This window comes from Chiloscyllium plagiosum, chromosome 12, assembly GCF_004010195.1.
Source record: "Chiloscyllium plagiosum isolate BGI_BamShark_2017 chromosome 12, ASM401019v2, whole genome shotgun sequence".
In the NCBI taxonomy this organism is placed as follows: domain Eukaryota; kingdom Metazoa; phylum Chordata; class Chondrichthyes; order Orectolobiformes; family Hemiscylliidae; genus Chiloscyllium; species Chiloscyllium plagiosum.
In genome coordinates this window covers 78,977,550-79,041,571 of record NC_057721.1, presented here as the reverse complement: position 1 = coordinate 79,041,571, position 64,022 = coordinate 78,977,550, and the positions used below count along the sequence as shown (strand labels likewise).

Genomic DNA, 64,022 nt, shown 5'->3' with positions numbered 1-64,022 from the left:
CAGCACATGTACTGAGTAGACGGGTCTGGCAGAGGGTAACTGTTCATGGCTGGGCCCATGCTCTGTACAATTACGGAAGTTGTCAAGAAGAACGTGGAGCAACAATATTGCATCATCAAGTAAAGTGGGTCCGTAAGCTATACACAGTCAGGGTGGAGAGATCACCTCCAGAGCAAGACGCAGCCCGAGTGCATTTATAGTTCCAGAAAGTTGGAGGCAATGTGGAAATTTGGTGCAGAGGGGAAAAGGTGCTTTTTGTCTTGTGGGTTGTCAGGATTTTGTTAACAGGCTAAATTGAAGCCCAGGATCAGGGGCCCAGTATCACAGAGTGAGATCACAGGTAAACGAAGTTCATTGGTTATTGGTAGCTAATGACGACTATCTATTATAGGTTACCTTCGGATTGAATGTAATTAGAGAAAATATTTATGGTCTACAAACTAAAAAACAGTACAAAACTTTAAAAAAATCAAACTAAGAACTAAGTAATGAAAATACAAATGCTGGGCTAGGCGATGTGTTGTACCTGCATGATGCGGGAGTTGGTGGACCCCATTGTGGTTCATACTGAGCACATTTGTGTCGGTTGCTTGAGGAACTCTGGCTCAAAGCTGATGAGCTGGAGTCTGAGCTGCGAGCACAGCAAGACGTCAGGGAGGGGAACAGTTACCTTGATGCTGTGTTTCAGGAGGCAGTCACACCCCTTGGATTAACTTCCTCGAATTCAGTCAGTGGTCAGCGACAGGAACGTATGACTATGAGGAAGGCAGGTAGAGGGATCCAGGAGGTAGTGCTGAAGGAGCCTCAGCTCTTGAGCTTGTCGAACGGGTTTGAGATTCTTGCTCCCTCTGTGGGTAAGAGTGGGGGATGCAGGGAGGATTAGCAAACTGACCATAGCATTGTGGTACAGGGAGCCATTCAAGACAGGGGAGAAAAGAGAAATGTAGTTATAATCAGGGATAGAATGGCCAGGGAATAGACTCTATTCTGTGGCCAGGATTGTGAGTCCCAAACGCTCCATTCCTGCCTGCTGCCTGGGTTCAGGATATCTCATCTGAGCTGTAGAGGAACCGGGAGTGGGAGGGGAAAGATTCAGTTGTTATGCTCATGTAGGTACCAATGAAACAAGTAGAGATGAGAAAGATTCTGCTGAGGGAATATAAACAGCTAGGGGTTAAATTAAAAGCAGAACCAAAAAGGTAATAATCACTGGATTACTCTCCGAACCACTATCTAATTGGCACAGGGTCGACAAGATTAAAGGGGTAAACGTGTGACTCAAAGATTGGTGAAGGAGAAATCAATTTGAATTCATGGGACATGAGGATTAATACTGGGGAAGGAGGGAGCTGTTCCGATAGGGTGGTCTCCAATTGAATCATGCTGGGATCAGAGTCCTGGCAAATAACTAGAGAGCTGTGGGCAGGGCTTTGAACTAAATAGTGGGCTGGGAGGGGGGAGTTCAGAATCATGGATAATTATGGAAAATGTTTAAAGGAAGGGAGGGGTTAGCAGAGATCATGAAAGTTTCCACAAGATGTCATCGGACAGAGAGAATGGAAAGAGTCAAGAATCTGACTTCATGCATGGCAGTTAAGGGTAAAATTAAAAGAATGTGTGGGGGGGGGGGTGTTGCATGTGGGGTAGCAGTCAATGATTGAATGGTTCCAAGAAGTATAAAAAGGGCATTATTAAGCTGGAGAGAGTTCAGAAGAGGTTCACCAGGCTGTTGCCAGGAGGGGAGGGTTTGAGTTATAAGGAGAGGCTGGAACTTTTTTCATTGGATTGTAGGAGGTTGGGAGGTGAACTTATAAAGGTTTATACAATCATGAGGGACATCGATAAGGTGAATGGCAGGTGTGTTTTCCCAGGATGTGGGATTTCAAGACAAAGGGGTAAATGTTTAAGGTGAGAAGAGAAAGATTTTAAAAAGACATGAGGGGCAATTTGTTTACACAGAGAATGATCCTACTGTGGAATGAACTTCCAGAGGAAGTGATGGATGCCGATACAATTACATCGTTTAAAAGGTATGTAGATAAGTACATGAATAGGAAAGATTTGGAGGGATATGGGTCAAGCACAGGTGGGTGAGACCAATTTAGTTTGGGATTATGTTTGGTATGGATTGATTGGACCAAAGGGTCTGTTTCTGGGCCGTACGACTCTATGAGTGAGAAAATTCAGTTCAGAGTTAGGTTCAGGTAAGGAGTTGAAACTGTTCTCCTTAGAGAGATGAAGGCTGAGAGGAGATCTGATCTAATTTTTCAAAATCATTGACTGGGCTGGGCCGATAATACAAGGAGAAGCTATTCCCATTTGTAAAAGAAATAAAACTAAAGGAGCATAGATTTAAAGTGAAGTGCAAATGATCAAACGGTGATTTGACTAAAAGTTTTTTCACTCAGCAAGTAGTAAGAGTCATAGAGATGTACAGCATGAGAAAAGGCCTTTGGCCCATTGGGTCTGTGCTGTTCAAAAGAAGCCGCCTCACTATTCTAAACCCATTTTCCAGCACTTGGCCCATAGCCTTGTGTGCATTGCCATTGCAAGTACACATCTAAATACTTCTATGTTCTGAGTGTTTATGCCTCTTCCACTCTTACAGGCAGTGAGTTCCAAATTCCCATCACCCTCTGGGTGAAAACATTTGTTCCTCACAATCTCCTCTAAACATCCAGCCCTTCCCTTAAATCTATATCCCCAGTCAGAGATGTCTCAACGAAGAGGAAATGTTCCTTCCTTTAACAAGGTTATGTTGTCTTTGTTTTTTTTCACCAGGAGGTCGTAAAGACACAGGTTCAGAAATGTCTGGGGTTGATCTACTTGAGGGAGGCTTTAAGTTAAAAAAAAGGGAATGACCAGTTTTCCCAGCTCAGTTTTTCTCTGGTTTGGTTGGTTTGAGCAGTCTGGCTGTTCACTGAAAGCAGTCAGTTCATATTGAAGCTCATGGTCCAAGAAACAACTCTATGGAAGAAGGTGCTCCACGCTGGATCTCTCTACCATCTCTCTCTCTCTCTCTCTCTCTCCCCCCTGTAAGACCATGTGTTTGATTTTACCTTTTGTGCCAAGGCGTGTTTATGGGGATTGTAGCAAGTATTTGGAACAGCATCATTAAGTTGGGATAATCTTAATTGGGTTTTCGGATAGCTTAAGTTATTCTATATTCTGTTCTCTTGTGCTTGCGTTTCTGGAACATTACAGTAGAATTTAAATTAGCATACAAAACCCCAAAATTAAAGTCAGAAGTCACACGACATCAGGTTGGAGTCCAACAGGTTTATGTGAGGTCACAAGCTTTTGGAGAATAGAGCTTTCATCAGGTGAACTTTGTTGCTTCAACTGATGAAGGGACAATGCTCCGAAAGCTTGTGATTTCAAATAAGCTTTTTGGACTATAACCTAGTGTCGTGTGTCTTCTGACTTTGTCCACCCCGGCACCTCCATATCACCCCAACATTAAAGAAATGAGAAAGATGGAGAATGGAAGAATATAGATTTATTTGAACTCAATAATCCAGAAAAAAAAAAGAATCGACATCAAGGATTTGATAACTGAACATTGAGAGAAAGAGCTGTAAAATTGGAGTCAGCATGGTCTATAAACAAAAACTCATGTTTGATAAAACTTATTGGAGATTTTTGAGGCATATTATTAGCAACATTAAGAAAGGAGATTCAGTTAATGTGGTGATTTCTTCATTGTACCACGTCTCCATCCCTTCAATCTACATGATGACAGCAATACAAGCTGTGTTGGATATCACTTATCCTGCACTAAGCTGCAACAATAAACAAAATGTGATGGTAGAATCTATAATATGTCCATTAGTGGGTCAGGCTATGTTAGTATCTTAACTCTTTCAAAGTCAATACTATAATTGTGATGATACTATTGCTTTAAGAGAAATATTTTGTCCAGGTTTTGCTTTGAAGACAGGTTTTAAGAGGTTCTGAGCTGTCTATTTGATTCAAATGAAGTGAACAACTTGTGAGGCCTTGTTGTTTTTTTAAAAGCAGGAACAATAGAAGAACCTAGAATGGGTGTTGTCAAACTCTCACAGAACCAGTTTTTATTTTTTCAGTCGTAGTTGTTGCTGAGGTCTTTAAACTGAATTTGGATCTTTGTATCCCTCTCTCTGTTACAGCTAAAAGCTGGGGGTTCTGTTCCTGCTGCTGGAATTATATGTGAGACAATCTATTTTACTGAATTTGCCTTTGCCATGAGTATGTTTATGGGATGTTATTATTTTGGAACAGTTGCTGTTTAATAGTTAAATAATTTATTATTCTGGTAAGTCCTCCAAAAGAGTTAAATTATTCCAATTTTTTCCTCCCTTTGTTATATTTTAACTATAATGAATGGATAAAGTGTGCTTTGCTTTAAGGCTGATAGTTTGACCAATTGAATGCATCCAGAACACACAGCCTCGCATTTGCCTTTAAAATAAGGAAAAGTTAGGGTCGAGTCTATCTTCTTAATATATTTTAAATGAGTTTTGTCTGGTCTATAACATTACCAATCTGAGTCCCTAATATTTTTGCATCACTAAACCCATAGTACAGTTGCTTAAAAAGTGTATCATGTTAACAGCTATCCTTTCTTTCTCCAAGTCTTTCACATTGTAAATTGTTGATGAATGTTTGGGTCAGAGGTCAGTTCTATGAGGATGCTCTGTTCATGTACTTCTCATTGCATTCCAAGTCACTTGCAGGACTTATATTCCATCAATGTCTTTCACTGAAGATGTTTGGTGGTGTTAACTTAATTGGTTGACCATTGTCCTATCTGGATAATATTTCATTTACTCAAAGTGTGAGATGATAATTAACTCGAACTAGTGAAAGAAGTAATCTGCTTCTTCTGACTTTGAGGCAACATATATTTCAGTGCAGATCTGTCTGAAAGAAACTTTTTAATATTCCAATAACCTGATTGGGTTTTTCAATCTGCCCTGTCACACCCCACACCTGCTTGTTCACACTAACCGCATGCCAAATCAGCCCCCCACCCCAACTCCAATAATCCTGGCATTATCTGAGGGCAAAGGCTCTAAGACAGAAATTCCTTCATTCGAATGTTTAGAATGTTTTTGCTATTCTCTATCTCAGAAAGCTGTGGTTTTTCAAAGAACAAAGAAAAAAAATTACAGCACAGGAACAGGCTCTTCGGCCCTCCAAGCCTGCATTAATCCAGATCCTCTATCTAAACTTGTTGCCTATTTTCCAAGGGTCTGTATCCCTCTGCTCCCTGTCCATTCACGTATCTGTCTAGATAGACCTGAAATGATGCTATTGTGCCCTCCTCTTCCACCTCTGCTGGCAATGCATTCCAGGTACCCACCACCCTCTGCATAAAGAACTTTCCACACATATCTCCCCTAAAACTTGACCCTCTCACCTTGAACTCATAACCCCTTGTAATTGAGTCCCCCCACTCTGGGAAAAAGCTTCTTGCGACCCGCCCTGTCTATACCTCTGATGATTTTGTAGACCTCAGCCAGGTCCCCCACCCCCCACCCCAACCTCCATCTTTTCATTCGCTGAGTATATCTGAAATCAATCGATTATGTGTATTTAGAGAATGAAGGCTGGTGAATTGAGTTGAGGTAAATGATCTGCCATGATCTTAGAGCATGTTGGAGCAGGATTGAGGGTCATCACAGCACCTTCATGCTCCAATATCCCATGTCCTTACGTAGCTGGACTTTGTGTTTTGGAGATCATGAAGAGACGCAGTCTAAGAAAACCACTTTGAGAATTTCATCTTAAACGAGTGCACTGATAATGTGATGGCTGAGGAAGAGTTTTCTTTTGTTTGCAAGATCTGCTTTTTCTGTGGGTATATACAACAAACAGGAACAGGAGTAGACCTTTCAGCCATTCAGTTAGATAATGCCACTTGCCCAAATTACCGCCATGTTCCTTGATGCTATAAATTCTAGAAATCTAGAGATGTCTATCTTGAATGCATCAATGATTGAGCATCTGCTGGCTTCTGGAATAGAGAATTCCAAAACTCAGCACTCTCCAGATAAAGAATTTCCTCCTCATTTCAGTCTTATGTGGCATTATGTCCCTGATCTCTGGTTCATAAGCCTGAGGAAATATCTTATCCATATTCATCTTGTCATGCGGTTTAAGAATTGTGCCTCTGTTGCACACCATGTAGGGAAAACATAACTCTCCTTCAATAAGGAGATGGAAATTGCACACCATCCTCCAGGTGAGGTCAGGTCTCACCATGGCATTATGCAAATGCAGTAAGACATCTTTACTCAAAATGCCTCAGTGATAGGGTCAACGTATCACTCACAAATTTCATTCCAACTCCTCATACTCAGAATGATCTCAATTATTGAACAGAATGAAACACCAGTGTTTTGATATTTAGATTAGATTAGATTAGATTACTTACAGTATGGAAACAGGCCCTTCGGCCCAACAAGTCCACACCGACCCGCCGAAGCGCAACCCACCCATACCCCTACATCTACCCCTTACCTAACACTACTGGCAATTTAGCATGGCCAGTTCACCTAACCTGCACATCTTTGGACTTTGGGAGGAAACCGGAGCACCCGGAGGAAACCCACGCAGACACGGGGAGAATGTGCAAACTCCACACAGTCAGTCGCCTGAGGCAGGAATTGAACCCGGGTCTCTGGCGCTGTGAGGCAGCAGTGCTAACCACTGTGCCACCGTGCCGCCCACAATCGATTATGTGTATTTAGAGAATGAAGGGTGATGGCTGATGAATTGAGTTGAGGTAAATGATCTGCCTTGATCTTGGGGCTGTTTCTTGTTGTGTTCCCAGTCATTTCAACAACTCAGAATTAGATACTGAAAGTGTCACATATTAGGATGTGAGTGGGTTCGACCATTAGGATCTTCTCCATCTTTATCAGAAACAATAATCGGTGAAAAGACGGAGTGATCTCCCCTTGCAGTACCTGACCCAGATATCACTGCAATAACAAAGCATCAGAAACATGAGGTCAATTAGTAAAAGAAGTGCACTTTATTGATCTTTTAATGACTGAAGGTATTGGGAACCTGCTCGCCAAAGTTCACTTCACCCCTCTCTTGAAGATTTTGACTCTTCTGAGAGTGAAGCAACTCATACAGAGCCCACTCAGCAATCAGTACCAACCAATGTCCCTCTTACTAATTCTAAAAATAGATTCGAATTTCTGCCGTATTTAGCTATACCAGGCTGTTCTATGAGTTATTTACATGAGTGGGGGGGAGTGGGGGAGGGGGGGAGGGATGGGGTTAGGCCCCATGTGTGCTCCTAAAAATCTAGCTGTATCTTGCTATCAAATGAGATAGACAACTGGAGTTATAGAAACAGGGAATGATTATAACACAAAAGGAGGCCATTCAGTCCCTCATGACATTGACATTGAAGCATCCATTTGGCGTCAAGGAGCTCTCGTTTGAATCTGGAAACAAGGGAATGCAGGAGGAGGCCTCTCCTCCAGCAGGTGACATGCCTAACACAAAGGAAGATGTTGTGGTTCTTGGAAGTTAGTTATCTCAGCTCCAGGGCATCTCTGCAGGAGTTCCTCATAATAGTGACTTCAGGCCAACTATCTCCAACTGCTTCATCAATGACCTTTCCTCTATCATGTGTTCCAATGCAGAGGATACTCACTAATATTTGCACAATGTTCAGCCCCATTCCCAATTCTTCAGATACTAAAACCCTATCCATTTGTAGAGAGAGCTGGACAATACCCTGACCTGGATCACTGGTAGTGCGTGACAATCCTACAACACAAGTGCCAGGCAAGGACCATGTCCATTCAGGGAGTAAACATTTAATTGCTCCTTTTCAAGGCACTGTCATCACTGAATCCTCTACTGTCAGCAATGTAGAGGTGATCATTGAGCAGAAACTAGTCAGGATTGACACATGAATAAAGTGGCAACAAGAGGTCAGCGATTAGTATCTCACCTCCTGCCTCTCAAAAGCCTGTCCCCCCTTTTACAAAGTTTAAGACAGAAATGTGATGGAATGCTCTTCATTTATCTGGATTGGTGTGTAGTGCCACCAATCCTAAAGAAACTAAACACCATCCAAGTGGGCGGCACTGTGGCACAGTGGTTAGCACTGCTGCCTCACAGTGCCAGAGACCCGGGTTCAATTCCCGCCTCAGGCGACTGACTGTATGGAGTTTGCACGTTCTCCCCGTGTCTGCGTGGGTTTCCTCCGGGTGTTCCGGTTTCCTCCCATAGTCCAAAGATGTGCAGGTTAGGTGAATTGGCCATGCTAAATTGCCCGTAGTGTTAGGTAAGGGGTAAATGTAGGGGGTATGGGTAGGTTGCGCTTCGGTGGGTCGGTTGGACTTGTTGGGCCGAAGGGCCTGTTTCCACACTGTAATGTAATCTAATCTAATCTAATAAAGTGCCCCACTTGATCAGTTACCACCTCCATCGCTCCCTCCCTCCACCATGGATGTACTGATGCAACACGATGAACTATCCACAGGACACAATGCATCAACTACCAAATCTCTTTTCAACAACTCCTTCCAAACTGATGACCACTACCACCTGGAAGGTCAAAGGCAGCAAATGGATGGGAACATGACCAAGGTCAACGTGCCCTCTACATGACAGGGCTGGAAGAAGGTGTGTAGTGATGCTCCTGAGGGACTAGTATTGGAACCATTGTTTTTCCTGATTCATGTTAATGATCTAGATCTGGGTGTGCAGGAGAAACCTTTCAAGTCTACAGATGATACAAATCTCAAAACCATTGTAAATGGTGAGGTGGGCAGTGGGGAATTTCAAAAGGACATTGATAAATTTGTGAGATGGGCAGATCGGTGGCTGATGTAAGTCTGCACAGAGAAGTGAGAGGTGGTGCACTTTGGTTGGAAGAGCATTGAAAAACAATATAAAATAGGGATTACAAATCAAAAGGGGCTACATGAACCTGGGTGTGTATATGTACCCACATCATTGAAGGTGACAATGAAGTTCAGGCACAGAGACAGTTTAATGGAGCAGTCTGCTCCTTGGAGTTTATCAATGAGGTCATAGGGTACAAGAGCAAGGGAGTGATGTTGAACTTGTACAAGACACTTGTTAGACCTCAACTGGAGGATTATATCCAGCTTTAGGTGACACATTACAGGAACGATGGCAAGACACTGGACAGTGTGCCAAGGAGAATGACCAGAATTATTCCCCAGGGTTGAGCACTTTCAGTTCAGAGGATCGATGGGAGTGGGTGGGATTATTCTGCTTGGAGAGGTGAAGACCTGATAAAAGTTTTAAAAATCATGAGAGGGTTGAATAGAGTACAGAGGGAGAAAGTGTTCTTGTTCATAACAGAATGAAGAATGACAGGTTTGAGGTGATTTTTGAAAGAGCCAAATGTGATGTGAGAAAAATGTTTTTTTACAAAGCGAGTGGCTCGAGTCTGGAATGCTCCTTCTGGGAAAGTGGCTCGAGTCTGGAATGCTCCTTCTGGGAAAGTGGCTCGAGTCTGGAATGCTCCTTCTGGGGAGTGGCTCGAGTCTGGAATGCTCCTTCTGGGAAAGTGGCGGAGGCAGCTTCAACTGAGATACTCAAGGGTCATAATACTCATTTGAAGAACTGGTATAGCACGATGGGCAGAAAGACCTCCTTCTGCACCCTAACATTTCTGTGGGACTGTGGGATGTGCTGTTTCATACCATTTGTCAACTTTTAGCATGGTCAGCAATATTGGAGTGATAAAACCTCTCAAGCATTTTTACAGCAGCATTATCAAATACAGCATTGGGGAAGATAATCAAAAGCTCCTACAAAGAGGTAGGTTTTTAAGGAAAAAAATGAGGGGGAGAGTGTGAGACGTTCAGAGGGTAGTGGAGGGTGGGAGGAGGGTGGTGGAGGAAGTGAATTCCAAGCCCAGGTCAATTTAGGGTCCAGGCATAGTGTGATGGGCAATGGGAATATATCGGAGGGTCATGGGTTAAGAGGAATTTACAGAGATAGGCACCAAGCCACAGAAGGATATGGAAACAGGGATGAAAATGAAGGCATTATGTAACAGGGAGCTGAAATAGGTCAGTGAGCATAGGGGTGATAGACAAATGGAATATGGTGTGATAACGATTCCAGCTCAACAAGCTAACTTACATAAACATGGTGTGAGCTCAAACATGGACTGGATACATTTGAATTGGCTGAAGACTGGTATTTGTGATGCTGGGGATAACTTGGCACTTGTGGCTGAAGATTACTGCAAATGCTTCAGCCTTATCTTTAGCACTGATGTGCTGGGCTCTTCCTTCATTGAGGATAGGGATAGTTGTGGAACCTTCTCCTCTTCCAGTGAGTTGTTTAATTCTCCACCACCATTTGTGATTGTATGTGGCAGGACTGCAGAGCTTGGATCTAATCTGTTGATTGTGGAATCTCTTGGCGGTGTCAGTCATTTGTTGCTTATGCTGTTTGGCGCAGAAGTCATGCTGTTTGGTCGCGTCATCTCATCTACAGTTGCTACCTAGTGCATGCCCTCCTGCACTCTCCATTGAATCAGGGTTGATCCCCTGGTTTGTGGTAAAGGTTGAGCAGGGGACATGCTGAGCCGTGGGGTTACTAACTTTGTTGGAGTCCAATTGTGCTGCTGTTGATTATAGACAGTCCCTCATGGATGCCCAGTCTTGAGTTGTTGAACTAATTCAATTCTGACCTATTTAGCATAGTGACAGAGTTAAACAACATGACACAAGGTACCATCAGTGCGAAGGTGGGACTTCAGAACAACAAAGAGATCCATTAAATTAATCAAACATAATTTTCCTTTCAAAAAATGGCATTGACTCTAAGTACTGTTATAAATTGCTTAGACATAGATTAATTTTCATCTTCCCCACCTGATTCCACCTTCAAGCTGCCTGTGAGTGAACGGAAAGGGCGCTGTGTTTTGTCCCATTCCCCATTTGGAAGAGGCAGCATGTATTCTGACATAATTGGGGGATAAGAGGAGATTCACGAGATTGATTCCAGAGAGGGAGGGTTTGTCTTTTGAAGAGAGATTGAGCAGTTTAAACCCAGACTCTGGGGTTTAGAGGAATGAGAGGTGATTTACCTGAAGTATAAGATGCTCGAGGGCTTTGAGAAAGGAGATGTAGACAGGATGTTTCCCCTTGTGGAACAATCTAGAATGAGAGGTCAGATTTAAAACAGAGATGAGGAGGAATTACTTCTCCCAAAGAGTGTATCTGTGCAATTAATTCCCCCAGAGTGTGGTGGATGCTGGGACATTGAGTAAGTTAAAGGAGGACACACACAGATTTTAAATTAGTCATAGATCACAGGGTTATGGAAAGTGAGCAGGAAAGTGGAGTGGAGACCCAGCTGAGATCAGCCATGATTGCATTGAACAGCAGGGCAGACTCAAGGGGCTGAATGGCCAGTTACTGCTCCCGGTTCTTATGTTCAATCTGCTATCAAATGGTCTAGCAAGAATAAAGAAATTAAATGATTCAGTACAAGTCACAAAATGTAATGTTCAATTATGTTGTGCTAATGGGTAGGATATTTCACCATTAATTGCTGCTGCATCAACATACATTTAGAATTAGGATAGAGCCAGCACTGTGGGAGGAATGCTGTTCCTCCCCACTTATGTACACCATGGAAAAAAATTGATAAAAGGTTGTTTATCACCTGACTGTAGGCAGATGTGCCTCTCTGGAGTATGATTTCACAACAAACACAGTCCAGACCAGTGGGAGGGTAAACGGATCCTGGGGCAGTGTGAGGGTAAACATGTCCCAGGTAGTGTGAGGGGAAACGGGTCGGGGCAGTGTGAGGGGAGACATGTCCCAGGTAGTGTGAGGGGAAACGGGTCGGGGCAGTGTGAGGGGAGACATGTCCCAGGGCAGTATGAGGGTAAATGAGCTCCGGGGCAGTATGAGGGGAAACGAGTCCCGGGGCAGTGTGAGGGTAAATGAGCTCCGGGGCAGTGCGAGGGGAAACCAGTCCCGGGGCAGTGTGAGGGTAAATGAGTCCCGGGGCAGTGCGAGGGGAAACCAGTCCCGGGGCAGTGTGAGGGGAAATGAGTCCCGGGGCTGTATGAGGGACAATTAGTCCCGGGGCAGTGTGAGGGGAAACAGTCCCGGAGCAGTGTGAGGGGAAACGTGTCCTGGGGCAGTGTAAGGGTAAACGAGTCCCAGGGCAGTGTGAGGGGAAACAAGTCTCGGGACAGTGTGAGGGGAAACGATTCCCAGGGCAGTGTGAGGGGAAATGAGTCCCAGGGCAGTGTGAGGGGAAATGAGTCCCAGGGCAGTGTGAGGGGAAACATGTCCTGGGGCAGTGTGAGGGGAAACAAGTCTCGGGGCAGTGTGAGGAGAAACAAGTCCCATGGCAGTGTGAGGGGAAACGAGTCCCAGGGCAGAGTGAGGGGAATCAAGTCCTGGGGCAGCGTGAGGGGAATCGCATCCTGGGGCAGCGTGAGTGGAAACAAGTTCCGGGGTAGTGTGAGGGGTGTTTGTTGAATGTAAGTTCGTAAGACAAAGAGTCTGTATCTTAGGATCTTATATTCCACAACCACCTGATGAAGGAGCAGCACTCTGAAAGCTAGTGCTTCCAAATAAACTTGTTGGCCTACAACCTGGTGTTGCGTGATTTTCAACATGAAGTCTTGGTCTCCTTATTTAAAAGAGGACATATATACCCTTAAGGGAGTGCTATAATTGTTTATTTGATTGGTTGCTGTGATGAGAATGTTGTTGTATATAAAGAGATTGAGTTCACCAAGCCTCTATTTCCTGGTGTTTTGATGATCAATTTGGAACATTCAAACTTTTGGACTGAAGTTGAGCAGATCTTAAATGCTGTCCAGCGTATCTATATTCCCAATTCTGTCCAGCTCCAGTTTCTTATTTTCTAGGTGTTTCTTTCGGCTGGGTTTTAATCTGCTATTAATGCCAACAATGGACCTCTGCTTTGTCACTTCTCTGTAACCATTACTACTCCCTTTGTCTTTTGTTATGCAACATTTTTGATCTCTAACCTCCCTCACCTTCTAATAGAGTCATAGAGCTGCACAACATGGAAATAGACCCTTCAGTCCAATCCAGCCATGCTGACCAGATACTCTAAATTAATTAAGTCCCATTTGACAGCACCTGGCCCATATCCCTCTAAACCCTTCTGTATCTACCCATCCAAATACTTTTTAAACATTGTAATTGTACCAGCTTCCACCACTTCCTCTGGTAGCACATTCCATACATGAACCATCCTCTGCATCACAAAGGTGCCCCTTGGGTCCTTTTTAAATCTTTCCCCTCTTGCCTTATACCTATGCCTCTAGTTTTTAGAGTCCCCTACCCTATCCATGCCCCTCATGATTTTATAAACCTCGATAAGGTCACCCTTCAGTCTCCAACTCTCCAGGGAAAACAGCCCAGCCTATTCAGCCTCTCCCTATAGCTCAAAACCTCCAACTCTATTTCTTTGGATTCCTCCCCTCCCACCATTTCCCCTGCCTGTGCTAGTTTAAAGCCTCCTGAGCAGCACTAACAAATCTCCCGCCAGGATATTTATCCTCTTCCAATTCAGATGCAATCCATCCTTCCTACACAGGTCACTTCTACCAGAGAAGAGATCCCAATGATCCAAAAATAGGAATCCTTCTCCCCCCTACCAGTTCCTCAACCAAGCCTTCATCTGCTCTATCCTCCTAATCTCACCGTCGCTTGCACTTAACAGCGGGAGTAATCCTGATATTACTCTCCTCGAGGACCTACCTTTAAACCTCTTGCCTAATTTTCTATATTCTCTCCTCAGAATCTCATCCTTTTTTCTTCCTATATCATTACAACAACCTCCTGCTGGTTCCTCTCCCCTTTGAGAATACTCTGCACCCTCTCTGAGATACCCTTGATCTTGGCACTCGGGAGGCAACACACCAGTCTGATGTCACGTTGTTGGCTGCAGAAATGTCTGTCTGTGCTTCTGACTGGAGAGTTCCTTATCACCATTTATCGCTTGGAACTCGACATACCCCTCAGTACATTAAAGCCTGTCTCAGCACCAGAAACCGGTACCAGTAATCTTTCTGTATCCTTCCCTTCTATTTCATTTGTTCCTCTCTACCCCTTTTAATAAAAAGAAGCCCACTGTTTTTCCACCTGTCTTCATTATGACAAAAAATCACAATGGACTTAACTCTGTTTTTACCTCCATAGATGCTGCTAGTCTATTCAGTTCCTATAACACTTTCTGTTTACATTGATTAAGATCCTTCTGATGAGATGCTGGGAGAATACTCCCAGTGGCTGGAATCTCTGGAATAGAGAGCGACAGTCTCAGAGTAAGGGGTTGGCCATTTTGTGGGCAGCACGGTGGCACAGTGGTTAGCACTGCTGCCTCACAGCGCCAGAGACCCGGGTTCAATTCCCGCCTCAGGCGACTGACTGTGTGGAGTTTGCACGTTCTCCCCGTGTCTGCGTGGGTTTCCTCCGGGTGCTCCGGTTTCCTCCCACAGTCCAAAGATGTGCAGGGTCAGGTGAATTGGCCATGCTAAATTGCCCATAGTGTTAGGTAAGGGGTAAATGTAGGGGTATGGGTGGGTTTCGCTTCGGCGGGTCGGTGTGGACTTGTTGGACCGAAGGGCCTGTTTCCACACTGTAATCTAATCTAATCTAAAAAAAACTGAGATAAGAAAGAATTCCTTCTTTCAAAGAATTGTCAATCTGTTCCATAGAATTGTGGAAGTTCTGTCATTGGGACAGAATCATAGAATCACAGATGCTCTACGGTATGGAACCAGGCCATTCAGTCCATTCTGCACCTGATCCTCCGAAGAGCATCCCACACCAAACCCACACCGCCTACCCTATCTCTGTAACCCTGTATTTCCAATGGCTAATATGCTAGGTGTTTGATTTAGTGGGAGGTGAGTACTTTGGGAAGAGTGACCATAATTCAGTTACGTTTAGTTTAGCAATAAAAAGTGTTAGGTACATGCCACAAGGCAAGAGTTATTGATGGGGCAAGGGCAATTATAATGCGATTAGGCAAGAATTACGATGCATAAAATGGGGTAGAAAAGTGCAGGGGATGTGGACAATCAAAATGTGAAGTTGATTTGAGGAACAGATATTGTGTGTCTTCGATAGGTATTTCCCTGTCAGGCAGGGAGGAAGTGATAAAGTAAGGGAACCATAGTTTACTACAGAAATTGCATCTCTCATTAAGCAAAAGAAGTAGGCTTCTGTGACGATGAGACGAGATGGTTCAGATGAGGCGATGGAGAGTTACAGATTAGCGAGGAAGGATTTAAAGAGAGTTAAGAAGAACAAAGAGAGGACATGAATAGTTCTTAGCAGGTAGAATAAAGGAGAACCCGAAAGCTTTCTATAGATATGTGAGGAATAAAAGGATGACTAGGGTAGGAATAAGGCCAGTCAAAGACAGAAGTGGGAAGTTGTGTGTGGACCTTGTGGAGATCTGAGAGGTGCTAAATGAATATTTCTCATCAGTTTTCACTCAGAAAAAGGAGAATATTGTTGGAGAGAAGAATGAGACAGACATTAGATTAGAAAGGATCGAGGTTAGTAAGGAAGAAATGTTATAAATTCTAGAAAGAGTGAAAGTAGACAAGTCCCCTGGGCCGGATGGGATTTATCCGAGGATTCTCTAGGAAGTTAGGGAGGAGGTGTCAAAGCCTTTGGTTTTGACCCTTGAGTCATCATTGTCTATAGTTTTAGTACTAGAGGACTGGAGGATTGCAAATGTTGTGCCCTTGTTCAAGAAGGGCAGTAGAGATGACCCAGGTAATTATAGACCAGTGAGCCTCATGTCTGTTGTAGGAAATGTTTTGGAAAGGATTATGAGAGATAGGATTTATAATCATTTAGCAAGCAACAATTTGATTTCAGATAGTCAACATGGTTTCGTCAAGGGCAGGTCATGTCTCACAAACCTCATGGAGTTTTTTTGAGTAGATGACCAAGCATGTGGATGAGGGTAGGGCAGTTGACGTGGTGTACATGGACTTCAGTAAAGCCTTTGAAGAGGTTCCACATAGTAAGCTGTTGGAGAAAACACAGAGGCATGGGATTGAGGGTGACTTTGCAGTTTGGATTAGAAATTGGCTTTCTGTAAGAAGGCAGCGAGTGGTGGTTGTTGGAAAATATTCAGTCTGGAGTCTGGTTACTAGTGGTGTGCCACACGAATCTGCTGTTTCTCACTTTTAAATAATGATTTGGATGCAGGCATAGGTGGATGGGTTAGTAAGTTTGCAGATGATACTAAAATCGGTGGAATAGTGGATAGTGTGGAAGAATGTTGCAGGGGGACTTGGATAAACTGCAGAATTAGACAGAAAGGTGATAATTAGAGTTCAATGCAGCTAACTGTGAAGTGATTCCCTTTGGGAAGTATAAGAGGAAGGCAAATTCTTGGTAGTGTGGATGTGCAGACGGATCTTGGAGTCCATGTGCATAGATCCCTGAAAGTTTCCATCCAGGTGGATAGTACAGTTAAGAAGGCATACGGTGTGATATGTTTTATTGGTAGAGGGATTGAATTCTGGACCTGCAATATTATGCTGCAACTATACAAAACTCTAGTGTGACCACACTTGGAATATTGTGTACAGTTCTGGTCGCCCCATTATAGGAAGGATGTGGAAGCATTGGAAAAGGTGCAGAGGAGATTTACCAGGATGTTGCCTGGTCTGGAGGGAAGGTCTTTTGAGGAAAGGCTGAGAGACTTGGGTCTGTTCTCAATGGAAAGAAGAAGGCTAAGAGGGGATTTGATAGAGACACACAAGATGATCAGAGCATTAGATACAATAGACAGTGAGAGTTGTTTTCCTGGGATGATGACGTCAGCTTGTATGCGATGGCATAACTACAAATTGAGGGGTGATAGATCTAAGACAGATATCAGAGGTAGATTTTTTACTCAGAGAGTGGTAAGGGTGTGGAATGCCCTACCTACCAATGTAGTTAACTCAGCCACATTAGGGGCATTTAAACAATCCTTGGATAAGCACATGGATGATGATGGGATAGTATAGGGGGATAGGCTTAGATTAGTTCACAGGTTGGTGCAACATTGCGGGTTGAAGGGCATGTTTGCGCTGTATTGTTCTATCTTCTATGTTCTAATCCCTCTAACCTGCATATCTTTGGAGTAGGAGAGGAAACTGAAGGAAGGTGATAGTTGTTAAGGTACAGTAGAGTTAAGGGAAATGGAAATAATTTAGAAAGACAGAGTTGAGTTAGAAAAACAGCTTGATCTTATTGAATGGTAAAGCAAAATCAAAGGTCGCAATGGCCTTTTCCAGATCCCATTCCTTTTGTTCAAATGCTCCACATCTGCGTGTTCCTCAGCTGGCACCTTGGTTCACTTCAGGTGAAAGGACAGGGATGTTGGCTATAGTTCATTGTTAGGATTGATCAGCGTAAATGTCACTCAACTAAAGTATTTTATCATGGTTACAGTCAACAATATTGACCAACTAAAGCACAGGACATTTGCAAATTACCAACACAAATGTCATCTGTTCAACAAAGAGCTCCAGCCCAACTGAAACAACTTTTTTTATCAAACACATAAATCCTATCTTTGACAAATATTTGGTTTCCTAATAGGGCCTAGGGTGCGAGTGGAGAAACTACAGTATACAGTTACAAAAACCAAGGTGACCGATATCCAAATCTTGCACAAAAGCAGACTCAACTGACTTTTGAGCAGATTGGAGTGACGTAAGCTCTGATGTTATTTGAAGACATTGCCTTCCCATGAATATGGATATTGCGAATCATTGACAGCCCAGTTACAGCACAGAAACAGAACATTTGGCCCATCACATTTACACTGGCTAACAAAAATTTCACTGACCCTAATCCCACTTTTCCATCTCTTTGCTCATGCTCCTGAAAGCTGAGGCCACTGAAGTTAATATCGCAACATTCCTTAGATGTTCAAGAATTTCTGACTCAACCATCCCTTCAGGCCTTCAGCTCCAAGCTCCCAAAACCTTCTGCAAGAACATTTCCCCTCAAATCTCCCGTTCACTTTACCACTTCTTACTTTAAATCTCTGCCCCTTGATAGCTGACCCTGTCTCCTAATGGTTAAAGTGCCTTCTCATTCACCTTACCAATGGCTGTCATAATTCTAAACACTCTAACAGGTCCTCTCTCAACATTTGCTGCACCAAGGAAAACAACCAACCATTCCTCATCATTCAGCCCCATCAGTCTAAGCAGCATTCTCCTCTACGCTTCCTTCCTATAACGTGGTGACCAGAACTGTACACAGTTCTCCTTTTGTGGCCTAACCAGAGTTTTGTACTGTTCTCGCATAACCACTCTTCTCTTGTATTCTATGCCTCAGCTGACAATGATATGTATGCCATATGCCACCTTCACCACCTTATCTACCTTCTGGGATCTGTAGAAATGCACATCAAGTTCTTTCTCACCTTTAGCATTTTCCAGGATCTTACCATTCATAATGCACCTCCTTGCATTGTGAGCCCTTTTCAAGCACACTAACTCACACTTTTCCATTTGTGTTCCATTTGTCTTTGCTCTGCCCAGCTGACAAGATTGTTGACATCTTCTGAAGTTTATGGCTATCCTCCTCAATATTTAGCAGCCTACCGATTATCAAGTCTTCCATAACCAACTTGATCATATACCCTACATTCAAGTTTAAATCTTTAATGTACACCACAAACAGCAAGGAACCCAGCACTACGCCCTGCAGAACCCCAATGGAAGCAGTTTTATGGTCACAGAAACATCTCTCAATCATCACCCTCTATTTCCTACCTCACAGTTAAGTTTGGATCCATTGCGCTTTTTGACTTGAATCCAAGGGCTCTATCTTTGTTGACCTGTCTGCTATGAGGGACCTTCTGATAAGACTTGTTAAAGTCATTAGAGACCACAATGAATGTATTACCCTTGTTAACACTCCCAGTCAGCTCCTCAGAAAACTTTAATTTAAATTGTCAAACACAACCTTCTCTTAACCAATCTATGCTGATGATCCCTTGTTAATCTAAGTCTCTACAAATGCAGGTACTATCCGTCCTTCAGAATTCTTCCTAAGAAATTCTCAAAAGCTGAAGTCAGACTGATAATAAATAATTTCCTGGTCTGTCCTTCCCTCCTTTTTTAAATAATTGGGCAATATGAGCAGTCACCCAGTCCTTTGGCATCTCGCATGTGGCCAGAGAGGATTTGAAAATTACTGCCAGGGCCCCTAATATCCCCTTCCTGCCTCCTTCAGCAGTCAAGGATACACCTCATCCTAGCAAAGAACAAAGAACATTACAACGTGGGAGCAGACTCTTTGGCCCTCCAAGTCTGTGCCAACACATTTTGCCCTTCCATATTAAAACTGTCTTCACTTACAGGATCTGTATCCCTCTATTCCCTTCCTATTCATGTATTCATCCAGGTACTTCTTGAATGCTGCTATTTGTGTCCACTTCCACCACCTCCTCTGGCAGCGCGTTCCAGGCACTCACCACCCTTTGTGTGAAAGTCCTGCCTTGTACATTTCTTCTAAACTGCCGCCCTTGCACCTTGAAGCTGAGTCTCCTGTTAATTGACCCCTCTACCCTGGGAAAAAGCCTCATACTTTCCACTCTATCCATGCCATTCACAATCCTATAAACTTCTATCAGGTTCTCCCCTAAACCTCCTGCATTCCAGTGAAAACAAACCCAGTCTATCCAACCTTTCTTCATCGCTAAAATCCCCCATCCCAAACAAATCCTGGTAAACCTTTTCTGTACCCTCTCCAAAACATCCACAACCTTCTGATTGTCTACGGATTTATCCAATTTTAAACTCCTAAACCTGGTAGAATGAACTTTCATGTATGGTCCAGATGCCTGTGCACAGATGTCTAACAATGGAGTGGGGTTGACTTGTTTGAGATGTTGTCCATGAGAGAACAATCTCTCAGCAAAGACAGTATGGCTTCAATCAAATGATAAAGAATGTTTGGGTGGTGATTTGAGTCTGAGAGATTGGATTTGGGTGGCATGGTGGCTCAGTGATTAGCACTGTTACCTCACAGAACCAGGGATCTGGGTTCGAGTCCAGCCTCGGGTGACTGTCTGTGTGGAGTTTGCAAATTTTCCCCATGTCTGCGTGGGTTTCCTTCAGGTGCTCCGATTTCCTCCTACAGTCCAAAGATGTGCAGGTCAGGTGAATTGGTCATGTGTTCAGTGTTGTGTAGATTAGGTGCATTAGCCAGGGGTAAATATACAGTAGTAGGGGAGGGGAATGGGTCTGAGTGGGTTACTTTTCAGGGAGTCAGTGTGGATTTGTTGGGCTGAAGGGCCTGCCTCCCCATTGGAGGGATTTTATGATTCTGTAGGGATTCTTTGATTTGTACATACACATGACCAATGGCAGTGCAAAGGGAGCTGGTGGTTAGTTAGCTCAGTTGGTTAGATGGCTAGCTTGTAATGCAGTATGATGCCAACAGCCCAGGATCAATTCCTACACCAGCTGAGATGAGCGTAAAGGGCTCTCTTTCTCAACCTGTTCCCTGACCTGAAGTGTGGTATCCCTCAGGTTAAACCATTACTCGCCACCTCTCTCTTTCTCTAATTGGAGAGAAAGCCAAGGTCTGGTAAGACTATGGCAATTTTACCTCTTCTTCTCACAACAAGAGGAGAATTAACAGATGGGCAAACTCAGAGAACAGAAGAATTCTGGTATCATTGTGAGTTGGTGAGAGTTTCCGAGTTAAGGAACATGAAGGATTTAAACACAAATACAAGAAATTCAAATGGGAGGTATTAAGGAACCAAGAACTAATGTAAATCATCAAAAACATGGGTGAAGGTGACCGTGACTTTGTGAGGAAGAGGACATGATTAGCAGATATCAGAACAGAAAGTGCTGGAAAAGCTTAGTGTGTCTGATAGGAGCTGTGGAAGGAAAAACTAAGTTAATGTTTCAGGTGAGTCACCTCTAGAGCTTCAGTTGGGCTCAATGTTTTGCAGATTGGAAAACGGCAACTAGCCAGAATATTGGCAGGCCTGTGATCATAAGACCATAAGACATAGGAACAGAAGTAAGCTATTTGGCCCATTTAATGAGATCACGGCTGATCTGATTATTCTCAACTCACTTTCCTGCCTTTTCCCCATAACCCTTGAATCCCTTACTGATTAAAAGTCCATCTATCTCATTCTTGAACGTGCTTAGTTTGTTTTTATTTTTTGCTTTAATTTATTGTTGTCACATAGATCGAGGTACAGTTTCGTTTTGTGTATAGTATAGGCAGCAGCCTCAACTGTCCTTTGTGGTAAAGAGGTCCGCGTTCATTACCCTCTGAAGGAAGAAATTCCTCCTCATCTCTCTCTTAAATGTGTCCCACCCTGTTCTAAGGTTTTGCCTTCTGGTCCGAGACTCTCCCCCAAGAGAAAACCACGTCTCCACATCTACCCTGTCAAGTCTCTTAAGAACCTTAAATAAAAGCCAAAAGAACTGAAAAACAGAAACAAAAACAGAAATTGTTGGGAAATCTCAGCAGGTCTGGAAGCATCTGTGGAGAGAAATAGGTCTGAAGAGGGTCACTGCACCCAAAACGTTAACTCTGATTTCCTTCCACAGATGCTGCCAGACCTGCTGAGTCTTTCCAGCAATTTCTCTTAAGAATCTTGTATATTTCAATAAGATTGGCTTTCATTCTTCTAAATTCCACTGAGTACTGACCCAACTATTCAACCGCTCCCCATAAGACAGCCCCTCAATGTTATGGTTTCTGGGTTGGACACCCATGGCCAGTATGATAAGTTCTCAGAACATATATCACAGAGAATCATGTTCTTTTACTAAATCACCGTTTTCTGTCATGGACACTTTCAGTGCAAAAGGGACATCAAATAAATTTATCCCCGAGGTTCTGCATTGCCAAATTAAATGTTGCCTGCTCAATCACTAACCACCACTTCTCCAAACACATTAAATCCTAACGTTGACTAAAACAAACTAAAATATTTAGTTTGCTATCAGGAGCACAGGGAGGTAATGAAGTAAGTGCAGGGCGTAGTTACAAATATCACAATGCTCAGTATCGAAAGATAATGGCATTGTGTATTTAATGACTGATTGGATAAATATAAGATGGAATTATGTGATCTTGTTGGCTTCAAGATCTCCCATCTCAATAACAACGCATTCTGATGTTAGCAATTGTTCAAATGATTGATGCTGATTTATTGAATTAGTGGGTTTGGGGAAAGTCATAGATACCCCAATCCTGTCGCCATCACAACTTACAAAATAAAAGTAAACCTGGATTGATGTTCAGCCTTTACTGAATCACAAAAATACCATTGGCCGGAAGGAGGCCATTCGTGCCACTACAGCTGGACTAGCTCTCAAATAAGCACCATGTCTTAGTGTCTTTCCCCTGGCTTTTCCCCAGACACTCCCACATTGTTTCAATTCAAATAATCACCCAATTGTCCTCTTGAATGCTTCAATAGATTTTACTTCTACCACCCTTTCAGACCTGGACTCTGTATGATTGTCTTTTCTCATCCATTATTTGGAGGTGATGGCTTCCATTGCTCCTGATGCAGTCTCCTTTACATTGGGGAGACTGGACACCTTCTCGCAGAGTGCTTCAGGGAACATCTCAGTGACACCCGCACCAATCAACTCCACCGTCCTGTGGCCGAACGTTTCAACTCCCCCCTCCCACTCTGCTGAGGACATGCAGGTGCTGGGCCTCCTCCACCGCCACTCCTTCACCACTTGACGCTTGGAGGAAGAACTCCTCATCTTCCGCCTCGGAACACTTCAACCTGAGGGCATCAATGTGGATTTCACCAGTTTCCTCATTTCCCCTCCCCCACCTTATCCCAATTCCAATCTGCCAGCTCAGCACCATCCTCATGACCTGTCCCACCTGTCAATCTTCCTTCCCACCTATCCGCTCCACCCTCTTCTCCGATCTATCACCTCCATCCCTATCTCCATCCACCTGTTGTACTCTTAGCTACCTTCTCTTCAGCTCCACCCCCTCCCATTTATCTCTCCACCACGGAGGCTCCCAGCCTCATTCCTGGTGATGGGCTCCTGCCCGAAACTTCAATTTTCCTGCTCCTCGGATGCTGCCTGACCTGCTCTGCTTTTCCAGCACCACTCTGATCTTGACTCTGACCTCCAGCATTTGCAGTCCTCACTTTCGCATAGTGGCATTATTGCTGATTCTGTTAATCCAGATACTTGGGTAATATTCTGAGGACCCAGGATAAAATCCCACAATGACAATAGGTGGAATTTGAATTCAGTAAAAATCTGCAGTTAAGAGTCTAATGATGACCATGAATCTATTGTCAATTGTTGAAAAACTCTGTTTGGTTCATTTATGTCCTTTAGGAAAGGAAACTGCCATCCTTACCTAGTCTGGTCTACATGCGATTTCAGACCCACAACAATGTGACTGACTCTTAATTGCCCTCTGGACAATAAATGCTGGCCTAGCCCGAGATGCCCACACCCTGTGAATGAATATAAAAAAAGAGGGAACAGTTTCTCCCTGTCCAATCTTGTTAACCTCCCCACCCCCCCACCCAGTGATTTTGAAGCTTTCATGACCTCACATTGTTATAAAGTGTTTGGTCTTATATTTAATTCATTGGAATATGGCTGTCACTGGCTAACATAGCATTTATTACCCATTCCTAGTTGGCTTTAGTTCCAAAGAAGACTCATACTGAACTGAAAATGTTAATCTTATTTCTCTCTCCACAGATGCTGTAAGACCTGCTGAGTTTCTCTAGTAATTTCTCATTATATGCTTAGTCGACTGGCTTATTTTACAAATGCTTCAATAATTTTGAGGTAGTTACTGTTATAGGGCATTCAATGACCTTGCAACTCCTAATGTGCTTCTAACGTCATTATCCCAAGAACATGAGATAAGATTGTAACCACCTGTAGGCTGGCACCGTGGCTCAGTGGTTAGCACCACTGCCTCATAGCCCCAGGGACCGGATTTAATTCCAGCCTTGGGTGACTGTCTGCGTAGGGTTTGCACAATCTCCCTGCACCCGCGTGGATTCCCTCCAGGTGCTACCATTTCCTTCCACAGTCCAAAGAATTCTAGTTAGGTGGATTGGCTGTGGGAAATGCAGGGTTACAGGGATAGGGTGGGGGGTGTGGGTGGCATGGTCTTCAGTGGGTATGAGTAGACTTAATGCCTGCTTCTACATTGTATGGATTTCTATTATTTCTGTGACCCTGATAGCAAATAAAACATTCAATGTAATCCCATGTACATGCAATCCAATGGTTTCATTCAAATGTCATTTTTTAGGTGATTGGGGTTGGTTAGTTCAGTTGACTGGCATCAGGCTTGTGGTGCAGAGTGATGCTATCAGCATGGGGTTCAATACCCATACTGGTCTGAGGGATTACAATAAAGGACTCTCCTTCTTAACCTCTCCCCTTGCCTAAGGCACGGTGATCCTCAGGTTAAACCACCACCAGTCACCTGTCTCTCCCCATCTCCAATGAGAGAGCAGCCCAATGGTCTGGTAAGACTGTGGCAATTTTACTTGTTATTTTCGAGTTAACAAACATACCAGCAGCCCAGCACCCAATCCTTATCAGCTCCACTCTGACTCATGCACCACCCTGATTTCAACATTTCTGTTGGCCCTTCGTCATCACTGGATTATAAACCACAGAGATCAGTGACACGCAATGTCACATTTAATATCTAAAAATCTGAGTGTCAGAGAGTTAAGTAATACGTGGCAACACAGTACACTTTTGATTGCTGATACTACATTTTAAGCTTATTAACATTGCATGACATGTACTGATGGGGCTTGCGTGTCCATCCTCAGGGGTCAGCACTCATCCTGCTTTGCATAGCAATAACCAAAAGGATTTTTCCTGGCAAAGGATATGGTAACTGCTGTACTCCAACAGTCAAACCGTCTTAAAACAACAAACTCATGATATTTATTTCAATTGAAGGGGCCACAGGAACTTCTCGATTAGTCAATCAATTAATCAATTACTGTGATGTGATTGGAGTTCCCTACCCTGATCCCTAGGCCCGGGGTCAAGTCTCCTCTTTCAGAAGTTTGTAAAGTCATCTCTGAACGGGTTGACTAGAAAATATCTGGAAGTGAGTACTTTGGGGTTGGGATCTGCTACCTGCTGGAAGGCAGGATCAATCAAGGATATTTGACAAGATATCGGATGATTATTTGAATAACAGCAATTTGGATGGTTATGTGGATAAGGCAGTGGAACGTTAATATGTCATAATGCTCATTCAGAAGACCATTCTGGAGCACTGTGTCCAGTTCTGTTTGCCTAGTCATAGGAAGGATGTTATTAAGCTGGAGAGGGTTCAGGAGAGATTTACCAGGCTGTTGCCAGGACTGGAAGGTTTGAGTTATAAAGAAAAGCTGGATAGGCTGGAAGCTTTTGCACTGGAGTGTAGGAGGTTTGGAGACGACCTGATAGAAGTTTACAAAATAATGAGGGGTATAAATAGAATTATTAATACTTGCCTTTTCCCTAGGATAGGGAGTTTCAAGACAGGGAGCACATTTATAAGGTGAGAGGAGAGATATTTAAAAAAGACATGAACTTCCTGAGGAAGTGGTGGATGTGGGTGCAATTGCAATGTTTAAAAGACATTTGGACAGATATATGAAGAGGAAAGGTTTGGTGAGATGTGGGCCAGGAGCAGGCAGGTGGGACTAGTTTAGTTTGGGATTATGGTCAGCATGGACTGGTTGGACCGAAGGGTCTGTTTCCATCCTGTATAACTCCATGACTCTATAACGCTTGGCTAAATAAAAACGGAAAGAACTGTGGATGTTGGAAATCAGAAACCAAAACAGAATTTGCTGGAAAAGCTCAGCAGGTCTGGCAGCATCTTTGGAGAGAAATCAGAGTTAACTTTTCAAGTCGTGTGACTCTTCCTCAGATCTGATGGTGGCTTAGAAAATGTTGGTTTATATGCAAAAGGTAGGACTGGGGAGTAGGTGGCAAGAAGTAAACAGTATTAGAACCCAAAGGGAGAGAAGAGCAGTTGGACAGACAAAGGAGTAGATATTGATCTGGCTGGGAGGGTATATAGCGATTAATGGGGACTGTTAGTGGCTAACAATAGGTTGTGTATAGTAGTAGATTGTGTGATAACAACACCTGGTTGTGGAATTGGGATAAGGACATGGGAGAGCTCAAGCCCTAACATCATTGAACTCGATACTGAGTCTGAAAGGTTGTAGGGTCCCCAAGTTGAAAATGAGGTGCTGTTCTTCCAGCTTGGACTGAGCTTTGCTGGAGCCCTGCAGCAAGCCTGAGACAGAGATGCTGGCCAGGGAACAGGGTGGGGTGTTGATGTGGCAGGAAACCGGAAGCTCAGGGTCATTTTTTGCAGGGGAGAACGTAGATGTTCTGCAAAGTGGTCACTCAGCCTATGTTTCATTTTCCCAATGCAGGAAATACCACACTGTGAGTAGTGAATACAGGAGACTAAATTGTGTGAAGTGCACGTAAAGTGCCATATGGAAAGTGTGTGTGGGCCCTTGGATGCTGAGGAGGGAGGAGGCAAACAGGCAGGTGTTACACCTTCTGTGGTTGCAGGAGATGGTGCCCTGGGGCTGTGAGAGGCTTTGGGAGAGAAGGACCCAGGTGTCCCAGAAGGAACAGTCCCTGTGGAAGGCCAGGCTCTTGCTACTCTCAATAATGTTCATGATTCGGAGATGCCGGTGCTGGACTGGGGTGTACAAAGTTAAAAATCACACAACACCAGGTTATAGTCCAACAGGTTTAATTGGAAGCACACTAGCTTTCATTTTTGCTATAAATTCTGTGTTACGATCGAGCCCTCCACAATCACCTGATGAAGGAGCGTTGCTCTGAAAGCTAGTGTGCTTCCAATTAAACCTGTTGACTATAACCTGGTGTTGTGTGATTTTTAACTCAATAATGTTGCACAACTTGATTCTATTGTCCCAATGATTTAAACCACTGCCTCATCTCCGACCCTTATACTCTCACTATTGTCCCAATGATTTAAACCACTGCCTCATCTCCGACCCTTATACTCTCACTGCATTTATGCCCTGGCAGTGAGATTTTCTGGTCAACGCACTGAATTCTCATTTGCAGAATACCTTATGTGTAATGGAACTTGGACAATATTAACTGTCTTAATTGTTTATTACCCTCTCAATACATCCACTCCAGGACTAAAATCAATGGAGTCAGCCTGAAAGGTGTTTGCTTCCTCCCCTGGCTTTTTTACATTGTTTGTTAAACAACTGCTTACCATTCAGGAACTTGATACTAATCTCAGAAACACAGTTTACACTTGATGTTTTTCCAAGGTTCCTGTTTAATTAGGAACTGATAACCACAGACACAATCCTGTATAAAAGTGCAACTTCAGCCAGATCCAGACACATCTGCTGCCACGACAATGAAGCTCCTTATTGTTCTCAGTGTCCTGCTTGCAGTCTCCAGTGCCGAAATCCTTTCACGATGTCAAGTTGTTAAAGCTATCAAGGATTCTGTACTGACAAAATTCACCCACTACAGCGTGGCAGACTGTGAGTAATGATTCTCTGTTCTATTTAAACAACGCTGAGTGCTGTTGCAGATGTTGGCTGTGGGTTTCCCTTGTATTTCTGTCAGTTAGTGAGCAGCTGCATGTGACATGAGGGGGGCCAGGGGATAGATTAACTAACCCAGACTGAGTACATTGATCTTAGCCCAGCTTCGGGACCCATGGAGTCAGAGAGAGAGAATGAAAGGATCTTTCCCTTTGATCTCTTCCCACGGAGTCCCAACTGTGTGAGATAACAGAAAGGTACAGCATTGAACGGGACTCTTCAATCTATAGTGCAGCTGCTGGATCTCTGGATTATTTATCTTACTATGCTCATGTCCCTTACTCTATCTTCTCCTTCACCTTTCTAACCAGTTCCAGTGTTATTGATCTGCTCCCAACCCTAGCACTTCACTGAATACAACAAGGAATGCTGGCTGCACGGTGCCTAGTGGTTAGCACTGCTGCCTCGCAGCGCCAGGGACCTGAGTTTGTTTCCAGCCTCGGTGACTGTCTGTGTGGAGTTTGCACACTCTCCCCGTGTCTGTGTGGGTTTCCTCCAGGTGGCTCTTGTTTCCTCCCACAGTCCAAAGATATGCAGGTCAGGTGAATTGGTCTTGCTAAATTGCCCGTAGTGTTAGATGCATTAGTCAGGGGTAACTATAGGGTATGGGAATGGGTCTTCAGAGGGTTGGTGTGGACTTGTTGGGCTGAAGGGTCTGTTTCCATACTGTAGGAAATCTAATCATTATATTACTAATTTCACTTAAACCTGCCACACTTGGTATCTGGTCTCTGTTCTGGAAGGAGTTGCTCCTTATTTATTTAATCAAATTATTCATACTTTTGAACACCTCTTACCTGAAACATCTTTGGCTGAAGGAAACACAACTTTTCTAGTAGTTGTGTTTCTGTCTCTTTGGAACTATTCCGGAACATTCAAATTCACATTAAAACCATTAATCTCTGACACACTGAACCTTTCTCCCCTTCCCTCAGCCTGAAGGCTTCAGACCAGGATGGATACACCATACAACCGTGTTCTGAAGAACAGTCACTGGATCCGGAAAGTTAACTCTGTTTTCTTTCCACAGATGCTGCCAGTCCTGCTGAGTGTCTCCAGCAACTTTGTGCCAGATCTAGTTGGATTATGTCAAACAAGATCATGTCCTGTTCTCCTCTGTTGAAACTACTTACGAGTTGAGAATGATGCAGGAATTGTGAGCAGGTTTAGCAGGGTACAGAACGTTTGGCCTAACCATCAGCTTCCAGTCAGTTATCCATGCTGTCACTATGTCTTTTTATTCCTATCTTAGCATCGTTCACCTATGTCACTGTCTCAGCTCATCTGTGAGTAAAATCATGATCTTTGCCCTGGTTACCTTCAGGGATGACCTTCCTCATGCATTAGGCCTACCATGTTATACCCTCTCTATGAACTTGATGCCATCCAAACCCTCCATGTTCACAGTCCACATTCTAACTCACACCATATTCCATTTGTCTATCACCCCTATGCTCACTGACCTATTTCAGCTCCCTATTACAAAATGCCTTGATTTTCATCCCTGTTTCCAGATCCTTCTGTGGCTTGGTGCCTGTCTCTGTAAATTCCTCTGACCTCATGACCCTTTGACATATTCCCACTTCCCCTCACACTATGCCTGGACCCTGAATTGACCTGGGCTTGGAATCCACCCCTCCCACCACCCTCCTCCCACTCCCCTCACATTCTGAACATCGCAAACTCTCCCCCTCACTTTTTCCTTAAAAACCTACCTCTTTGTAGGAGCTTTTGATTATCTCCCCCAATGCTGTATTTGATAATGCTGTTGTAAAAATGCTTGAGAGGTTTTATCACGCCAATATTGCTGACCATGCTAAAAGTTGACAAATGGTATAAAAATGCACATCCCACAGTACCACAGAAATGTTAGGGTGCAGAAGGAGGTCTTTCTGCCCATCGTGCTATAGCAGTTCTTCAAATGAGTATCATGACCTTTGAGTATCTCAGTTGAAGCTGCCTCCGCCACTTTCCCAGAAGGAGCATTCCAGACTCGAGCCACTCCCCAGAAGGAGCATTCCAGACTCGAGCCACTCCCCAGAAGGAGCATTCCAGACTCGAGCCACTCGCTTTGTAAAAAATCATTTTTCTCACATCACATTTGGCTCTTTCAAAAATCACCTCAGACCTGTCATTCTTCATCCTGTTATGAACAAGAACACTTTCTCCCTCTGTACTCTATCCAGCCCTCTCATGATTTTTAAAACTTTTATCAGCCTATGCTCACTGACCTATTTCAGCTCCCTGTTACATAATGCCTTCATTTTCATCCCTGTTTCCATATCCTTCTGTGGCTTGGTGCCTATCTCTGTAAATTCCTCTTAACCCATGACCCTCCGATATATTCCCATTGCCCATCACACTATGCCTGGACCCTAAATTGACCTGGGCTTGGAATTCACTTCCTCCACCACCCTCCTCCCACCCTCCACTACCCTCTGAACGTCTCACACTCTCCCCCTCATTTTTTTCCTTAAAAACCTACCTCTTTGTAGGAGCTTTTGATTATCTCCCCCAATGCTGTATTTGATAATGCTGTTGTAAAAATGCTTGAGAGGTTTTATCACTCCAATATTGCTGACCATGCTAAAAGTTGACAAATGGTATGAAACAGCACATCCCACAGTCCCACAGAAATGTTAGGGTGCAGAAGGAGGTCTTTCTGCCCATCGTGCTATACCAGTTCTTCAAATGAGTATCATGACCCTTGAGTATCTCAGTTGAAGCTGCCTCCGCCACTTTCCCAGAAGGAGCATTCCAGACTCGAGCCACTCGCTTTGTGAAAATCATTTTTCTCACATCACATTTGGCTCTTTCAAAAATCACCTCAAACCTGTCATTCTTCATCCTGTTATGAACAAGAACACTTTCTCCCTCTGTACTCTATCCAGCCCTCTCATGATTTTTAAAACTTTTATCAGGTCTTCACCTCTCCAAGCAGAATAATCCCACCCACTCCCATCGATCCTCTGAACTGAATGTGCTCAACCCTGGGAACAATTCTGGTCGTTCTCCTTGGCACACTCTCCAGTGTATTGCCATCGTTCCTGTAATGTGTCACCTAAAGCTGGATATAATCCTCCAGTTGAGGTCTAACAAGTGTCTTGTACAAGTTCAACATCACTCCCTTGCTCTTGTACCCTATGACCTCATTGATAAACTCCAGGAAACAGACTGCTCCATTAAACTGTCTCTGTGCCTGAACTTCATTGTCACCTTCAAGGATATTGAAAGTGTGGTGCTGGAAAAGCACAACCTGTTAGGCAGCATCCAAGGAGAAGGAACAGGATCGATTTTTGCCCTTGGATGTTGCCTGACCTGCTGTGCTTTTCCAGCACCACAGTCTTGACTCTGATCTCCAACACCTGCAGTCCTCACTTCCTCCTTCAATGATGTGGGTTCATGCAGCCCCTTTCGATTTGTAATCCCTATTTTATATTGTCTTTCAATGCTCTTCCAACCAAACTGCATCAACTCAGCCTTCTCTGCATAGAATCACATCAGTCACCAATCTGCCCACATCACACATTTATCAATGTCCTTTTGAAATTCCCCACTGCCCGCCTCACCATTCACAATGTTTTCAAGATTTGATCATGTGCAAACTTTAAATTGTTCCCCTGACCACCCGGATCATTAACCTGAAACAGGAAAAGCAAGGGTCCCAATACTGACCCTTAGGGAGTTCTATTACACACCTTCTTCCAGCCCTGAAAGATATCTAGTGGGCACAACTCTCTGTGTCTTATCATTCAGCCAGTTGTTTATTCACATTATGACTGACCATTTTATTCCATGAGCATAATGTTTCTCATAAATCTGTTGTAAGGCACTGCATCAAAAACCTCCAGGAAGCCCAAACACATCATATCATCAACACGACCCTCACTGACTGTTTCTTTTACCTCTTCCGAAACCTTCAACAAATTAGCTCAATATGATTTCCCATCTGGAAGTCTTTGTTCTTCCATTTGAATTAGCCCACCTCTTTCCATGTGATGACAAACTCTATCTTGAGTAATTGTTTGTAGAAGCTTCCCCACCATGAACGTGAAACTAACTGGTTTATAATGGGTGGATTTAACATCACAATATCTTTTATTGAACAAAATCAGCATGTTTGCAATTCTCCATTTGGAACCTCCCCGAGTCTAAACAATATTGAAGCATTGTGGTCTTTGCCCTGCAATGTCCACTCTCACTTGATTCAAAATCCTTGGATGCATCTCATCAATCCCTGGTGAACTTTAAGACCCAACAGTCTACCCAAGACTTCTTCCTTATCAATGTTGAACTCCTCTCATGACAGAGTTTCCTCCTCTGTCCTCATGACCTGGATAGCATCTACCTCCTTGCTAAAGTCTGATACAAAGTGTTCATTTAGTACCTCAGCCATGCTCTGTCTCTTCATACACAATCCCCTTTTTGTTCACTAATCAGCCCTATTCCTATTTTAGTCATTCTCTTACGATAGATATGCCTACAGATTACTTTAAGATTCCCCTTTATGTTGGCTGCCAGTCTTTACTCATAGTCCCACTTTGCTCCTCCAATATGCTTCCTCACCATGTGCTACCCGCCTCAACTGTGGCAGAATAAGTGCTGCATTTAAACAAATAGAAATACTTGAATATATTCAGTGCCCTGGCCCCTACAGCCTTCTGTAGTGGAGAATGTGAGCAGCACGATGGCTCAGCAATTGGCGCAACAGTGCCAGGGACCTGGGTTCGATTCTAGCCTCAGGTGACTTGTCTGTAAGGAGTTTGCATGAACACTTTATATCAGTGTTGGCTTCTGCTGGGAGCTCTGCTTTCCTCCCACAGTCCAACACTGTGTAGGTTAGGTGGACTGACCATGCTAAATTGCCGTGCAGATGTAGACTTGATGGGCTGAATGTCTGCTTTCTGCATGGTAGGAATTCTCTACCACCCCTCCGAACCTGCTCTATTCTTCGTGTTTCTCAATTGTATTCATTACCTGACACAAGCACACTTTTTCTTCTTTACCTGAATTTAACAAAGCTTGGCAGTTAACAGTCAGATATCATCTAACTGATCAATGTCACACAGCATAACCATTGTTCCCTCTTTACATTGTAAGTTCTTGCAAATTGTCCCAATGAATGCAAGACACAAAGCTTTAGCAAAACAGATCTTTTCTCTGCAATATTCGCCTCTGAATGACTGAAAGATGACAGGTTTTATTGCATTAAATGTGACACATAAATAACAAATAGTTGCTGGCAATCTCTTCTGGTTCCCTTCCTTAGATGTAGTGGCCAGAAACTGACACAACACTTCATCTGACGACTAAGGAGTAATGTACAAAGGATTGGTCTAACTACCTTACTTTTACCCCTGCATGTCTCATTCCACAAATTACTGAACAATTCACCAAGTTTAAAAGTATGTCAGAGTTTCTGTCAAACCTTCTGTCTGTAAAATTTAAAATCAAACAAATGCAATAACCGCCAACAATTGGCAAAATCTGTGGAAATAAATCTTAAAGCCTTTGTGGAACGTGTGCAATTTTAAGGAACAGTGGTGCAATGAAATGCACAGAGCGACTTCATTTCTGAAACAGATGCGAGTTTGCTTATGTTTATCAAGTCTGGAATATAACCAGAAAATGCTGTGGATATTCAGCAGACTAGGGGAGGACCTGCTGAAGATTTCTGATATTTTTTGTTTGCGTTTCTGACTACCTTGGAGAAGGGCAGGGTTGCATTAGCTGTGGCGTAGTATAAAAATGAATTTCCAACACGGCACTCCATCAAGGTAATAGTTTACAAATGAACCAAGTCTCTGCAACAATTGTCATCATCAAGGGAATTTGAAAAAACTAGCAAAATGTCCTGACGAAAAGTCACATTAGATTTGAAATGTTAACTCTGTTTCTCTCTCCACAGATGCTGTCAGACCTGCTGAGTTTCTCCTGCACTTCCTGCTTTTATTTGCGAAATAAAGGCCCATCTTGTACTCTACTCTAGTTCCCACAATGGTTTCCTTCAGTTGACTGTGGATGAGAATGCCAATGTCTTGCCCTGAGTTTCTATTTCCCTCTTTCATTTCTTTTTCTCATACGTGTCAGCTGTTTCTCCACTGCATGCTTGTACCTAATTTGAAAGATTTTGGGTTGAATTCAGGGCTCAGATACCAAATCCAGGACTGACACTCTGGTGCAGTAGAGAGAGAGTTCTATACTGCCAGAGGTACTGTGTTTTGGATGAGACATTACACAAAGGTCCCATCCTTCTCCTCAAGTGGAGCAGAAGATCCTTGGATACTATTTCAAAGAAGACTGATGAGCTATCCCCAATGGAGAAAATGAGGACTGCAGATGCTGAAGATCACTGTCGAGAGTGTGGTGCTGGAAAAACGTAGCAGGTCAGGCAGCATCCGAGGAGCAGGAGAATCAACGTTTTGGACATAAGCCCTTCATCAGGCTCCTTGGATGCTGCCTGACCTGCTGTGCTTTTCTAGCACCACACTCTCGAGCTATCCCCAGTGCCTGGGCCCATATCTACCCCTCAGTCAACACCACAACAAAACCAATCTGATCGTTCTCACATCGCTGTTTGTGGGGCACTGCTGAGTGCAGATTAGCCATCCCATTTCCTACATTACAACAACCAACACACCCACAAGAGAAAGTACTTCCCTGGGGGCAAAGTTCTTTCTGATGTCTGGTTGCTACATAAATGCAAAGCTTCTTTTTTGTTTATCCTCCCCCAACATCCACCCCCATCAGTCGCATGTAAGTGGTTAAATGTGAGAAATTCAGGAAATTCACTCCAGGATTGCTGCAAAGGCAAAGTTTGCTATAGCCGTCCTCCAGAATGTGAGGTAAATCATTTGCATTTGTCACTTGCTCCAAATGAAAGCGTTCAGGTTAGTCTGAAGATGTAGCATGTTATTTGGAAAGCAAATAGAATGATGCTGTTTCTTGCCTCCTTCGTCATTCTAGGGGTGTGCTTGGCCGACCACGTGAGTCAATACAACACAATGGAAATCGGTCATGAAACACGGAATGGAGAGGCCTGGGCATCACAATATGGGATCTTTCAGATCAGTAGCAAGTGGTGGTGTGATGATGGAAAAACTCCAAACTCAGAAAACGGCTGTGGGATCAGATGTACTGGTATGTGAACTGGCTGAGTGTCAGTCTCAGAATTACAGAATTACTTATTGGTAATTGCAACATAACACCAGCAATAATGAAGTAATAATGAATAGTCAACGCCATTTACACGCCACCTAGTTTCTTCCACATTGGCTTAAATGGGGAAAGAAATTAAACATGGCATAACATCAGATGTGACCATCAACATGCCTTTGTCCTGGCCAGTATTCTCCATTTGGCCATCAAAACATAGATAGACTAACTGGCCATTCAGCTCAATACTGCTTGGCGAATACTGTGATGTCTCAAAACCCTGACATATTCCCCTACCCCAGCTAGAATGGCAGTATCCCAGAGAAAGTACCTGCATGTGAAAAGAGATTTGGTTTTCCTGAGCAGTATGTTATGTCATTTTAAAAGAAATGGAACTATTTTTCATCCTTCCCTGTGCAACAGCATAATAATGAGTGTCCTTCCCTCCCACCCTCCAATTTATTCAATCGCTGATATTTTTAATATATAGCCATGACTCTTCCACCCTTTTCTGAGGTAGAGAACTGAAACTCAGATCTCTGCAACATGCCCCCCACCCCCACCCCACACATGCAGAAGTCCCATCCTACCCTGTCAGCAAAACCCCACCTATTTCACAGTGTAGGAATTGCTAAGCATCTTCCAGCCTCAGTCTTTCAAACAATGTGTGTCAGAAAGAAGCTCAGTCACAACAGGTTAGTTAGTTATGTCAGCCATTGTTGCTTGCCAGTCTTGCTTTACCCCACAGAGGTCAAACTACATTGTAAGGGGTGAATCAAGGCAGATTCACTGCATATGAATTCTTTAGGGATATTTAAATGATATGGTGAGGCACTACCACTTCTGAAAATTGAAATTGTGCCTCCTGCCTTCACTGCTGATCCCCCTTTAATTACACATACCCACTCCCTACCAGTCACAAGTTATTCCGAATCGATAACTCTTCAGTCTTTAACACCACAAGCAACAAGAAGAATACTGGAGAAACTCAGTGAGTGCGGTAGTGTCTGTAGAGAGAAACAAAATGAATATTTCGAGGCTGACCCTTCTTTAGAGCTCCTTTTTCACCTTTCTGTTCTGAAGAAGAGTCGGACTGGACTCAAAACGTTAACTCGGTTTCTCCCTCCACAGATGCTGCCAGACCTGCTGAGTTTCTCCAGCAATTTTGGTGCTTGTTCTAGATTTCCAGCATCCACAGCATCCACTTCCCTGTGCTCTTGGGACTTTTCACCTGAGCGCCTTCTCATAACCAATTAATACAAAACCACGTTTCTTCTCTTCATACAGAACTACTGAGTAATAATTTGAAACCTGACATTGAGTGTGCTGCAAAAATAGTGGCTTCAAAAGGAATGGAGGCCTGGTAAGTTCAACTTTTGATATATTTTTCTCTCAATTTAGGTTTAAGTATGAGGTTACATTCAATAAAAGTACTTCGGTGGTACAATGGACACACAATACAGTCAATTTTAAACAGAGTTTCACAAATCAGTAAGAGAGTGTTACAGTGACGGTGTGTTATAGAGAGTGTTACAGTGAGGGGTGTGTTATGGAATGTGTTAAAATGAAGGGTCTGTTATAAAGTATTATAGTGAGTGTCTGCTATAGATTGTGTTACATTGAAGAGTGTGTATTAGTGTGTTATAGTAAGGGTCTGCCAAAGTGTCTGTTACAGTGAGGGTGTGTTATAGAGAGTGTTAGAGTGAGGGGTGTGTTATGAAGTGTGTTAAAGTGAGGGGTATGTTATAGATTTATAGAGTCTGAGAGATGCACAGCATGGAAACAGACCCTTCAGTCCAACTTGTCCATGCCGACCAGATATCCCAACCTAATCTAATCATATTTGCCAGCACATGGTTCATATCCCTCTAAACCCTTCCCATTCATACACCTATCTAAATGCCTTTTAAATATTGCAATTGTACGAGCCTCCACCACTTTCTCTGGCAGCTCATTCCATACACGTACCACCCTCTGCGTGAAAACGTTGCCCCTTAGGTCCCTTTAATATCGTTCCCCTCTCACCCTAAACCAATGAGTTAAATTAAAACTCCGTCCTGCTCACCACATCATCCCAATGCTTGCATGCCAAGCCAGCTAATAAATACTTTACAGTATGCAAGACCCTCACCCGAGCAGGTAAGCATTAATATTCAAAGCTGAGACTGAACAGGCTGCGGCTATTTTCCCTGGAGTATCGGAGGCTGAGGGGTGACCTTATAGTGGTTTATAAAATCGAGGGGCAGGATAAATAGACAAAGTCTTTTCCCTGGGGTGGGAGAGTCCAGAACTAGATGTCATAGCTTTAGGGTGAGAGGGGAAAGATATAAAAGAGACCTAAGGGACAATCGTTTCACTCAGAGGGTGGTACATGTATGGAATGAGCTGTCAGAGGAAGTGGTGGAGGCTGGTACAATTGCAACATTTAAGAGGCATTTGAATGGGTATATGAATAGGAAGGGTTTGGAGGGATATGGGCCGGGTGCTGGCAGGTGGGACTAGATTGGGTTGGGATATCTGGTCGGCATGGACGGGTTGGACCGAAGGGTCTGTTTCCATGCTGTACATCTGTATGATTCTATGACTCTATGCCCTCTAGTTCTGGACTCCCCCACCCCAGGGAAAATATTTTGTCGATTTACCCTATCCATGTCCCTCGTGATTTTATAAACGCCTATGAGGTCACCCCTCAGCCTTCGATGCTCCAGGGAAAACAGCCTCACCTTATTCCGCCTCTCCCTATAGCCCAAACAATCCAACCCGGCAACTTCCTTGTAAATCTTTTCTGAACCCTTTCAAGTTTTACAGCATCCTTCCAATAGGAAGGAGACCAGAATTGCTTGCAATATTCCAACAGTGGCCTAACTAATGTCCTGTACAACCACAACATGATCTCCCAACTCAATGCTCTGACCAATAAAGGTGTTGTCGTGTGGATGTGTTATAGAGTGCTCCAGTAAGGGGTGTATTCTATTATGTTACACTGAGAGATGTGTTAAAGAGTGTGTTACATTGGAGTGTATGTATTTTCTACAATACTACAACAAGTGTGTGTTTTATAAATTGTGTTACAGTGAGGTGAGTGTGTGGCAGACAAAGCTAAAATGAGAGATTGTGAATTACAAATCTTGTTGCAATGAGGTGTGTGTGTTATGGAATGTTCATGTCCAGGACACTCCCCAGTCACCAGCTGTGACCATTCAGTCGCAGGCAACTGGCCAATTGCGGCTCAATTATCAGGTGAGAAAGTTGAATCTGATGGCCATGAGGACCATGTGACAGCCCATTCTATGAGGCTGTGGCCAATGTGAGGACAAATTCCTGCAGGAAAAGCAATGCTGAATGATGCAGAACTATTTAAATAAAAGCAAATTACTGCAGATGCTGGGAATCTGAAACCAAAAGAGAAAATGCTGGAAAATCTCAGCAGGTCTGGCAGCATGTGTAAGGAGAGAAAAGAGCTGACGTTTCGAGTCTAACTGATCCTTTGACAAAGGGTCAATTAGACTCGAAACGTCAGCTCTTTTCTCTCCTTACAGATGCTGCCAGACCTGCTGAGATTTTCCAGCATTTTCTCTTTTGGCTGCAGAACTATTTCCTCACTGCGTTAGGGAACATGGGAAAGAGGCTGCTACTGAAGGAGGTGAAAACATGTTGAAATATTTTCATTCCCACACCATGACTGGATTCTGTTCAGTGACTGGTTTCTGTTATTACAAGTACTCTTTGACAGAGCTGCTGTGACAGTGCAATGAACCATCCCTCAGCTTTCATCCTGGTCCTCAATCTCAGTCCATCTCCTGGGGATGGTTACAAGACTCGGCCCATCGTTTGAAGCAAGTGGGGTCTGTGATGACCACATCTCCACATGTTGGTCAAGTGTCGAGATCCTATTAGGCATTACTGTCAGAGAGAGAACTATAATGATTGTTAGAGAGCGTGCACTAGAGATTTTTGTTGCAATGGATGTGGTCATTCTTGTATTTATAGAGAGGGATTTGTTGTAGAGACCCCATTAAACTTCACAAAGGAAAAGGAACAATATATTGGGCTCTGGTGAAAGGGCAGGAGCCTAGATTAAATTGGACAACTTTTTTGCATCAGAATTACATGGAAAAAGGAAGGGGAGTGAAACAACTTGAATTGCTCTAACAGAGAACTGGCAAGCACACAAGGGACCAAATAGTCTCTTTCTATACTGTTAGAAAATCCAAGACTCTATTTATCCATTTTTTTATCACATCAATGTATAGTTAAATAGTTAGAAGTACGGACAGACTCTGAATTCTAGAAGAAAGTTCGTTGGACAGCCAGGTGTTGTTTAATACAGTGGAATTTTGAAATCATTCTTAGACAGAGTAAGAGGTGATGGCCCAGTAGTATTATTGTTAGACTATTAATCCAGAAAATCAGCTAATGTTCTGGGGACCTGGGTTCAAATCCCACCATGGCTGATGAAGAATCTGGAATTAGGGATCTAATGATGATCATGAATCCATTGCCAATTGTTGTGGAAAAACCCATCTGATTAATTAAGAAACTCTGCCATCCTTACTCGGTCTGGCCTACATGTGACTCCAGACCTGCAGCAATGTGGTTGACTCTTAACTGCCCTCTGGGCAATACACACTGGCCTAACCAGGGACGCTTGCATCCTGAAAATAAATTGAAAAAAAGGCACATGCATGGGCAATGATTGCTGAGTGCGCTCTGTATGAGTTGCTTCACTTTCAGAAAGAGTCAGGACTTTCAGGAGAGGAGGAGAGTAAACTTTGAGGAGCAGGAAAAGGTAATCCCACTAAAAGATTTATAACAGGGGTACGTGTTGCTGACTGACGTCATGTCTCTGATGCTTTCGTTTTGCAGGAACAGCTGGGTCGAAAACTGCAAAGGTAAATGGATCAAATATTACTCCTACTTTTGCTTCTGATAAGGAAGAGGACATCGTGTTGATGGGACCCTCTCGCTTTGAAAAAGAACATAGAACATTATATTGCAGTACAGGTCCTTCGGCCCTCGATGTTGCACCGACCCGTGAAACCAATCTAAAGCCCAACTAACTTACACTATTCCATTATCATTCATGTGTCTATTCAATGACCATTTAAATGTCCTTAAATATAAGAGCATGGAACACTTGCAATATCTAGCTTTGCACTGTTAAGACAGCTAAATAAAACAAAAAGTTTTGTCACAGTTTATCGAAATAAACACAAGCAAAAATCAAAATTCAAGTGTTTCATTCCATTAATTAATAGATAATTCTGGAAGTGATGAGTTGGTTGCAGTGAAATCTTGATGAATTTGGGATCCTGTTATGAGACGTTGGTACTTTCTTAAATCCAGTGGTGCATGAAGCAAAGCATGTGCATCTGGCTGTTTCTATAGCTAGTCTTCCTGAAACACATTAAAAATCACACAACACCAGGTTATAATCCAACAGGTTTATTTGGAAGCACCAGCTTTCAGAGCGCTGCTCCTTCATCAGGTAGTAGTGGAGCAGGACCATAAGAGACAAAATTTAAAGCAAAAGATTACACTGTCATGCAAACTCCATGAGCCACCTGATGAAGGGGCAGCGCTCCGAAAGCTAGTACCTACAAATAAACCTGTTGGACTATAACTTGGTGTTGTGTGATTTTTAACTTTGTCCACCCCAGTCCAACACCGGCACCTCCACCTCATTCCTGAAAGACGTCACTGGTCTGAAACCAGACCCTTTAGACTGAGGGAAGTCGTGCCAAGTCAATCCCTCTTACTGCCTCCGTAGGCAGGTTGAGAGGAATTCCAGGCTGATAGTCAATCTGTTTGACCATATTGTGGCACCTAACAAGTGGAATTAAAACCTGGAGCTTCTGTTCCAGAGGTGACAGAGACAGAGCTACGGGAAATGGCATAAGAGCTGAAGGGCTCATGCTTGAAACATCGATTCTCCTGCTTCTTGGATGCTGCCTGACCTGCTGTGCTTATGCAGCACCACTCTTGACTCTGATCTCCAGCGTCTGTAGTCCTCACCTTCTCCTACAAGAGCTGTTATTGAAAGGGTGAAATGTTGTGAGAACTATGGGGGGAGGAGTGCGTTAATAATCATATTCTACTGGGGTTACCACTGCACCAAGAGTTCATTCAAGGTTCAATCAATCAACAAAACAGCCAATTCTGTTTTTGTACGACTATCACAAACAAAACAAATAATGACCAAGCATGAGTTCTTTAATGAACTCAAAAATACTGTGGTAATTATGAATCAAACATATTTTTAACATCAGTGGTAACTAAGAATCATATCTAAACTGTGATCCAGAATTAATACAATATTTCCCTTAGCCCCCATATATAAGTGGAGCTGGGGGTAGAGAGGTAGTGTCACTGCTCTGGTAATTCAGATACCCCAAATCAAGGTGTGAGGGAATGGGTTCAAATCTCACCATGGTAGGTGATAAATTAATCTTGAAACTTTATTGCTGGAACAGCACAGCAGGTCAGGCAGCATCCCGGGAACAGGAGATTCGACGTTTCGGGCACAGGCCCTTCTTCAGGAATGAGCAGAGAGTGTTCAGCAGGAGAAGATAAAAGGTAGGGAGGAGGGACTTGGAGGAGGGGCGTTGGAAATGTGATAGGTGGAAAGAGGTCAAGGTGAGGGTGATAGGCCGGAGTAGGATGGAGGCGGAGACCTCGGTGGAGTGGGGGGGGGAGTTGAAATGCTGTGCCACAGGTTGGTTGGGTTGGTTCGTCCGGGTGGCCCAGAGGTGCTCTCTGAATCGCTCTGCAAGTAGGCGGCCTGTTTCCCCAATATAGAGGAGGCCACACCGGCTGCAGCGGATGCAGTAGATGATGTGGGTGGAGGTGCAGGTGAATCTGTGGCGGATATGGAAGTTTCCTTTGGGGCCTTGGAGAGAAGTGAGGGGGGAGGTGTGGGCGCAAGTGTTGCACCTCCTGCGGTTGCAAGGGAAGGTGCCGGGAGTGGAGATTGGGTCGGTGGGGGGTGTGGATCTGACAAGGGAGTCGCGGAGGGAGTGGTCTCTACGGAAAGCTGATAGAGGAGGGGAGGGAAATATATCCTTGGTGCTGGGGTCTGTTTGGAGGTGGCGGAAGTGACGGCGGATGATGCGCTGTACATAAATTAATCTAAAATAAACTGCTGGCCGCCCTGACCACTCTGCGTAAAGAACCTGCCTCTGACATCTGTCTTTAATCTATCACCCCTCAATTTGTAGTTATGCCCTCTCTTACAAGCTGACGTCATCATCCTAGGAAAAAGTCTTTCTCTGACTACCCTATCCAATCCTCTGATCATCTTGTATGTCTCTGTCAAATCCCCCCTTAAGCCTTCTTCTTTCCATTGAGAACAGACCCAAGTCTCTCAGCCTTTCCTCCTAAGACCTTCCCTCCAGACCAGGCAACATCCTGGTAAATCTCCTCTGGACCTTTTCCAATGCTTCCAAATCCTTCCTGTAATGGGGCGACCAGAACTGTACACAATAGTCCAAGTATGGCCAGCATTTTGTATAGTTGCCACATGTTCTTGCAGTTCCGGAACTCAATCCCTCTACCAATGAAACCAAACTCACCGTATGCCTTCTTAACAGCACTATCTACCTGAGAGGCAACTTTCAGGGATCTATGCACATGGACTCCAAGATCACTCTGCACATCCACATTACCAAGAATCTTTCCACTGACCCAGTACTCTGCCTTCCTGTTATTCTTCCCAAAGTGAATCACTTCACATTTAGCTGCATTGAACTCCATTTCCCACCTCTCAGCCCGATTCTGCAGTTTATCCAAGTCCCCCTGCAGCCTGTAACATTCTCCCAAACTGTCCACTACTCCACCGGCATTAGTGATATCTGCAAATTTACTAATCCGTCCACCTGTGCCTGCGTCTGAGTAATTTATAAAATTGACAAACAGCAGTGGTCCCAAAACAGATCCTTGTGGCACACTAGTAACTGGAATCCAGACTGAATATTTTCCATCAACCACCACTCGCTGCCTTCTTTCAGAAAGCCAGTTTCTAATCCAAACTGCTAAATCACCCTCAATTCCATACGTCTGCATTTTCTCCATCAGCCTACCATGTGGAACCTTATCAAAGGCTTTACTGAAGTCCATGTATACCACGTCAACTGCCCTACCCTTATCTACATGCTTGGTCACCTTCTCAAAAAACTCAATGAGGTTTGTGAGACACGACCTGCCCTTGATGCAACCATGTTGACTATCTGAAGTCAAATTGTTGCTTGCTCGATGATTATAAATCTTATTTCTTATAATCCTTTCCAAAACCTTTCCGACAACAGAAGTAAGACTTACTGGTCTATAATTACCTGGGTCATCTCTGCTGCCCTTCTTAAACAAGGGCACAACATTTGCAATCCTCCAGTCCCCTGGTACTCAGCCTGTAGACAATGATGACTCAAATATCAAAGCCAAAGATCAAGTGAATCCTTAGAAGAGTAGAAAAGGCAGTAGGAATATACTTAAGAGGGAAACCAGGAGGGCTAAAAGAGGACATGAGATAGCTTTGGTAAATAGAGTTAAGGAGAATCCAAAGGGTTTTTACAATACATTAAGGACAAAAGGGCCCCTCAAAGATCAGCAAGGTGACCTTTACTTGGAACCGCAGGAGATGGGGGAGTATTTTGCATCAGTATTTACTGTGGAAAAGAACATGGAAGATATAGATTGTAGGGAAATAGATGGTGACATCTTGAAAAATGTCCATATTACAGAGGGGGAAGTGCTGGAAGTCTTGAAATGCATAAACTTGGATAAATCCCCAGGACCTGATCAGGCGTACCCTAGAACTCTGTGGGAAGCTAGGGAAGTGATTGCTGGGCCTCTTGTTGAGATATTTGTATCATTGATTATTGCACAATTGAGGTGCTGGAACACTGGAGGTTGGCTAATGTGGTGCCACTGTTTAAGAAAGGTGATAAGGACAAGCCCGGAAACTATAGACCAGTGAGCCTGACGTCGGTGGTGGGAAAGTTGTTGGAGGGAATCCTGAGGGACAGGATGTACATGCATTTGGAAAAACAAGGATTGATTAGGGATAGTCAACATGGCTTTGTGCGTGGGAAATCATGTCTCACAAACTTGATTGAGTTTTTTGAAGATGTAACAAAGAGGATTGATGAGGGCAGAGCATTAGACATATTTATATGGAATTCAGTAAGGCATTCAACAAGGTTCCCCATGTAGGATGGTTAGCAAGGTTATATCTCATGGATACAGAACTGGCTCAAAGGTAGAAGACAGAGGGTCATGGTGGAGGGTCATTTTTCAGACTGGAGGCCTGTGACCAGTGGAGTGCCACAAGGATTGGTGCTGGGTCCACTCCTTTTCATCATTTATATAAATGGTTTGGATGTGAGCATAAAAGGTACAGTTAGTAAGTTTGCAGATGTCACCAAAATTGGAGGTGTAGGTGGAGTTGCAGGTAGATAGGATAGTGAAGAAGGCATTTGGTATGCTTTCCTTTATCGGTCAGAGTATTGAGTACAGGAGTTGGGAGGTCATGTTGCGGCTGTACGGGACATTGGTTGGACCACATTTGGAATATTGCATGCTGTTCTGGTCTCCTTCCTATCGGAAAGATGTCGTGTTGCCAGGGTTGGAGGTTTGAGCTATAGGGAGAGATTGAACAGATTGCGGCTGTTTTCCCTGGAGCATCAGACGCTGAGGGGTGACCTTATAGAGGTTCATAAAATCACGAGGGCCATGGATAGGATAAATAGAATTGGTCTTTTCCCTGGGGTGGGGGAGTCCAGAACTATAGTGTATAGGTTTCAGGTGAGAGGGGAAATATATAAAAGAGACCTAAGGGGCAACTTTTTCACACAGAGGGTGGTGCGTGTATGGAATGAGCTGGCAGAGGATGTGGTGGAGGCTGGTACAATTGCAACATTTAAAAGGTATCTGGATGGGTATATGAATAGGAAGGGTTTGGAGGGATATGGGCCGGGTGCTGGCAAATGGGACTAGATTGGGTTGGGATATCTGGTCGGCATGGACGGGAAGGCCCGAAGGGTCTGTTTCCATGCTGTACATCTCTATGACTCTATGTCTCTTTGCTGCTGGAGCTGCGTAACACAATGGAAGGAAGTTATGGTGAACCTTCGTAAGATACAGGGTCAACCTCGACTCCATGGCTCATTGTCGTGGAAAGGCTGCCAACATCATCAAAGTCACCTCCCACCCCAATAATGCTCTCCTTCAACCTCTTCCATCAGGCAGAAAATACAGAAGCTTGAACACGCACCAGCAAATTCAGGAACAACTTCTTCCCTGCCATTGTTAGACTATTGCATAGACTCTCCAGCCTCAAATAATGCTGGTCTTGCTAATGTTGATCTCTCCTGTATGCTCTGTGTAATGTCACCTGTATAAATCTTCCAGCTAAGCTTTTCTGATCTGTACATCCTTGCTTACTATGATCTGCCCGTACTGCTCATAAACAAAGCTTTTCACTGTACTTAGGTACACGTGACAATAAATCAGTCAGTATATCAACTAATAAGGCATGTAAAACAGTGCAGAAAATATTTCTGAGAAGGGTTTTAGGGATGAGTTGTGATGATGGTTTGATGGAAGTCTCATTACAGCTGTTTGAGAGGGAGAGTTTGATCTTGATGTTTAAACCTGGGAGGTGTCTGCACGGAATGGGTAATCAGTAGCTGTTCCCATTAGCAGAAAGGTTGAAATCTCAGGGACACCAATTTAAGGTCATTATTGAAAAATCATTTTCAGGCCTACAGAGAACATGCCAGGGTGTGGGACTAGCTGAGTTGCTCTTTCAAAGAGCTTCATTGATATGACAGATTGAATGGCTTCTTTCTGTGCTATAGTCAATTCATGATTCCAGAAATGGTTAATCGCTAACAGAAACACAGGGAAAAAAGGGAGAAGGACTTGGAATAGGCTATTTGGCCCTATGAGCCTTCAATATGATCATGGCTGATCATCCAACATATTATTGTGTTCTTGCTGTCTCCCAGTACTTTTGATCACTTCTGTCCTAAGATCTGGATCTAATGTCTTCTTGAAAAAAATCATTCCCCCTTCCCTCCACCATTTTCCTAAATGCAGCACTAAACCTGAGGGTTTAGTTCAGTTGGCTGTATAGATAGTTTATGATGCAGAGTGTTCCTAACAGTGTGGGTATATTTCCCAATATTGGCTGAGGTTAACACTGAAGGAATTTCCTTTTTAACCTCTCCAATTGCCTGAGGCCCCTGACACTCACATTAAAACAATATTCCTTGCTTACTCTCTAATGGTGCGGAGGTGCTGGAGTGGACAAATAATTGATCTCTGCAGGTGATCAAGAGTGTCAGATTATGTGAATAAAGTGTCAGTAACTGAATAGCACGTGAACAGATGATGTATAATCCAATTAATTAAGGCAGGGAGCTAATTACAAAACATGGTATATCAGCAAGACTACGTAGACACTATGATAACAGACGAATGGACACTGCGCAACAATTGCCAGACAGCGATATTCCCTCGCAGTCAGAGAACACTTCAGTGATCAGGGATATTCGGCCTCTGATCTTCAGATAAGAGTCCTCCAAGGTGGCTTTCAAAATAGACAACAACGCAGAATCACAAGCAGAAACTGATAGCCAAGTTCCAAACCAATGAAGATGGCCTCAACCCTGATCTTGGGGTCATGTCTCACTACATGTGACCCCACCACACTGTTTTGTATTTGTAAAATCTTCCTCATTGTCCTCACCATCACCTTGATAAATTGCTATGATCTCTCTACCTTAATTAGTTTGTACAGTTTTGGATTACTTGCTACTTTGGTCAAACCCTTGGCATGAAACTCTTATACCTATCATGTTATTCAAGTCATTTGGTTTGTCTCCAACACCACCTTAGTTTTCATTTTTTGCAAATTTTCTCTCTGCCTCACTTAATCGGATTATAGGTCATCCTTTCGCTTATTATTCAGCTGTTGACACTTTACTCATACCCTCTGATACACTTGATCACCTGCAGAGACCTATTATTCAATATTGTTTGTATGATCTTAGATCTCTCCGATTATAAATTCTGTGCCTGTGTGCTTCTCTCTCTTGCTTCACCTGAAGAATGTGCAGCACTCCGAGAGTTTGTGATTTCAAATAAGTCTGCTGGACTATAACCTGGTGCTTTGTATGACCTCTGACCTCTCTCTAATGGGATAGCAGGGTTGTAGTTTGGTAAGATGACAGTGACTTTACCTTTCAGTCACTAACCAATCTCTTCATTGTCCTGCTTTCTGGAGACAGTGACCGGCCTCTCAGCAGCTACACTCCCAAGCCTTCTGCAGCCAAATTTCAGGTTTCACTGCATAAACCCAACATTCTCTTCATCTTCAATCCTCACTTTCTCAATTTTCCTTTGCAGATTGGCCGTTTTTGATCAATTTATGCTATCTGTAACTTTGCAGAGTGCAATCTCCGTAACATAACTGTGGATGCTGAAACAGTCACATCTCATATGTCTTCCTCGTCAAGGGCGAAGCTAAAATTAGTGAAGGCCTAAAAGCCTCTGGCCACTTGCCTGACGCCACAATGTTTGCTAAATCACAGCATGATGTTGGAAAATCTGATACCAATACATTGACCTTTACTTTTTTGCCAATTCTTGGTTGATTAACATTGTTGCACTGATAACTAACACCTACACACACACATGTTAGTACAAAAATGTGTCAACTAGCAGAATGACTCATGGTAGCAAGGGCACAAAATGACTTGGAGAGTGTTATCTCCCAGTTGGAGAACACTTCAGTGGTCCGGGACATTCAACCTCGGACCTTCGGGTGACCATCCTCCAAGGCAGACTTCGGGACAGGCAGCAGAGAAAAGTGGCCGAGCAGAGGCTGATAGCTAAGTTTGGTACCCATAGGGAGGGCCTCAACCGAGACCTTGGGTTCATGTCACATTACAGGTGACCCCATTGCACTATACACACACACAGAACCTCCTACACACACTCCCACACACGCACAGACGCACACAGGCACTCCTAAACACACACACACAGGCACTCCTAAACACATGCACACACACAAACACAGGCACACACGCATGCACACACACACACACACAGACGCACACGCACACACACACACACACATACACAGACGCACACAGGCACTCCTAAACACACACACACAGGCACTCCTAAACACATGCACACACACAAACACAGGCACACACGCATGCACACACACACACACACAGACGCACACGCACACACACACACACACATACACAGACACACGCACAGAAGCCCACATGCACACATACACATATACATTTGTGGGGTGAATTTGTACTTGCAGAGTTACATTGTACTTTGCTCAAAAACTGCATGAATCCATGTAAAATTCTGTTAATTCATTTTTTGGATTAGAATCAGTCGAAACATTATGGCACAGACAGCAGCACACAGGGGGCTAACACCGTCAATACATAATCTGGGTCGATACCAGTTATTAAAGTTCACTTGAGAATGTAACTTTTAAAAAAAGGTTTGTGATTTACTTGTGAAAGAAATGAAACTAACATGGTCATTCTAACAGATGAGAGACTTAACAATGTACTTTTTCAATGTATAATTTCAGTTACATCACACTTTAAACTTTTGCTATAAATTCTGTGTCTTATAATTGTGTACTCCACAACTACCTAATGAAGCAGCAGCGCTCCAAAAGTTAGTGCTTCCAAATACACCTGTTGGACTATAACCTGGTGTTGTGATTTTTAATTTAGGGCACAGAATATACTTTAGGTCCAACATGTCAATGCCCATCACCAAGACTGACTTAGCAGCACAACTATTGATTGAGCTGGTTTGAATCCTAAAGGATGTAGCCATGATGTGGAGGTGCTGGTGTTGGACTGGCATGGCCAAGGTCAGAAGTCACATGACACCAGGTTATAGCCCAGCAGGTTTTTGTGAAATCACAAGGTTTCGGAGCATTGCCCCTTCCTCAGGTGAAGTGGGAGAGAAGAGCACGCAGGCACGGAATTCAAAGGCAGAGTGCAAGGGCAGAGAGATCAAAGGATCGTGCAACTGATGTGAGTGGAGTGTTGAATAATAAGTCTCTGCAGGTGACCAAGGCAGTGTGAGTAACCCTCCTGGTCACCTGCAAAAACTCACTTTTTGACACTTCACTCACACCATTTGTACGATCTTTTGATCTCTCTGTCCTTGATCTCTCTCTAGCTATGAATTCTGTGCCTGTGTGTTCTTCTCTCTTACTTCACCTGATGAAGGGGCGGTGCTCTAAAATCTTGTGGTTTCACATAAACCTGTTGGACTGTAACTTGGTGTCGTGTGACTTCTGACGAAAGGATGTAGCTTCTGCATAGGGTCTGCACCAGTTGGCAAGAGAATCAAAAACAATGAAAAAACTATGCAACCCCATCCTCGCCCATCCTTACCAATCTATCTATCACAGGCGCATCTATCCATGCCTCTGCAGCAATGAGTTCCATAGATTCCACATCCTCTGGCTAAAATAATTTCTCAGTTCTCGCCTCTTCACTCTGAGGCTGTGCCGTAAGGTTCATGTTTCTCCTACGAGTGGAAATATCTACTCCACATCAACTCTATCCAGGTCTCCCAGTATTCTATAAGATTCAGTGGGATCTCCCCCTCATCTTTCGAAGACTTCATCCCCGAGATCATTCTCATAAACCTCCTCTAGACTCCCTCCAATGTCAGCACATCCTTCCTTAGACACAGGGCCCAAAACTGATCACAATATTCCAAATATGGTCTGACCAAAGCCTTATACAGCCTCAGTAGTACATCTCTGCTCTTGCATTCTAGTCCCCTCAAAATAAATGCTAACATTTGACTTCCTAACTGCCAACTGAACCAGCATGAAAACCTTAAGAGAACCCTCAACTATGGCTCCTAAATCCCTTTGTGCTTCAGATTTATGAAGCCTTTCACCATTTAGAAAATAGTCTACCCCTCTATTCTTTCCACATTTGTGAGGTACAACCTCACATTTTCACATCTTCCATCTGTCACTCCTTTGCCTACTCTGTTAGCCTGTCCTAAACCTTCTGCAGCCTTCCTGTTTCCTCAACACTACCTGTCCTTTGACTTATCTTCGTGTGATCTGCAAACTTAGCAACAATGCCCTCAGTTCCTTTGTCCAGATTGCTAATATACAATATGAATTGTTGTGGTCCCAGCACAGACCCCTGCGGAACTCCACTAGTCACCAGCTGCCATCCTGAAAAAGACCCCTTTATCCTTCACTTCTGCCAGTCAGTCATCCCTCTGTCCATACCAGTACCACGTCCCTAATATCATGGGCTGTTATGTTATTGAGCAGCTACCCATGCAACACTTTATCAAAGGTCTTCTGGAAATCTAAATAGATCACATCCACTGACTCACCTTTGACTAATTTTCTCATTAGATCGGCAAAGAATTCTGATAGATTGGTCAGGTCTGATCTCCAGTAGAGGAGGCCGTGCTGACTCAGCCCTGTTTGACCATGCACTTAACAAGTATTCCTCAAACTCATCCTTAATAATGAACTCTGAAACCTTCCATATGACTGAGGTCAGGCTAACCAGCCTATCATTTCCTTCCTCTTCCCCAACCCCCCACCCCCATACCCAACCCCCCTTCCTTAACAAAGGTGTTGCATTAATCATTATCCCATCCTCTGGAACCCTAAATAACTCTAGTGATTCACCACCAATGCCTCTACAATCTCCTCAGCTATCTCCTTCAGAACCCTGCGATGTATCTGGTCCCATCTGGTCCAAGGTATTTATCCACGTTCAGACCTTTCAGCTTTCCCAGCACCTTCTCTTCATTGATGGCCATTACACTGACCTCTGCCCCGACTCTCCTGAAGTTCTGGTATGCTGCTGGTGAATTCCACTGTGAAAACTGATGTATGACATGCCCAGGCGTCTATCTGGCACAAAAGATCTTTGTTCACAATCTATGTATGTCTAACTTGAAGGCTTTGAAGAGGTGACAGCAGTGTGTCAGTCAGGGAGAGACAAGGAGCAGCAATGGTGGGGGGGGCAGCTGGCTGGCTCAGAGACGGATGGAGGCAGGGAGTGAGGGATGAAGTGAGTTAGTGAGGAAGAGAAGGGGGATGTTAGTGAGTGAGTTTAGTGGAGAGGGGGAGTAATTGAGGGAGCCTGGGGTGGATGAGTGAGGGATGGTGAGTGAGTGAATGAGTAAGTGAGTGAGTAAGTGATTGGTATATTTAATGGTAAGATCTTGGAGAGTGTTGTGGAACAAAGAGACCTTGGAGTGCAGGTTCATAGCTCCTTGAAAGTGGAAACACAGGTCGATAGGCTGATGAAGGTGGCATTTGGTACACTTACCTTTCTTGGTCAATGCAAGGTAAGTATAAGAGTTGGGAGATGGAAATGTGTTGCTGGAAAAGCGCAGCAGGTCAGGCAGCATCCAGGGAACAGGAGAATCGACGTTTCGGGCATTAGCCCTTCTTCAGGAAATGAAGAGTTGGGAGGTCATGTTGTGGCTATACAGGGCATTGATTTGGCCAGGTTTGGAATATTGTGTGCAATTCTGGTCTCCCTGCTATCGGAAGAGTGTTGTGAAACTTGAAAGGGTTCAGAAAACATTGATGAAGATGTTGCCAGGTTTGGAGGGTTTGATCCACAGGGAGGGGCTGAATAGGCTGGGGCTGTTTTCCCTGGAGCATCGGAAGCTGAGAAGTGACCTTATCGAGGTTCATAAAATCATGAGGGGCATGGATAGGGTAAATAACCAAGTTCTTTTCCCAGGGTGGGGGAGTCCAGAACTAGAGGGCATAAGTTTAGGGTGAGAGGGAAAAGATATAAAAGAGACCTAAGGGGCAACATTTTCAAGCAGAGGATGGTGCGTGTATGAAATGAGCTGCCAGAGGAAGTGGTGGAGGCTGGTACAATTATAGCATTTAAAAGGCATCTGGATGTGTATATGAATAGAAGGATTTAGATGGATATAGGCCAAATGCTCGCAAATGGGACTAGATTTATATAGGCTGTCAGGTCGGCATGGATGAGTTGGACAAAAGGGTCTCTTTCTGTGCTATATATATCCCTCTATGACTATCGCGGTATGAGTGAGTGAGGGAGGCTGGGTGAGTGAGTGAATGAGATACTCACTGAGGAAGTCCCAGGAGAAAAGGAAATCACAATCTGATCCAATTGTTGTGAATTTAACTGAGGCCAGCTCAGGACTTGCAACGGCCTAGTGGCATTATTGCTCAACTGTTAATCCAGAGACCCAGGTAACATTTTGGGGACCTTGGGTTTTAATCCTGCCACAACAGATGGTGGAATTTGAACTCCATAAAATTTGGAAGGAAGATTAGATTAGACTAGATTTGATTACTTATAGTGTGGACGCAGGCCCTTCGGCCCAACAAGTCCACACTGACCCGCCGAAGAGCAACCCACCCAGACCCATTCCCCTACATTTACCCCTTCACCTAACACTACAGGCAATTTAGCATGGCCAATTCACCTAAAGTTTAATGATAGCTGTGAATCAATTCTTTGAAAAACCCATCAGGTTCATTAATGTCCTTTTGAGAATGAAACTGCCATTCTTATCTGGTCTGGCCTACATGTGACTCCAGACCCCTGCTTTTGGGCTAGGTTTTCTATGACTTTGCTTTTGAACTAGAAGCCAAGGTTTTTATTGGTGAGCTGTTTGACTCGCATTTCTCAAACTCCAGATATGTGGAACTCCAATCTAACCATCTTCCATGGTGGTATTCAAGCCCATGTCCCTGAGTCATTAGCCTGGATCTCAGCATCACAAGGCTGTGACAGTATGAGAACACAATCATTTAATGGCAGAGACTTGTTAAATGCTGCACTGGGGATGTAACCTAAGTGGCATTTGCATGACAGGTCGCTGCTGTCAAGCCAAAATGATGCTCTGTGTTTCAGACAACTGAACAATGTGGTATATGAATTACAGTGCTGGTGTAGTGCCAACTATGTTGGCTGTATGTCCCAAAGACTAGCAGAAGGTATTAAACAGCTACACAATAAGCAAAGTGCCAACTGTGCCCACCCAGCCTATACCTCCAGACACGCTTCACAGTGCCCAATGTGATCCTGCAGTTGGATAGCATTTGCTGGATAATCCCAAGTATGTGAGGAATCGCTCGGTCAATCAATTTAGAATTGTCAGATGAGCTCAGAGTGTGGCACACTTGTCATTATTGGAAGCTGCAAATATTACTACACCGACAGGAAAAGCATGTGTATGCATAGGGCCTATTTCAACTCAACAAGATCTGTACACTATCCAGGCTTGAGCTGACAAGTTGCAAAATACATTCAAGTAACCATGCAAATCAGGTTGTAAGTTAGCTCGCTGAGCTGGTAGCTTTGTTCTCAGACGTTCCATCACCATGCTCGGTAACATCATCAGTGAGCCTTTGATGAAGTGTTGGTGTTCTGTCCCATTTCCTATATATGGGTCTTGGTTTGTTGTGGTGGGTGATATCATTTCCGGTTCTGTTTCTGAGAGGTTGGTAAATAGGATCCAAATCGATGTGTTTGTTAATAAAGTTCTGTTTTGAATGCCAGGCCTCTAGGAATTCCTGTGCATGTAGTTTAGTCTATCCCAAGATGGATGTACTGTCTCAGATGAACTGGTACCACTAATTGTCTGTGTGTAAGAGTACTCATGATAGTCGGTCATGTCGTTTGGTGGCTGGTTGGTGCTCATGTATCCTGGTGGCTAGTTTCCTGCCCGTTGTCCAAAGTAGTGTTTGTTGCAGTCCTTGCAGGGTATTTTTTATATGAATCACTGGATCCCTTATTATCAACATTCTAGGGACTACCATTGACCAGAAATTCACCCAGGTTTGCAACATAAACACAATGGTTACAAGAGCAAATCAGAGGCTAGGAACACTGCAGTGAATAACTCACTTCCTGACTCCCCAAAACATATCCTCTATCTACAAGGCACAAGTCAGGAGTGTGATGGAATACTCCTCACTGGCATGGAGGGATACAGCTTCAACAACACTCAAGAAGTTTGATCATCCAGGACAAAACATGATTGACACCACATCCACAAGCATCCACTCCATCCACCACCAATGTTCAGTAGCAGCAGTGTGTACCATGTACAAGACTCGCCTAATTCCAAACCCAGCCCCACTTCCATCGAGAAGGACAAGGGCAGCAGAAACATGGGAACCTGCAGGTTCCTGTCCAAACCACTTACCATCCTGACTTGGAAATATATCACCATTCCTTCACTGTTATTGGGTCAAAATCCTGGAATTCCCTACGTCATAAGATTGTGGGTCTACTTACAACTTATGGACTGCAGTGGCTCAAGAAGGCAGCTCACTACCACCTTCTCAAGGGCAACTAGGGATGGGCAACAAACACTGGCTCAGCCAGTGACACCCGCATCCCATGAATAAATAAAAAGGGGCCTGAAATTAATGAAGTCAACCTGAAAAGCTTGTGTTTCCTTTCCCTTATGTTGCCGTGATTGTTAAATCTCGGTGTGACATGAACAACCTGGTACAAATCTGATAAATTTAGATGACCTTTTTTTTTTGTCCAAGGTTAATTAACTTTGTGGAGCAGATAACCAGAGGCGTGATTCTGTATAAAGGAGCAGCCGTTACCAGACGCAGACAAAGACACATCTCCCACCGACAGGATGAAGATACTGATTGTTCTCAGTGTCCTGCTCACTCTCTCCAGCGCCAAAGTCCTTTCGCGATGTGAACTTGCTCGCATTGTAAAGAATTCCATACTGGTTGACTTCACCGAGTACAAAGTTGCCGACTGTGAGTAACATCCTCTCTGTTCTATTTAAGCCGTACTGAATGCCCTGACAAGTTGAGACAGTTGTATTCTCCTGTAGTTCTGTCAGTCAGTGGGTGAGTGTCTGGTTGGTGGGGACAGTGAACGTCTGAGTCTGGTCTGGACTGAGTAAATTGCTCTTTAGTTTAAACTCTGCAGGAGCAGGAATAGACTGGATGTTGGATGGTTCTTTTTGCAGAGAGTCATGAGCCTCTGGGTTACATTGTTAGCTGGTGCACTGGCTACTGACTGTCCACCTCCAACAAGGAGCTGACTGGTACCTGACTGGGGCAGAGACCACCTTCTGCAGAAGGGTATTATCATTGTAGTAACACGTGTGTTCCCTGTGATCTCCTGGATTGGTTTTGATCAGCTGAGGGGATCCAGAAGGATTCTTTCTGAGTATTGTTCCCTTCATTGTCTCTGGCGAGGGGAACAAGGGACAATCGGTTACGGTTGCTCCATGGGGAGGTTTTAATGACTTCTCCTTCTGAACCGAAAGCACTGACAGCAGAGGGTCAATAGACAATAGGTGCAGGAGTAGGCCATTCTGCCCTTCGAGCCTGCACCACCATTCAATATGATCATGGCTGATCATTCCTAATCAGTATCCTCTTCCTGCCTTATCTCCATAACCCTTGATTCCACTATCTTTGAGAGCTCTATCCAACTCTTTCTTAAATGAATCCAGAGACTCTGCCTCTGGGGCAGAGCATTCCACACAGCCACCACTCTCTGGGTGAAGACGTTTCTCCTCAGCTCTGTCCTAAATGGTCTACCCCGTATTTTTAAGCTGTGTCCTCTGGTTCGGCACTCACCCATCAGCAGAAACATGTTTCCTGCTGCCAGATTGTCCAATCCTTTCATAATCCTATATGTCTCAATCAGATCCCCTCTCAGTCTTCTGTGACTATGGCAAGCCACAGAGCCTAGTGTCCTCACAAATACATTTCTCCAAATAATAATAATCTCAGGATCCTGATGTAGGTCACACCTGATCAGCTCGCTGGCCAAATTCTACTCATTTACTTTGACTGGTCATTTATATTTCTCCTAAGCCAACAGAAAGGCACAACTACAATCTAACAGGATACAACAAAGGAGATAGTGAGGACTGCAGATGCTGGAGAAGTCAGTGTTGATAAAGTGTGGTGCTGGAGAAAACACAGCAGGTCAGACAGCATCTGAGGAGCAAGAGAGTCAACGTTTTGGGCTTAATCCTTCTTCAGGACTGTGGAGGGGGCTGAGAGACAAATAGGGGAGGGAAGATGGGACTAGGGGAAAGATAGGTAGGATGGCGATAGGTGGGCGAAAGTGGGTGGTGATGGTGAGAGGTGACTGGGAAGTGTTGGAATGGATACGTGGGAAGGAAGCTGGAGAGGTAGGACAGGTCAAGAGGGCGGAGCTGAGTTGGAGGTTCGGATCTGATCGGTGGGGGGAGGGGAGATTTAGAAACTGGTGAATTCAGTGTTGAGGCCGTGTGGAAAGGAAATGTTTACTGTGGATTGTCTCCATTCTGTCAGGTGTAGTGTGAGTCATATGAGGGCTTGTTCTGTGTTCTAACCTACAGTGTTCTCTGTCCATTTTAATTCTAGGGGTGTGCTTGGCCTACTATGCAAGTGGGTACAGTACATTGGCAGTACAATATGAGAGAGACTGTAAGGGAAAGATCTGGTCAGGAGACTATGGGATCTTTCAGATCAGCAGCAAACAGTGGTGCGCAGATGCCATGTTTCCGAATGGTACAAATGAATGCCACATGAACTGCAACTGTAAGTGAATTAGCACAATGCAAAATCCAAAATGATTTTCTCATTATTTTCCTTACAAGACCATGTCGCTGGAGAGCTGACTCTATCTCTATTTGCTATATTACAAATTAGATTAAGTGATAGTGAGTTTTAGAGATTTTACTACAGGGAAACAGGCTGAAAATAACTCCACAAAGGCAGGTATTCCAGCACCGGCCTGCGTCAGGCTTTATTAACACAGGAACAGTCCTTGACCACGGTGCCACCTCATCAGAGTCAGGTACTGCAGTGTCAGGATCTCTGACACGCCTGTTTATATCTGTCAGCCAGGGCTCCCTGATTGGACCAATCAGCCAATTTAACAGCCTCAATCAGGGAACTCAATATTCTATGAAGACCAGCTGGCTGGCCTCATTCCAGTCACTGTACAAGCCCTTCAGCCCATTGCTGTTTGCACCGATCATCAACCATACATCTATTCTAATCCCATTTCTAGCACTTACCCCATAGCCTCTCAAGTGATCATCTAAATATTTCTTAAATGTCTTGAGGGTTCCTTCTTCTTCCACCTATTCTGACAGTGGATTTCATACAATAGCAACCCTCTCAGTGGGATTTTTTGGTTCAAATCCCCTCTAAACCACTTCCTCCTTACCTTACAACTATGCCTGATGGTCATTGACCTCACTACTAAGGGAAAAGGTTTCTCCTTATCGAGCCTAACTCTGTACACCTCTGATTTGGAAGTGCCAGTGTTGGACTGGGGCGGACAAAGTTAAAAATCACACAACGCCAGGTTATAGTCCAACAGATTTTTTTGGAAGTACTAGCTTTCAGAGTGCTGCTCCTTCATCAGGTAGTTGTTCACATAGCCTGGTGTTGTGTGATTTTTAACTTTGTACACCTCAAGCAGCTCATCTTCTTTGGCTCCTCTCCAGTCTCTCTTCCTACTCAATCTCTCTAGGCCAAGCAACATCCTGGTGAATCTTCTCCACACCTTCTCTACTGCAATCACAACCTTCACATTGAGTGGTGACAAGAACTGCACACAGTACTCTAGATGTGGCCTAACTAATGTTATATACAACTGCTTGCTCTTGTAGGCAGTGCCTTCACTAATAAAGGTAAGTATGCCTTCTTAACCACCTATCTACTTGCCCTGCCGCCTTCAAGGATCTATGTAGATACATAGCAACGTCTCGCTGATCATCTGCACTTCCTTGGGTCCTTCCATTCAATGTGTACTCTCTTGCTTTCTGATGTTCTTCCAAAATCCATGACCTAACAATTTTCCGGATTAAATTCTATCTGTCACTGTTCAACTCATCTGCACCATCCTGTAATGTCTCAGTCTTCCTTCCTTATTATTTGCCATGCCACCAATTCTTGTGTCATCTCTACATTGACCGATCATAACGTCAACATTTGTGTCGAGTGTGAATTCAAAGAAAATACATTTCAAAGGTGGTAAACCCTCTGAGGTGATTACCATGACGAAAGGATGAACCACTTGGGTCACCTTATTGTTTTACACAGAGAGTGAGGGGTGATTGAATAGACATAACAAATACTCTTGGTGATGTTTCCTGAGAGAATACATCTACACAGCATCAATAGAAGATGCTAACCAAGGAATCAGTTCCAACAGTAGTCCCTCATGGGACTGGGAATCACTGGTCAGGTCAGCATTTATAACTTGTGAAAAGGTGCAAGTGTATAACTTTAAAGGGAAGTTCAGAGTGAAGCAGATTGTCATGGGTTCAGAATCACTGCGCGGCTAAGGATGAGAAAGTCCCTTCTCTAAAGGACATTCCTGAACCAGGTGTGTTTTGTGATAGTCTCATGGTCACCATTACTGGCACGAGCAATTTGTTTAGACCTCATTAAATTCAGAATGTTTAACAACCTGTCAGCCATGGCGGGAGTCCTGATTTCCCTGGATCATTGGTCTCATTCTCTGGATGACCAACCCAATGAGGTACCCACAATCTTAGTGGATACCAAATTAGAAGTAACTCTTTACCTGGGAACAGGTGAGAACGTTGACCTCTCCACCATAAATAATAGTTGTGGATCAATATTTACGATATCGGCAACATAGAAATTTCTCAATCTGTATCAAAACACAACAGATTTAAACTCTGATTCTAACACCACATTTCTTTGCTCACTATAGTATTCCTGAACGAAAATACTAATCTACAAACTGACATCGATTGTGCAGCAGTGATCGTGAATCAACAAGGAATGCAGGCCTGGTATGTTACAATAGAAATTGTACCTTCTCTCACTTTGTAGTGATGTATCTATTTTGTAATGGATTGATGGGATGTTACTGGTTCCTGTATCCAGGTTATAAACACTGTAATGACGTTGAGGCCACACACATCAACCCCTACTGTGAACAGATATTTCAAGTATCAGTTAGGAAAGGGTTTCAGAGAGCTTGTAAATGAACAGTGTATTATAAGACCATAAGACACAGGAGCAAAGCTTAAACCATTCAGCCCATTGAGTCTGCTTTGCCATTCAATCATAGCTGATTCGTTTTTCAACCCCATTCTCCTGCTTTCTCCCCCTAACCTTCGATCCCCTTGGTACTCAAGAACCTATCTATCTTGGTCTTAAATATACTCAATGACCTGACCTCTACAGAGAGAGAAATAGGAGGGTGGAGGTGAGGGTGGGGGTAAGATAGCTGGGAAGGTGATAGTTCAGTACAGGTGATTGTGATAGGTTGGTGAAGAAGGTGGAGCAGATAGGTGGGAAGGAAGATGGACAGTAGGACAGGTCAAGAGGACAGTGCCAACTTGGAGGGTTGGGTCTGCGATGAGGTGGGGAGGAGGGGAGATAAGGAACCTGGTGGAATTGATGTTGCGGTCGGAGGGTCCAAAGGCAAAAAATGAGACGTTCATCCTCCAGTGTGGTAGAGTGTTACAGAGAAAATGTGTAATAGAGTGTGTTATGATGAGGGGTGTGTTGTAGAATGTTACAGTGAGGGTGTGTTACAGTGAAGGTTTGTTGTTGAGTGTTGGAATGAGTGGTGTGTTATAGAGTGGTACAGTTGAGGGTGGGTTATACAGTGTGACAGTGAGAATGTGTCATAGAGTGTTACAGTGAGGGTCTGTTACAATGAAGGTGCGTTGTCGAGTGTTGGAGTGAGTGGTGTGTTGTAGTGTTACAGTGAGTCAAAGAGAGTGCTGTGGTGTAGAAGTGGAACAAAGATTGTTGCAGTGAGATAAGTATTACTGAACATTATAATGTAAACATGTTAAAACCAGATTTCATGGTGAGAGAGTGTTACAGAGAGTTTTACAGATGCTGATTGGTTACCCCAACATTGCTGCAGAGATTGATTTGTTACTGCCTCCTCCCTCAGGTGCATTAGGAGGAGAGAGTTTAATCGCAGGGAATTTCTGGTGAATTAGACTCTGTTCCTGGCTCAAATGGAGTATTTCACTTCAGGAAAAATGTGAAGGCATTAGATTTGGGTGCAGAAAAAGACAATGAGTGCTGCCAAGTCTAAGGAGTATCGCTTTTAACTGGATGGGGTATTGTCTTTGGAGCAGAGAACATTTAGAGGAGATCTAGTCCAGGAATCATAAGGAATCTGGTTAAAGTAAATAGAATAGTTGATCACTTTGCAAGAAGGATCAAAATCCAAAGGACACTGACTGAGGATGATTTGCAAAAGAAGGGGATATGAGGGAAAGCATTCCTGGTAGTGAGTGTTTAGTGACTGTCAATGGAGAACTGGATAAATACCTGAAGAGAGACATTTTGTGGATTGAACGTATAAAGGCAGAGGAATGTCATAGAGTCATCGAGATGTACAGCAAGTGAACAGACCCTTCAGTCCAACTTGTTCATGCTGACCAGATATCTTAAACAAATATAGTCCCATTTGCCAGTATTTGGCCCATATCCCTCCAAACCCTTCCTATTAACATACCCATTCAGATACCTTTTAAATGTTGTAATTGTACCAGCCTCCACCACTTCCTCTGGCAGCTCATTCCATACACGTACCACCCTCTGCATGAAAAGGTTGCCCCTTAGGTTCCTTTTAAATTTTTCCACCTCATCTTAAACCTAGGCCCTCTAGTTTTGGTTTCTGGTACCCTAGGGATAAAGACGCTCCAGGGAAAACAGCCCCAGCCTATTCAGCCTCTCCATGTAGCTCAAAGCCTCCAACACCAATAAAATAATTGCAAACCTTTTCTGAACCCTTTCAAGTTTCACAACATCCTCCCTATAAGAGGGAGGTCAGAACTGAATATGGTATTCCAAAAGTGGCCTAACCATTGTGCTGTACAGCCGCACGATGACCACCCAACTAGGAGAGTTGATCTCTTAGTAAACAGACATAGATATGAGGGGGCAACTGGCTTCCTTCTGTGCCCGAGCTATAGTTCCAAGACTCTATTTGCCCATATTTTGTTGGAACAATATAGAACACGTATTTAGAAATACATGGAGATTCCTAATGATTGGGTACAGATCTCATGGGAGAGTCTGGTATTGGCTAATTGAGAATAATTCCTCGTACATTCCTAGAATTAGTGACACATTTGGTGTTCTCAGTGAGAAGTATATCAGACTCAAAATGTTAAGCCTGTTTTCTCCCTCCTCAGATTGTTGCAAGACCTGCAGAGTTTCTCCAGCACTTTCTGTTTTAATTTTAGATCACTGGCATCTGCAGTATGTTGCTTTTTGCTCTGCATGGGGAATAATTCCTAAATCAGCTCTTTATAGATTACTTTACCCTCAGATGAGTCAGCACCTTCAGGGGAAGAGGGTGTGGACATGATTTCAGAGGGCAGAGAAAGGTAATCCCAATGCCTCCAGTCAATTTTTCAAAAAAAGGCCGTATGTCTTACTGATTGACTCATGTTTTCTGATGTTTGGTTTTGCAGGCCTTCCTGGGTTGACCACTGTAAGGGGAGATGGATTGATTATTACACATTCTTTTGCTTTTGGTAAAGATGGAGGAAATCGTGCTGATCAAACCCTCCCACTCTGGCATTTCAGACCATGGGACACTTTCACTATCTCGTTCTGCATTGTTAAAACAGCTGGGAAGCCCAAACAGGAATTGGTTCTGTCACATCTCACTGAAATAAACTAATATCAAAACACTGGTGTTTCACTCCATGAAATAATAGAGATCAATCTTCAAGTGGGGGAGTTTTAATTACAAAGGAATATTAATGAATTTGGAATTCCTGGTTCCTGAGATGACGGGACTGAGGCAGGAGGAGAAGTTGAATCAGTTAGGATTATGTTCAGAAGAATAAGGGGAGATCTAATAGAAACCCATCAATTCTATCAGGTAAGCATGCAGGTACAGCAGGTAGTGAAGAAGGCTAATAGCATGCTGGCCTTCATAACAAGAGGGATTGAGCATAGAAGCAAAGAGGTTCTTCTGCAGCTGTACAGGGCCCTGGTGAGACCACACTTGGAGTACTGTGTGTTGTTCTGGTCTCCAAATTTGAGGAAAGACATTCTGGCTATTGAGGGAGTGCAGCGTAGGTTCACGAGGCCAATTCCTGGAATGGCAGGACTACCTTACACTGAAAGACTGAAGCAACTGGGCTTGTATACCCTTGAGTTTAGAAGACTGAGAGGGGATCTGATTGAAACATATAAGATTATTAAAGGTTTGAACACTCCGGGGGCAGGAAACAAGTTTCCACTGATGGGTGAGTGCCGAACCAGAGGACACAGCTTAAAAATACGGCGTAGACCATTTAGGACAGAGATGAGGAGAAACTTCTTCACCCAGAGAATGCTGGCTGTGTGGAATGCTCTGCCCCAGAGGGCAGTGGGGGCCCAGTCTCTGGATTCATTTAAGAAAGAGTTGGATAGAGCTCTCAAGGATAGTGGAATCAAGGGTTATGGAGATAAGGCAGGAACAGGATACTGATTAAGGATGATCAGCCATGATCATATTGAATGATGGTGCAGGCTCGAAGGGCAGAATGGCCTACTCCTGCACCTATTGTCTATTGTCTATTGACTGGACAGGGTAGATGAGGGAGGGTTATTGATGATCAGGGGCATTCGGGACCAGGGATCACAGTCTGAGCAAATGGGGTAAACTGTTTAGGACTGAGATGAGGAGAAATTTCTTCACCCACAGAGTGGTGAACCTGTGGAATTCTCTGCCACAGAAAGTTGTTGAGACCAAAACATTGAACAATTTCAGGAAGGAGCTGGATATAGCACTTGGAGCTAAAGAGATCGAAGGATGTGGGGGAACAACAGGAACAGGCTATTGAGTTGGATGATCAGCCATGATCATAGTGAATGGCAGATCAGGCCCGAAGGGCCGAATGGCCTACTCCAGTTCCTATTTTCCATATTTTTTGCGATGAGGGAACTGCTATTGAGATCATCTGAAAATTTAATCAGTTGAATTAGAATGAATCACTATTAGTTTATGGTCACATGTACTCAAATGAGTGCAATGAAAAGTTAACAAGTTGCCACTTAGGTGCAAAGGTACATAACTCCTAAGTACAAATTCTTACAGAACAAAAAATCAGAAAAATAAAGAAATAAAACGTTCAGAATAACAGTCCTTCCAATCCAATCCACTCCACACCTGATCACCTCATTCCAATTTGTTCAAAGTTTAAATTCAAACAAATCTGTTTGGCAAAACCTCTCTGGTGGACCTTTCCCCTCCAGTGAGTTGCTTAAATGTCTACTACCATTCATGACTGGATGTGACAGAGTTGGAGAACTCAGCTTTATCTGTCAATTGTGGGATTACAATTGTCCAGCAGTCACTTAAATGTCCCTAGTGTCTCTGATTCTACTACCACCGCAGGCAGTGCATTTCACACACCCCTCACTCTGTGTAAAGAACCTACCTCTGACATCACCCTGATACCTTCCTCCAAACACCTTAAAATTATGACCCCTTGTGACAGCTATTTCTGCCCTGGGGAAAAGTCTCTGGCCATCTGCTCTATCTATGCCTCTCATCACCTTGTACACCTCTATCAAGTCATCTCTCTTCCTCCTTCTCTGCAGCTTGAAAAGCCCTAGCTCACTCAATCTCTCTTTGTAAGACATGCCCTCCAATCCAGGAAGCATTCTGGTAATTCTCCTCTGAACCCTCTCTAAAACATCTACATCCTTCCTATAATGAGGTGACCAGAACTGGACACAATATTCCAAGTGTGGTCTAGCCAGGGTTTTATAGAGCTGCAGCAAAACCTCACAGCTATTAATCCCCCTGTTAATGAAAGCCAAAACACTATACACTTTCTTGACAACCTTGTTAACTTGGGTGGCAACTTTGAGGGATCCATGTAGGTGTACCCCAAGATCCTGCTGTTCCGCCATACTGTCAAGAATCCTGCCTTTAACCCTGTATTCAGCATTCAAATTCAACCTACTAAAACCTACTTGTGGGCGGCACGGTGGCATAATGGTTAGCACTGCTGCCTCACAGCGCCAGAGACCCGGGTTCAATTCCCGCCTCAGGCGACTGACTGTGTGGAGTTTGCACGTTCTCCCCGTGTCTGCGTGGGTTTCCTCCGGGTGCTCCGGTTTCCTCCCACAGTCCAAAGATGTGCAGGTCAGGTGAATTGGCCAT

At 43.8% G+C, this 64,022-nt stretch overlaps 2 protein-coding genes across 2 annotated transcripts; both read left to right on the top strand.

Moving 5' to 3' along the window:
* Window positions 1-27,430: 27,430 nt before the first annotated feature.
* On the top strand, window positions 27,431-39,862 carry LOC122555589 (lysozyme C-1/C-2-like). The gene is made up of 4 exons (XM_043701615.1): window positions 27,431-27,594; window positions 34,624-34,797; window positions 36,100-36,175; window positions 39,679-39,862. Exons 1-4 carry the CDS (start codon window positions 27,465-27,467, stop codon window positions 39,740-39,742), a joined length of 444 nt encoding a protein of 147 aa, XP_043557550.1. The 5' UTR covers window positions 27,431-27,464; the 3' UTR covers window positions 39,743-39,862.
* Window positions 39,863-54,467: 14,605 nt separating this feature from the next.
* LOC122555588 (lysozyme C-1-like) lies at window positions 54,468-61,542 on the top strand. The gene is made up of 4 exons (XM_043701614.1): window positions 54,468-54,646; window positions 56,258-56,434; window positions 58,590-58,671; window positions 61,330-61,542. The coding sequence occupies exons 1-4, from the start codon at window positions 54,517-54,519 to the stop codon at window positions 61,394-61,396; spliced, it is 456 nt and encodes a 151-aa protein (XP_043557549.1). The 5' UTR covers window positions 54,468-54,516; the 3' UTR covers window positions 61,397-61,542.
* Window positions 61,543-64,022: the final 2,480 nt, after the last annotated feature.

Excerpts from the sequence above, each read along its gene's own strand:
- LOC122555588 (XM_043701614.1), top strand. The coding sequence starts at position 54,517 with ATGAAGATACTGATTGTTCTCAGTGTCCTGCTCACTCTCTCCAGCGCC. Across the intron at positions 54,647-56,257 it reads CGAGTACAAAGTTGCCGACT|GGGTGTGCTTGGCCTACTAT; the intron begins GTGAGTAACATC and ends TTTTAATTCTAG. Across the intron at positions 58,672-61,329 it reads CAACAAGGAATGCAGGCCTG|GCCTTCCTGGGTTGACCACT; the intron begins GTATGTTACAAT and ends TTGGTTTTGCAG.
- LOC122555589 (XM_043701615.1), top strand. The coding sequence starts at position 27,465 with ATGAAGCTCCTTATTGTTCTCAGTGTCCTGCTTGCAGTCTCCAGTGCC. Across the intron at positions 34,798-36,099 it reads CTGTGGGATCAGATGTACTG|AACTACTGAGTAATAATTTG; the intron begins GTATGTGAACTG and ends CTCTTCATACAG. Across the intron at positions 36,176-39,678 it reads TCAAAAGGAATGGAGGCCTG|GAACAGCTGGGTCGAAAACT; the intron begins GTAAGTTCAACT and ends TTCGTTTTGCAG.